The sequence below is a fragment of the Sander lucioperca genome, chromosome 11, assembly GCF_008315115.2.
Source record: "Sander lucioperca isolate FBNREF2018 chromosome 11, SLUC_FBN_1.2, whole genome shotgun sequence".
NCBI classification, from domain to species: Eukaryota; Metazoa; Chordata; class Actinopteri; order Perciformes; family Percidae; genus Sander; species Sander lucioperca.
The window spans coordinates 37,985,490-38,055,280 of NC_050183.1; the positions used below are offsets into that span (position 1 = coordinate 37,985,490).

Below are 69,791 nucleotides of genomic sequence, written 5' to 3' on the forward strand. Positions count from 1 at the left end.
GGGCGAACGCTCTCACTGGGTGAGCTAGAGGCCACCCCCAACGTGACATTTTATAAAAACTGTTTTTCAATTTGGGGGATTTTAATTGCTATTTGTCTGATTTATAGGCTTATTCTCTACAGGACACACGTGTGGCTGATAGTTACATTTAGAGATCAGAGACTAAATCCGTTCAGATTACGGATCATCTACAGTCTGTTTATTGACATCAGCAACAGATTGCACGTAGAGCATTTTTACAGCCACTTAATAAAAACTGGAGACTGTGTACAAGCCGATATATGGGTCTGATAACATTTTAAATGTTTAAGTTAAATTGGAATGAGACCTAAGAGGATGTGAGCGTTTGTGACTTCCTGTTCTGCCTAAAGACTGCTGGAAGCGGCTGGAAACTGTCCGACTTGACCGCGGCTTTTTGTCACCGCACCCTGCTGCTGCTCTCGTCTACTTCACAGACGAGGCGCAGTTCATCTCGAACAAGCCTATTGTCAAAGTGAAGTTGACCTTTGATGTTTTAATACAAAATGTCATCCCTTAATCATGTTACCCTATTAGCCATTTAGTCCTGAGGTATCGCGTTTACAAGAATGGGACTGACGGACAGACAATGTGAAAACATTTTGCCTCAGGCCATGGCTGTCGCTGGCACAGAGGCAAAATAAACTGACCTTTATGCACAAAATAAGTGGAGTTCCCCTTCTAAATTCCTAGGTAACAATAACAGCTCAACACAATGTCAGTTTGATGAGTGCTTCTTAAAAACAGCACACAGGATTGATAAGAGGAAACAAAAAGACCAACATTAGCTCATCTCTAACCACAATCACTTCTGCTCCATCTAAACACTGGGTCCTGATTGCTGGACGAAGAGCACAGCTTCAGTCACTTGTGAAGAGCCTCACAAGCCTCTTCACAGTAGCCTGCCACCTACTCCGATAAACAGCTCACACTCAGTGAACAGAGACGCTGAATGTGCGCAGGTGGACAGAAGAGGTATGACTGGGCAGCACAAAATTACACTCCACATCCTTTCCTGATGCCAGCCATAAGAGGGCCACATGGCAGCAGCTTAACCCTCACCAGCAGCATAGAGACAAGGGGAGTAGGAGCTCCGTGAAGCTCGTTTTCAGCTTGGATGACCTCAGGTTTAACAATGGAGTCACATGCTTAAAGTCAAAAATAGCATTGGTTCTTCCACTGTCAGTGATAGGGTTTTAAAGTCAGTGCTTAATTGGCTGTCTATATTACTGGTGAAAAAAGATCCATAAACTCATATTACCCAGACATTTGAATGCAACACTGCTCTCCGATCAAACTGTCAAAGTGGTTGTTGGCTCAGACAAAAATGTTTGAGGTCCACATCATTTGGAGGGTTTACCAGCTCAAGCATTTGTGTACATTAGAAGCAACTCCACTAATGACTTATAAATGTACTCAGTTTTTAGCACATTTGCTTTCAGAAGCCATGCTCTTTAACTGTACATCTCTCGCTTCTTTGGTCTGGAATACCTCTTTGTATGAATACATGCTCCGTGGGTTAAGTAAATGCCAATACTTTTGTTAGAGCCAATATACAGAGCAGAAAGCAAAGTCAACATCTAACCAAAAAAAAAAAAACCTTAATTTGACATTAGCTTGAGTGTGTGCTTGGTGTTGAAGACATCCACGTTTGTAAGTTCTTGAATATTTATTGGCAGTGATCACATCTAGTAGTCATCTGCCTAACACAGGATGCATAACAGTCAACACCAAACAAAGCTGAAGTGTTAAAGTCACAACTAGAGTCATTTGGTGCAACATTTATTCCTGTAATCATTACAGCAGGGCCAAAGCTACATTTAAAAGCAACTTTAAAACAGCATTAAGTTCAGTAATTGAGAATACTAAATACCAAACAAGTTATAATGAACTCATGTCATGTGCACCAGCTGCATTTAAACAAACTTTACAAAACACTGGTGCAGATTAACATGCATTTCCTTACTTTGTGTCAGCTTTTGGAAAAGATAGTCACTGCCATCTAGTGGAGGCCACAGCAATGTCAAGGAAAAAGACAACATTTATTGAATATATAAAGATACAAAAACACTGAAATACTACACAACATTGTCAATATGACAAATTAAACATCAGGACAAGAGACTTCAGATGGAGGGGCCAGCTCGACACCCTATAACACAAAAAGTCAAGTTAGTGAATCGCTCATTCACACATGCGGTTTTGTTTATTTTAAACTGCCTCCATAGATCTCACCGTGTTCACATCTTCAATGACCACAATATTCTCCTGAACTTCAATGTCACTTTCCGTGTCGTTGTGTGAGCAGTACTCTTCACTCCCAGTCTCTATGGTACTGGGCTGAGAGATGTCAGCATTAAGATAATGACCTCTCCATCCATCATGAATCATGATGAATTTAAATGCATTATTGCAGGTGTTTTCTCAAGTGTGTACACATTACCACATTTGCACTAGAAACTGAACATATGTAACACAAGTGTACTCAGGCACACTTTGACCCCAAAAAAAGGCAGGCACTTTTGAGATAGCTTCCATTTCCGCTCAGATGAAATGAGGGAAGACATCTTTACCATTTTACAACAGGTGAAACTGGAGCAAACACCATAAACATTTGAGATTTGCTGCCTCAAAATGAGCACTAACCTCATAGTCAGGATCCTGATCGGGGCTGTCGTCGTCGAGCTCCTGATTGAGAGCCTCCACCCAGGTCTGACTCTCTTCCTCATCATCCTCATCCAACTCATCCTGCTTTCTCTTGCTGCCCTTTCCACAAGGTTTAGTAGGAGAGACTCGGATCTCTGTTGGGAAACATTTAAAAAAAAAAAAAAAAAAATCATACCCTTCATGGTTCTATACAGATCCATGAAGAGCTTGCAAGACTATCAAAAAGGTCAATAGTAAGTCCTACTTCCACTGCAAAACACAATAGTGCAGCAGAGCACTGTCACAACATTGTGCGTACCTGAAGTGGAGCTTGATACCTTAGATATTTGAGGATTGCTCAGCCTTCATGTAGGTATAAGTGAAGTTAAATGTTGGCCTCTCCTACACCTAAAAATCATCAGAGTCACCTAGACTACCCCAAGTAGCACAGCAAGTAGGCATAATGCATTTAAAAATACCTTTACTAGTCACTTACTCTAAAGGTCAAAAAACATTTGAAAAGTAACTTCCCTCCCCCCCGCACCATTTCCCAGAGCCCAAGGTAACATCTTTAATGGGTCGTTCTGTCCCACTAAACAGTCAAAAAAAAACTCATCTCACAATAGATGGTGATATCAGCAATAGCGTTGGATAAGTCAGGGGGTCACTACATATTGAGCCTGAGAAAATGGCTGAATGCAGAGTCTGGTAAGTCACTGGTCGATTGTGTTAGCAGGCCCCTAATTAAGACCACAGATTGAGTATTTAAAATTATTAATGTTAGCTCGATAAAAATCAAGTATTCACCAGCTACAATACCTGGTGAGAGGGATCTCCCTATGCTGGTTGACACCGGGTAGCCCATGGCGCTCTGCACCCAGCGGGGTAGGATGGACAGCAGTAGGCGGGTGAGTCTGTGCAGACGCTTGCGGCCTGCGAGGCTATGGCGTACGGGACTGGAGACCGCGGGGCTGACGACGGCGATCTCCAGTGGCTGCCGGAAGCCCAACAGCCACCAAAACCCGCGGTATGTGCGCACCTAGAAGCGAGAGCCATGTTTAGGTCGTATGTAAAGCAAGCTAACAGATTGAATGCAAACGAACATTAGTTAGCTGCTGCTCGTACCACGATGCCGAAGGGCCAGAAGAGTCCGCGCAGCATGGGGCGAAACACACTACCTCTCTTTACAACGCGGTCCTATTAATAAGGAGACAGAACAAGGGAAAACTACCACAACAACCATTTACTAAATTGTCTCTAGCAGCTGGCGATAAATTGCTACAGGAAACATAGCTTAGATTTGTCCGTTAGCCATTAACTTACCTCAGTATGTTCGGCCTGCTCCAGCTCGGTTTCTCTGCAGATTTCACAAGCCATAATGCTGCGGGTCAAAACCTGGTGCTGATGCCGGCTTACGATGAGGAAGAGAAACTGAAGGACTAAAGTGTGTGCTGGTTCTGGAGGGTAAAATCCTGAAGTTGCCGCTGTGTAGCCAATCAACAGAGACAAATGCACCTGGCGCAATCAGAGCGAACCAATGAACAAATCCCGCCAATTAACCTGCAACAGGCCGAGAGATGGTGGTCACGTGACCGGTTTGGACATGAACAGATCATAACCGAAATCCTCCTACCTTACCATAAACTGCATCTATTCTAATACAGCGAGACAGGCCTATATATCTATGAGCATCACAAGCTACTTAGCATAACTTTCAAAAATTAGTGTACATGTTTGTTTTACTTTGTTTTATTCATTTCTGCATAGGCCTACATGGAGAAATGTGTGTAGAATATCAGATTCTGCCAATGTTATGCTGATGTTATTTAACTTTAGCTTAACAATAAATGTTATTGGCATAATGTTTGGTAAGTTGAGGTAGGCTTATGTTGTGTACTTTTTCTGATTTACATCATTATTAAACAGCAAAATGTTTCAGGTCAGATATGTTACTCCTCACTGTAAACCGGTCATATATTAACAAGCTAACGTTAGCTTTGTCAGCTGTTTAACATTATAGTTTTTTTGCCACTAGAGATTCTTAAATAACTAGGCTAAATAAAGTCGCAAAGTTAAGCACAACATGTGCTCTAGTAGTGTATAATCGCCAGGTTGGTGAACTATAGCCTCCGTATTTGTGTAACATTATAGCATTTGGTTGCAGGCTTCAGCTCTTTATTTGACGTTAATAAATCTGAATCTTCAGGCTGATTCAAGACCCCTCGTCGAGGTCCTGCATCACCCTATCAGGGTTCTAATCTTCTAATTTGCAATATAATGGCCAGCTCGTTTTACATTATCCCTTACATAAAGTAGTTGCCTATAATTTTGTGAAATAATAAGGTCTGATCTTTTTCTTCCTGAGAGAATAGCCTACATCTTTTTTTTATATATATTTTTAAAATAAAAATGCTAAATATTTCCTAGTTCCAGCCTCTTAATTGTTCAGATTTGCTGTTTATCTTTGTCTTATGCGACGGTAAATGAATCCTTTCTATATACTATATTGAATATCTTTTAACTTTAAGTCAAACAAAACAAACAATTGTGCGATGGGTTTTATTCACTATTTTCTGATGTTTTTTTAGGCCAAACAGTTAACAGTTAAACTAAGTGGCTAACACCTGCACATTCACAGAAATGTTATTAATGTGCGTAGCCCTTTATAAATAAAATAAATGAAATGAAATGAAAACAATTAATCGATTCATTAAAAAATAATCAGCAGATTAAACGCTAATGAAAATAGTGAATAGTTGCAGCCCTACTGCAACCACAAACGTAGCATTAAACCGTGAAAAAGTTAAATGGTTAGTACCCTAAAATTAGTAACATGTTACGGTGTGATGTTCTGAGAGGCAGGGAGATGTTGCATCTCTGTCTGCTCCTTAGCATATAAAGAGGTTTCACAGAAAGGGCCCAATATTATGCTTCCGTACTTGACAAGCTCCCTAATTGGTAACCATTTCCGTCTCTTGCTTTCGTCACATTTACGTATCTGTTGATGCATTTGGTGGAGGACAAAATGTGGGAAGTGGAGACGTATAAAAGCTGCCTGTCATCAGTCCTCTTGCCATTCTACAACCAAGCCTGTGTGCAAAGCGAGTGAAAGACATTCAGTGATGGATAAGAACATAGTCACACGGACGTTCAGCATTGGAGCTATTAGCAGCGGAACCAAAGCTTTAGATGATTTCTCCACATCACGCAGACACAGCAGCGCAGGGATCCGTGCACTCTTGTGGGCAACCAGCAGTGCACGGTCCCTCGGGTGTTCTCTAGGATCGGACTTCCAGACAAGCCGGGAGAACAGTTATCCAAATATCCTGACACCTGACAGCATCCCACAGTTCACTATACCAAGTCTGTCTGTGCAGAACAGCTTAAGATCATCGGACAAAGAGGAGGGTGATGCAGAAACGGACGAAGGCTTAGGGAGTTCTGAGACTGAGCCGGAGTCATCTTTATCTGCTTCTCTGGCCTGCTCCACGCTCTCATCATCCTCATCATCCTCATATTTCAGTTTGGTTCTGTCTGACCGCAGGGCTGAGAGGAGTGTCTCAGACCCCTTTACCCAGAGGAGATCTCTTCTTCAGAGGGAGGGGTCCAATCCATGCTCCTACTCCGAGGACCAGCACTGCCTGGACCCTGCGAGCAGAGCCGCCCTCTCCCTGCCACACCTGACCAAAGTCACCACCCCGTACGGCTTCATCACCTTGAGCCAGAGCCCACAGATGGCCAGCGAGGAGGCACTCCTCTGCCAAGCTGGGCTACGGCGCTTAAACAAGGACGAGGATGCTGCATGTTGTCTTAGCAAAGTTCCAGTGACGAGGACAGTAGACAACAAAGGAAACTCCTCTCACCTGTCAGGAGAAAAGAAGAGGCTGACTAAAGACTTGACTGACTCACAGAATAAAGAAAGAGCAGTAAAGGGAGAGATAAAAGCTTCTTCTGCCTCCTCCATCAACGCTACAGTTTCATCGTCTTCTACGCCCAGACACCCAGATGGCAAGCGCAAACGGCGCTTCTACGAGGTTATAAGGAAACACTTTACCTCCCGCCGTAAGGAATTAAATCATGGGACTGATTTGTAACAGTGCCAAGGGCTTTAATACAACTTCATGTAAAAATGTGCTGATTGCCATCAATTTCCTTATGAAATACACAGTGTTTGGCTGGTGTCAGTAGACAAAAATGTCTGCAGATTAAGCTGTGAAAACTCATGAAAAATGTATCAGTTGTTGTCACTTAAAAAAATAAATAAACCAACATAAACAGAGTGCTGCGATGTTGTGTGTTTTATGTTTGAGTCTTTCATCGTCTTATTCATTTCAAAGTTCCTGTTTCTTGTTCCTGTTGAGGAGCATGGAGGGTCACCTTTAAGATTCTCATAACGGGCACAGTGAATACTTCACATCAGCAATAGTGTTTAAGGTTAATGAATTCCTCCACCGCTTTCAAGATCTTAAATGTCACTCGCTCTTGCGCTGTCTGCTCCTATTCAGCCCCTTGTTGAATACGTCTGTATAGTTTCCACGGTTAGATGGAACTGTAAACTTGCATGAATGTGTGCTGATTTGTCCCTCGGGCAGAGAAACCCAGCAGTTCTTGCTCCTTAGCATATGGAGAGCTTCAATGGAGAGGCCTTTAATGATGGTCAACTAAATGCATCCTCGTAACCTGTGTCCTCCACACTCCCACACACTGAAATTTAGTGAGTAAATATCATTATGATGCAGAGTGCTCTGCTCTAAGTGGAGGTTGATGAAAATACAAGAATGAGCCCCTGAACACAAGAACAGACTAAGGTAATCTAAAATTATAATCACTTGTCATATTCTTTGTTTATGTGTATGATATAAGTCTTATGTCATACACATAAATATAAAAAAAACCTCTTGTGTCATAAGTGGTTTTACATTAATGCTTTAAGCCAAATAAGGGTTTCCGCTTTCATTTAATTCACTAACAGCTCAGTCACTTAAAGGCATTCTTATAAAAGAGATAAGGTTTATGTTAGAAAAATCTAGGTTTGTTATTTTGAGAACACACACAGCAATGTGCAGAACAGTGCAATTGTCCGTTATAGTCCATTAAAATAAAGCAAATTTCATGACTTCTTTCAAATATACCATGCTTTATTTGACTGTATTGTGTTTCTAATATGTCATTTACTGTCAGTGCCTCTAACCCAAAGATATAAATGGGGTGAACAAAATAAAAGCAAAATAACACGATAACCTTCATGAAGGTATGATTTACTCCAGGGCTGTTGTACTAGACTACATTCGTTTTAACTAGCTGTAGTAGTTTCTGTTGACTAATTGATGCACTGCATATAGATAACAACCTCATCTCCAAGTGGTTCCCAAACATTTTCTGTCATACCATCTTTCGGGAGACAAAAACATGTCACTCTCTCCTGTTATATTGAGAGAACTCAAAAGTAATGAGGCGTCTTCTTTCATGTTTTGGATTTGATTGACATGTTTGCTTGATGACCATTACCAGCGTTTCTTTTCTCCCGTGTAAAATAAAATATATCAGTCAGCTCTGTTGATCACCACATGCAGATTTTCTATGACAAAGCTCCTTTTCAGCTCCTTATTAGGCTTATTATTAGGTTTTAGATTTGGGGTTCACACATCATTGTCGGACACAGCATGTTCACACATTGTCATCATGTTTTTAATGAGACGGTGACTGTTATTATATAAATGTATAAATATAGCAGAATTAATAGTGGAAAACCATTTGAGAGTCATTTTGGGATGGGAGTACTTCAGCAGCACATGCTCCGCCTCAACAATAGACTCTAGGTAGCACGTCAGCACAAATAATGACTGTACTTAGAATATTTACATTATTTGCACATTAGAATATATTATAGACACATGTGTGGGAGTTTTCTCTGTGTCCCTGGCAGCACACAGGCGTCATTGCCCCTATCAGTATATCTAAAATTGGTAATTTATCGTCAGTTATTTATATTCATGTGGCTTTTCTCACACTGTGGCATCATGGTGTGAGACTTGATTTTCTTTGTTGAATATGAATATAAATGCTCGTAATTTATTCAAGATGCTTCGTGGGCTGTATTCCCCCACATATTCCAACCATATTCACCATTTATGGTAGCATTTTAAGCCATGCTAGCAGAATGCTCCAGGGGTGGAAATGTGGATCTATCTGTCAGTCTGAAATATCCCAACAACTATTGGATGGATGGATGGATGGAACTCTGGTGATCCCCGGGCATTTTATCTAGCGCCATTATCAGGTCAAAATTTCAATTCGTCCAATACTTTTTGACCAAATACCTTCAAAACTAATGACTAATTCCCATCGGCCTCAGGTGTCGTTTGTGTTTAGCGCTAACTAGCGAATGTTAGCATGCTAACATGCCAAACTAAGATGGTAAACATCAGCAGCATGTTAGCTGTTAGCATTTAGCTCAAAGAACAGAGCCACTACAACTCTTTGTCTTGTTTAATTAACTTGATTTCCCTGATATTGCTGTTTTGACTTTATTTTTGATCGCTGTGCTGCAAAATTAAAGATCATAATCAATGTTGATGTCTTAATTAGAGTTGGGTGCCATTTAATTGCTTAAGTGGTAAGCAATCATCCGAGTCATTAAATCCTGATTATTTTGACTTTTGGCATCAAAACTATTCTCATATTGGGTTTTGAAATAAACAAGCATGCCTTGCTGAACTGTCTTTAAGCAAGACTGACCTCTGACCTCTCAGCAAAAGAGCAGAATTTACATTCACTAAATGAGGTTGTCTAACCATAAATATTTGTCCAAAATTGCCCAGTTGTACAAGATATTGACATGATAAATCATCTGGTCTTTATCTGAAATATTTACCCTTTCCTTTAAAGTCAGTGAAAGCAAACACTCCTACATGCAAGCACCGAGCCCTGAAGAGGGCATTGCATGTGTAAAGGCTCAAACTGCATCATCCAAAAGAGAGAAGCTCATGCTGAGGCTGCATGGTGAATGTAGATCAACTGAGAAAGAAAGAGACGAGAGTGCAAAGTAAAGGGGCTTTGCAATAACTGCTCTTCCCTGTTCTGTCAACTTGAGGTTAGCTCAGAGAACAGTTTTGCCCTCAGAACAGACAGCGCTTTCCGGTACCAACCTCAACCTCAGACTGAAAACGATTAGTACAAAAGATAACAAGAAAATCTACTTTAAAACGTGCAACTACACAGATGAGAGAGAACAAGAAAGGGGAGTTGCTGAGATAAACGGGAAGTATTTCAGAGAGGCGCTGAGTTAGCCACCTGTGAGCTACACACACACACACACACACACACACACACACACACACACACACACACACACACAGTTCAGTGACAGCAGTGAACTGTCAGAGAGGTGGAGGAGCTAGGTGTTGTAACTTTAGACATTCCTGATGGCGTCTGGTCCTGGTAGCAGAGCTGAGGAACAGCCACCAGCGCTGCCTGTCAAACAGCACAGGTAAGACCAACAAACTGTCTTATTAGTGTAGTGTAACTCAGTCTTATTAGAAGTTTATGAATATTTTACACACTGTCTTATTGGGTTTTCAGTCTGTCTAATCCATAATCACATAATCCTTATGAAAAGATCCTACTTTATTGGGATAAAAGTAGATTGCACAGATGATTCATGTAAATATCATTTATTTGGTACTGTGAAGTATGCTGCTGTGCATGCACTTAGATGTTTTTTGTTATCCTGTCCATCTTCTTATACAGGAACCATTCCTCCAGATGCTCCAGTGTGGGGTCTGACTGTGTTATGCTCAGCCCTGTTGGACTCCAAAACTACACATATAGCGACGTCTTCCCTGAACCCACTGATTGTCACGCAGCCCAGTGCCCCATACACCAGCGCTACGGTAGGTTTGCAGAATGATGAAGTGAGTAAAGGTGAGGGAAAGTACTCGCATGTTGTAAATGTCAAACAAATCCAGTCAAATGTCATGTTCCCCAATTCTGGAAACATGACTGGCGTGTACAGCTCAGTGTGATGGGAAAGGACACAACTTACTATAATGTGTGATTCAGTCTTCTCAGTTCGTCTTTCTTGTGAGAACTGAAAGAGAGGAAGTAGCAATCTGAAACTCTTACTTTCAATAACATGCATGTAATATTCTGACACATTGACTTGCAGACTATTCATCTAGACAACTGCTTTCTGTAGTGTAACTCAGCTGCGGATGCAGACTCCCAAAACTGTTGCATGTTCATTGCTCTTGCTCACTGTTTTAAGTCTGACCTAAATGTTTCTCGCTGTGTTGCTCAGATCCCTCCCGACACCAGGCGAGATTTTTCTCCGATGACACACCGCCGCCTGTTCCAAAGAAAAGGTTAGCTCGCACCCTCTCCCTCCCTGGCACCAATGGGCCTCAACTCTCTCCTCTGTCTCCCCTGTCTCCCCTGTCTCCGCTGCAAAGACACCCTCAAAACTTTGACAACCCGCTGTACATGCTGGCACCCATACCCGATGGCTATGTCCTTGAAGAGGCAGAGGAGTTTAAACCAGTCAGAGGGAGTCCCGTCCCCTTACCGTCCTTCTCCCAGCTGTCCTTTGACACCCCAGACGAACATCTGCCCTACCTCTTCAGCGGATTGGACGACCAGCGGGTTGTTTCTCAGGGGATTCAGCATCGACATCTACTCTTTCTGAGAAGCGTGGCACAGAGCGAGGAGGCTGGGATCCTCCTGCAGAGAGAGGCCACAGAGAGGGACATACCTCTAAGCTCATACCAGCCTCAGGATTTCCTGCTGTTTGAGGGCAGCAAGCCAAAGCAGATCGGAGACACGGTTTACTACAGCCTGCACAGCCCTAAGCTCCCAGGGAGGATGCTTGGTTTAAGGGTAATGTTACAGCTCTTTAATTCACTCCACATAGTTCTGTGTGATCATGCATGGTGTCAGAATGTTCTGTTGTTGTATGCTATATTCACTTGGGGTCAAATTGTAATTGATATTGTGTGTAAAACAAAGTGGTATACACATTGCACACAGCAACCAGTAATGCAAACTTGATCTTATCGAGATTGGCAATTGTCACATTGACTTGCGGTAGCAGAAACATTTCCTCTAAACTGTCATCAGGTGTCACAACTGCAACAGGAAGGCCAGAGTAGATATATTTTTTAACATTCTGCAGCTCAAGTGTTTCTTGATTATGACTATAGTTGCATGCTTGTGTCTATTTTCTGTCTTTCTGTGCAGGTACACAAACAAAGTGATGAATCTTCCTCAGCTCCCACCAAACAACAGCGATTGCATGTCAATGTGCAAGATGTCATTGCTCATTTCCAAGCAAGCAACACCCCGAGGAATGATTCCAGCACATTTAAAACTCAAGATCCCTCTCGTCCTTTTAGGCCAGACTGCACTGTTGCTAAACCACCAGGTGGAGGCAGCACTGAGTATGCCACAGCTCATGTGAACATTAATCTGCCCTCAGTTCAGTCTTTCCTCCAGAAAGGACTCTTAGTGAGTGTTGAGAGAGACCTGCCACACGCCACTCTAGAGGACTTTGTTCAGGATAACAGCATGCTCCAGAGCACAGATTGTTTGGATTATGACAGACAGGTATGTGCTCTGTTGCTGCAGATATTAATGGGCACACAACATCTGTACAACAGTGCCACTGCAGCTGAGCTCAGACCTCGGGGGATCTTTTTAGTGTGGCCCAACAGGGAGAATGAAGAGGGAGACAACAAGCTAGAACAGGATGCTTGTGAAATAAAGAGAGGTTTCAAAACCAACACATGGAAAGAAGAAATGGAGTGGGGAAAGACAGAGAAAAAAGGAAAGATCCAGATGTTATGGAGGACACACGGCTCCCCTCGTGTGGTGTTAACCCCGCTATCATCTGCTCTGTCTGATCCTCACCCCCTCACCGACATCAAATCCCAGATTGGAGCCTTAATTCAATACTGCCTCCACTCACAAGAGAGCCTGACACCTCTGGACTCAGTTCCAGCCATGTCCAAGTCCTCATACCGAAGGGGGCTTCTTTATCTGGCCTCTCTGCTCCAGAGTGAGAGCAGCGGGCCACAGATGGCGGACACGGTGGCCATGCTTCAGGCGCTTCTCTGGGGGCCACGTGTCTCCCTCTTCAACCACAGAGGCTCAATGACCACCGCTGTACACAACTGGCTGACAATCAAGCGAGCCCTGCTGGTGATGAAGTTGGCAGAGAGAGGGCTGATCCAGGATCAGTCTGCTCTGGATTGGGAGGACTGTATGTGCCTGCAATACCTGTCGTTTACAGACCCCGAGACAGTTATGAGCGTGACCAGTCAGCTGTGGCTCACTCTGAATATGGACAGTCCATCTTGAAATGAAATCATTCTTTTGATGACTCATTGGTATTTATAGTCCAACATAGTCAGTCACTGTCAGTCTGTATTATGTACAATGGTCAAAAATACACTAAGAATGTGTGTTTCATTGGGCTAAAAGGCCTTTTCCATCCTTTTATACATTCATATACTGCTCTTCATCACGTAAAATTGATCTAATAAAATGTTGCACTTTGAACACGTGTTGCTGTAATATTAATCATTAAGGGCCCTATAAATGTATTTTCTCAATCAGCTTCTTACTATAAGTGATAAATGTAAATGAACAAACTATTTTCTGCCAGTTAGAAAAGTGCTTTAAACAAACTTGAAAATAATTTAACAAGATTTCTGTATTTTTGTGCTTTCTGAGGCGTTATATATAACATACTATTTAAATAATTGTGCTAAAGTTGTTTCACCGACTCCATTGTATGATTATTCTTAATAAATCATGAAGATGACTCTAAAGGTTAGTATGTTGTCTCAGTATGCGTCAAAAGCTCTATTCGCACAGGACTAGTATCACCTGGGGACCTTTAGTAATTTAAAAATAATTGTGGAGGTTGCCTGTGATCTTAATCCCGAGCAAATTTGCCATGTCCGTAATTCATCAAATAAAAATTCCACTGCAAACTACCTACTATAGTTCGCCAAACACAGAGGTCACGTGATATTAGTCCCGTGCGAATCAGCATTTCGGTGAGTTGTGGCCGTATTGTCAATTATAGATTAAATGTTTTGACAAGAGCATTGACATCTTATCCACGGGATAACGTCAGTAAATTTGAGTAAAATACAGACTTCGCTTATGTGTGAATGCACTGCACAAAACAGACTTGAGGGGGTAATTTCTATTTCCCAAGAGGTCCCCTGGTAATACTAGTCTCGTGCGAATAGGGCTAAAGGAAGTGTTTTTGGACCAATTAGCATCATCTGAAATCCTCTTTCCAACATCAGAATTGATCCATCAATTTTTCTAATTTAATAGACAATTAAGCTCACTTTACACAGCAGATGGAAAGATGTGCAGAGGTGTGAAAGTAAGGCCTTAACTTATCTTAAGCATTTTTTTTTTTATCCATTCTTTACACAACTACTTTATTGTATAAATGACTTCAACACCATGAATGTAGCCAGAGTGACAGCAAACTCCGTCAAGTGTGGCCATTTGTACCTGGTGTGAACCCTTTTTCCTTTAGACGCTGTCAGACAACACATCGTATGGCCTAGTTTCTTCTAAGCATAGCGAGACCTGAACTCTTACAGGCTGCATGTCTGTATGATTTCAACAAGACCACAGATGCCACTCTCTTGGGTGAGCACTTTTATTTAGTAGTTACAACATGCAGATTTCTATCAAGTGAATCAAAAGCAACAAATCAAAATCATGCACAAATTTAAAAAAAATCAATTTAAAACAGGAGAAACAACTAATAGTTACTGAAACATATCTACTTTCACGAGTAAGATGGATTTAAATTGATCATAAATATTACACTGTGGAGATGATCGTCAGGGTGTTCAGGGAGAGATAATAGGAGGTCAGCACACTACACATCATGGAAAGTAATACAGCGGTGAGGACACAATGCCCGGATATTACGTGGGCGCTTGCTTTACATTCCTGGTATATTAACATCTTACCCTAGTGCAATATCAATGAAACACAGCACATAGTAGGTAAAGGTAAAACAAACAAAAAGGAAACCTCAACCATACTGAACTAAAGATGTGTGGGTATGGACTGAAATGAGAGCAACAAACGGTTGTAACTGCTCAGCGTCATTTAATCATCATCAGAGGAGTCTCGCTCGATGCTGTAAACCATGAAGAAAGCGTCAGGGCGGGGGGGGACGAGGGGATGACCCGGTCTCACAATCTCAAAGCCCAGGAAACTGAATGTACGCAGCAGGGTTGCTGAGGAGAGACAAAATGGAAACGCATATAAATTTCTATGACTTGACATCTGGGAGGACTGACGTTTTCGCTGGAGCGCCCGATCCTGTCTAATTCCCAAGAAAAATTACTAAATATTTTCTAAACATGTATTTTTTGGATGTCTTTAGTATTACTGTACATTTCAATTATGCTCAACTATTAAAATAGTTCAGATTTAAATTGCTGGTGCTACGTCAGTGTTTGTGTATTCATGCGTTTAACAGTTCCAAGAAATCAAATAAAAGATGCCTCACCTCTATCGTCACGGCTCTTATGAAAACAGATAAACACGTGATCAACTTGCAGCTGCTCTTCTGCAAATTCCAGCAGAAGGGCAAAACTGTGAAGAAGCAAAGCAAACAAAAAGTGTTAATGTATTAAAGGAGGGATGCTAATGAATTTCAGAGGAAAATAATTATTCATGCTGGTCTAAGCACATTTCGATAAACTGCATCCGATCATAAAGGCAGATCTTAACACCATTACCCAAAGGGTTGAGACCTATAACTGGACATGAGTCACTTTTCTGTTCAATCGGGCATTTTCTTTTACAAATTATTAAGTGAGTTTTACATTGACATACGAGTTTTATTTTTATACAACAGCCCATCAAACAGGTCTGTTTTTACTTTGGCATTTGACAATGTTTGAATTCATTTGTTTTATTTGAAATGAATCAATATTTTACCTTCCGTTTTCTTCCAACCATAACAACAAGACATCTTTCTTTTAATTACAAGTTTGGCCTGCTGACCTGTCTTTGCTGCCCTCGGGCAAAGCTCCAGGAGGGATTTCAACATAAAGGTTCCCTCCTTTCAGCGCCGCCCTCCAGACACAGTGCTTGCCCTCAGAGCGACGGGGCTCAAAGAGCAAGAAGCGCACTCTCCCGTTGGCAGGGGGAGGCTCCTCAAGAACCAGCAACTGTGTATCCTAGAGGACAGAGAGAAGGACATTCATTTTAGATGACACCAACAATACATTTACAATTGCAAAATATATCATATTTTAAAAGTGGTATAACTCACAGAATAGAATAGCTTAGCTGAAAGATTGCGATCCCGCTGGTCATTCCCTCGCCCACCTGGGATCTTCAGGGGTGGGTGAGGGGCATCAGGAGCACCACAGAGGCCCCGGACACTGGTTACTGCAACAGCGGGAGCACCTCCTAGGACTGGAGATACTGGAGCGCGAAACAAACACACACACAGAAGGAGCCATTATAAGTGGAGTATTCACTGGAGGTTCTGCTACCAAATGCCCAATATAAACAGAGGGCTACACACACACACACACACACAAACTGTTGAGTAATTAATCTCTGAAATTACAGTAAAACATTTGCTAAAGTTGAGTAAGTCTTAAAAAATGAAAGGCTGGTGGGCACAGTTCAATCAGTAACTGTTCTAATCTTAGGCACAGATGGTTATGATGAGTTGACTTGTGCACATTAAATTAACAGACAGGAAGCAGGAGCCATTTATGTTACACTACCACATTGCTGATGACCTATTAACATCTACTAAGTCAACTTTCAGTCAAATATTCACCACAACCCCTCAAGGCAAGTTCTGTTTTCATCTCACAAAGTCACGATCATCATGACTGCACCATGTGGAAAAATCCATTGTTCCTGTAAGAAGAGTGACATCCAACTTCCTAAAACAGATTTGGGTGCCTTGGTGGGGTAACTTTAAGCTTGTCACATGATTCTTAGAGGAAGGCTGCCAGATTTGTCTAACCATTAGCCTAATTTAGCCCTGCTGCACTAACCGCGCTGCTCCAGTTTACAACGGACCAACATCAGTTTAGTGAGTGAGATCAGCCATTTTAATTCAGAGGCCAGTCAAAGTGCTCTATAGAATTAGCTTGGCTTACAAGCGCAGATGTGTGTATGTGTGTGTGTGTGTGTGTGTGTGTGTCTGCATACATTAACAGTGTTGTGAGGATGCCTGTTCTCAGAGCTCATATAGGGAACACAACCCATTACCGCAGCGCTGCCACAGCGACACAAACGCTCTGAGACACTCACAGGTGCCCTCTTACGCAAATGCCACTGCTGTGCTGTATGTGGAGCCGATGTGTGAAAACCAAATGAAAACCATTGTCAGTCCCATAACTCGGGCTAACCAAGTCAATATGCAATATCCAACCTATTGCCTGATTTTGCAACGCATTGGAGACCGCAAACTAACACAAGTTGTTCCTAAATCCCATTATTGGATTATGTAAAATAGCCAATAATCATCATTACATAAAAACTTGAATGCGTCCTCTTCCTGCATTAGAAATAAAGCAGCATAAGACTTTCAATCAACGTCTCCATTCACTTAACAGCATTATTTGAAATCCCCTACAGCAGGCAGCAACACACTGACGCCCCAGGTTGTCTTGGCAAAGACAGCTGCTCTGGTCACATGAGTGATGAGTCTCTCAAACTCCTGCTTGCATAAGAGCACCTTTGTCATGTATGACATCATGTAAAAGACACTCATCTCTAGGGGGATATCATAATTTAAGTATTTAGGGAAAGTGCTCTTGCTTTAGATGGACAATGTGCTGCTACGCTAGCCTCACCTCAAAGTAGACCATAGGGTCAGTAGCTGTAAAAGATATTGAGTTTAAAAGGGCACCTGCTGGTGTCTAAAATAGCTATGGCTTATGGAGAGAAAACATTTAATTCTCTTAACATATTTTACACAAACTCCAACAATCTACCATCGGAGTGTTAAACAACAGCATCTATGCTTTTGTTGCCATAAAAGCCAAAAATATTCTGGGAATACAGAGAGTGAAAATAATAATATATCGATTTAACAAGGAATATCTTCTGTGTACAATAGGTCATCACTGGTCTCAAAATTACCCATACCACCCCCCTTCGCAGTGCAGTGGAAATTTCCTACGAGTCCTTCATTACACCATAGAGCTCGACAAAATCTTGTCAGGACACGAATTATATAAATCCACACCCATGCTAATCGCTCACAAGTTGTTTAAAATCCTGACACATATTTCCAGGCGTTATACCCCCCCGCATGTCCATTATTATTATTGTAATTACTACATTCATTTGGAAGTGAAACAGCAAACAAGCCGTCTCCGGAGTCCATTGGCTGGCAAACCCCCCCACAATGGTTAATATAATACTACGTTAGATAGATAACACATAGCAAAGGTTACTTTAGCTAAATGTTTAATAACCATCTCGACTGACTGCCCCGTTGTAAACAAAATTGGTTCTTCTAGCCAACCCTTTTCGTCGTTACAAAATGTCAAAGCTCGCTAGCACCTGAGCTCGAGGGCGAAATGGAAAAAAAACAAGCCGTGAAGCCACAAATGATAAATTCAGCCATCATTTTTAACTACGTTGGTTAGCAACACGCTAACTTTACATAACCGTATAAACATTTTTAGAGCACCCTGCATTTTTTTCAAGACTAACGTTACATACAATGTGAAATACAATCAAAATATTGTGTTATTATCGCTGATGGTTTTCACTGAAACGCCAAAAATATGAAAACATCCGTGATGTAGCTAACTAGCTAACGTAGCTGTAAGCGCTAACTTAGCCCTCAGCTAACGCTACTGCTAGCTAACGCTACTGCTACAGTTAGCTAGCCAGCTAGCTAAGCCAACACGTAGCTAGATTATGATTTTGTCCATTTGCTGAATACCAATGTTAAGTAAATGTCATAATACAGTTCTGTAATTTACGGTAATTTTTTAAGACGTTTTATGAAAATGTATCAAACCAAACGCGACTGACAATGTATTTTGGAGACGTTAATTAGAATAAATAGTGCTGGTTTGTAAACAAGAAACACGGTGAATAGTACTAACTAGCCACTCCTGGAAATATACCGTATCTCTTAGCTAGGCCGCGGTTTTTAAATTTAGCTTAGCTTGTTAGCTTATAACAATTCACAACTACAACAACATACCTTTCACTTTCAGGTTTATTACTGGATTGCTCAATAACAGGCATCTCGGATAAGTTTCTCTCTTTTTCTCTAACAAAACAATGACTATTCAAAATCGTCTGTAGGTTAGATTTAACCATCCGGCCAGCGTCCACACCAGCTGCTGGCTCTATCCTCTCCCCTTCGCTAATAATGGGCTCAGAGCTGCTGGCTGCAGTATTTGTGAGGGGAGTGTCCTGTCCACCATGACGTATTACTGTGAAAATATGACGCACTTAATGAGTCCCATTACTAACATTTTAAATTTAAAGGTGCTATATAATAGGACATTCAGAACATTAATATAGGAGCAAAAAAAAATATTTGTTAGTAATGGTGTCCTGAGCAGGGAATTAAGTCACACTCTGTGTGTGTTGTAATCCGAGCTTGTGTTTTGCTAGTCAGCCAGCTGCATGTGCATTAGTGCATGCATTAACCTCCCATTGTGTTCATGACCCACTGGCTCACTGCTGCTCTGCACTGCGCACTACCCGGGCCAGGCATGCGCAGGAAAGCGGTGCTCATACAGCGGTGCACGGCGGTTACCGCTGATAACGCAGTCCCGACCCACGGCCACGGTGGCTGGATGGCGTTGAAACACAAACATAATGCATAAAAGTGGGAAAAGTGCTCTAGTGTTGCTTTAATGTGTAAGCAGCATTTTACTGTAGCTGGTGGAGATGGAGCTAATTTTAGCTATTTCACATACTGTTGGGTAGTTTAATCTTTAAATTGTATGTTTTATAAGCTCATCATGTGTTGTGTGTTTACTTTTTTAAATGTAAAATCTTAATTTGTAAACTAGCTCTTAAATAGCTAATAAAGTACAGTATTTCCTTCTGAAATGTAATGTATCAGAAGTATAAGTACTACCTCAGTACCTCAAATTTGTACCTAAGTACAGTACATGGGTAAATGTACTTCCACCTCTCACTTTCTACTAGTACTAAACACCCTGGTAAGATGTAAAAAACTAAAAGAGTAGCCCCATTTTGTTCTTTCCCAACAGGGCTAGATTAATAGATTCATTATTTCATCCCATCTGGCATCTATTTTTCTTATCAGTGAAATATAAGCCAATGCTAGTCACATTTGTCCACCAATAGCATTACTGCTGGTAAGTATGAACAGTCTCAGTACACGCTATGAATGTCATTTTCCTTTTTTCAACAACTCTCATCTGTGCCTGTCAATCGAGGAGCAAAGGAGCATGGTGCAGGGTGTGTTTAACACCGTCTCTGGTGCCTGCAAAACAGAAATCACCATTAACACAACCATATTACCCTTCACTTCAGTGGTGAAATACAACTGAAGGTAAGTTTCTTTTTCCTGTTCAGAGGTTCACATAAAACTAAAGTCTTTAAATGTATATTTGTCTTTTTCAACTAGCTGCAGGTGACTATTTTAAGCTGTCCTATGTTGGTATATGATACACAGGGCAGTCTGAAAGACTGTGCACACAGGCACATATACTTTGTTAAAAACATTCATGCTTGACAAAAACTGAATTCCTCATCTTAACGTACAGCCTTTTTTTGGATCCAGCTTTAAATTTAAACCTCAACCTACAGGACTTAAGGAGCCAGAGTTGGAACATCTGAAAACATCATAAGTAAGACATACAACCGTCCTAAACAACCAGCCAAGTGAATTCTATAGCAACTAGCGTCTGACTGGTTTGTATTTGTCCATAGTGTCTTATGACCGTATTCTGTCCATCGAAAATTTGAGTGATGTTCCAAATCCATGGAAAGGATTCACTATGAACCGCTGCTTAGTGCTTGCACTGGTTGTACTGCTTGTGAGCTCAGGGGTCAGTGAACTGCACGGTGAGTTCTGTAATTATGTCACAGAAAGTTTGTTTCGGCATTATTGCAGAATTATGCAACATGCATGGTATATAGACACTCTACTTCTGCTGCTTCAGTGTATTATTCTATTATTTTTAATACCAAACTCATTGGCTGTTGGCTTCTGTGTTATCATAAACTCTTTGTTTTCTAGATGCAATGGATTCCTTTGTTGAGGAGACAGGTATAAGGTCTTTCTTTGGAAGTCTACAGGATGGTTCAATACTACAGGTATTGTCTATCTCCAATGCAGGTAGCCTAGGCCTATTGGTTTCTATGCTGAGCCATTAAAAGGGTTATGTTGATTTTGTCTAGGTTTCTGTAGAGTTCTACCGTTATTCATACTCAGTGATACAAATCAATGGAGGCCTTTGTTTAAGTGTCTATGTGCAGTTTGAAGATATGTTATACTGAATGGTGAGATCATGTGATTTTAGCTTATTTGCAGAATGTGAATGGGATCAGTAGTCACCAGCCAGCACATATGCTAATACAGTATTGTGTTGCCAAACCTTGCTTTAAATAATCCACCTACCTTCATGGGCTTGGCAAAATATAGGTTTGGTTATTATGTGTGAATAATGCTAGGCTAGTTAGTTCAATGCATTAGCATTGCAATGTATTGGCAAAGGTATATTTCCCAACATTTGTGCAGAGCTAATACTTGATCCTGTGGACTTGGGGAAAAATAAAAGCTTGATGATCAACGGGGACCAGAGCTAGACAGGGGCGCTGAAAGATACCAGGGGAGTTTACAGATATTTATTGTCTCAGTCAAAGCTGTTGATAAATGTAAAATGTAATCCTTGAAGTGAGTGTATAATAAACAAATGCATTTATAAATATATTTCTTATATTTTCTGTTTTCATGTGGTTGTATAAAATGTGTATGTAAGGCATCCATTTTTTAACCAGACTGTGCTGTTTCCTGCCGTCTATCTCCAGATTTCCATATGGGACAATTTCATGGGGTGGTGGGAATCTGAAGAAGTTGGAGCGATAAGAAGAAGAAAAAAGCCGATTGGCAACAAAGCAATCCTAAAACCCAAACCTAAAGTATGATTTGTATACGAAACATACATGTTATCAATTGTCATAACAAGAGGTTTCTGAATAAAGTTTGTATTATAGAGAACACCATTTCAGTTGTCAGGCAGGACATGTCTTATTATATTGCTTATCACATTTAATACATATTTTAAATCACTCAATCAAATCTATCTTTTTTCTTTTCTTTTTGAAGACATGAAAGGGGAGAGAGAGGGGGAATGACATGCAGCAAAGGGCCACAGGTCGGAGTCGAACCCGGGCCCGCTGCGTCGAGGAGTAAACCTCTATATACGGGCGAGAAATGTCACTGCCACTTTGTAACATCATCTTATATTGTCATCAGCACTCATCAAGTTATTAACAATTTGGTAGTTTTAGAACAATATATTCTTTTTTTTTATTGGTGCATAAAAAATTACATGAAGCCATAGGACATTTGGACAGTTTTAAAACATACAGACATTAAGACAAGTACAGAACAATGATTTATATTAATGTGGGAGGTTGAGTTTGGCTAGTGGTGTGACATGACTGTATGGTAAGACAATGTTTTCAAAGATAACGGAAATCTTAATTAAATGGTCTTATGGATGATAAGAGGTTGCCCTGAATAAACAATGGCTTTTTATTCAAATGACTTCTTAGATAATAAAAATGAAATATTTACAGAGGAAGATGATAATACTCATATTTAACTTTTTTGGTTTGAATAAAAATGAGTAGTAAGTAAGTAGTAAGAAAGTAAGTTAGTAAGTATGAGAATAATGCAAATAATACATTGTCTACATATGTGAAAGTATAGCTTAAAGAGATGTCTGTGAATTAACATGTGCATTTCCTACCAGTGTATTGATACTGTGTGATTGAATTAATGACAGTTAAGTAACAATTAAAGGCAAACTCTGTCGATTTTCAACCAGCTTTGTGTCATTGTAGGGTAGGTGGTATATGCAGATGAACGGTGTTTGGCTTTCCCTTCATGTTGCCAGCACTCGGAGCCCCACACTCATTTGCCAGCAAAAGTCAAACAGGCCATGGGAAGTGACTGTTAAATATGTAAAATATCTTTTGAGTCACAACTAACTACACTCCAAGAAGAAAACAGATTTAGCGGCATCCGCACTCTTTTGCCACCATATTTGGTTGAATGGTAATGGAAGTCCCATGATTGTCGAAGTTCACCACCTCCAGGTCTTCGTAGGCCACAGGCACACAACACGGCGCCCGCTCGTCCACATTCCCACTCCCAATGTGGGAGTTGAGCAGGATGGCATGGTTGTTGGGATTGGACAGGGGGAAAGCACAAAAGCCATGGCAGTTGTTGATGTTGGCAGTGTTTGGACCTGTAAGAATCTTTATAAGAGACACAGTGAGGCTCCTCAGCCCACATATGTTGCCCCCCTCTGGGTTGTTGGAGCCAGCTCTGGTGGCCCGCAGTCCTCTCTGCAACTCATATGCACGGGCCACCGTCTGCAGGGCCTTCAGCAGAAGAAATGCCCGGTACTGGCTCTCTCCTGTTATAGAGGTAACAGAAGCATCAGTTAAAAAGTGGTAATACAGGATTGTGATACCAAAGAAATCTAAATGTATGTCATATAGTCTAATTCATAATGCAAGTCTACAGTGCTTTAGGACTGTGATAACCAAGCAGGGGCTACTTCTGCAGGTGGTGTGTGGAACTAGCTCAACTAATTTGATAAAATAGAAATTTCATTTGGTTTTAAGATCCACATGTTGTGATTAAGAGTGCATAAAAAGTAGTTGAGTTAGCATCACTAAAGGCAATGGATTTGAAATAGTTAGCTAAAAGTAGTGGATAAATTAAAAATAGATAGTTAAAGTAGCTAAAAGTAGTAGATAAATTGAAATAAATAGCTAAAAGTAGTGGATAAATTGAAATAAATAGCTAAAAGTAGTGGATAAATGAAAAATGTTACCTAAAAGTAGTCTATACATTGAAATAGTTAGCCAAAGTAGTGGATAAATTGAAATAGCTAAAAAAAATATAAAAGTGTTAACTGAAAGTAATGAATAAATAGTAAAATATATAATATATAATAGTAAAAGTAAAAGATAAATGACTAAAAATAACTTAAAATATGGCCTAGTGGATAAACAATTTAAATAGTTAAAGTAATAAATAAATGGTTAAAACATTCACCTAGCTGTCACTACAAGTGGTATGAATGCAAACTTAAACCAACCTTAAAATTGACAGACCAATTGTATGAAAACAATATTGTACCAATGTAACATTAATATATAAATCCACTTTAAAATCAGTTCAAATAAACACATTTGGAACATGGCGTGGGGTACTTGAGTTTATCTGGCAGGGCTGTGTGGGGGTAAATCTGACAAAAAATGTTGCGAACAACCAGAGACGACTGCTTTCTTGTACACATCACCTGCTGCCGGTTCTTCCTTTGGAAACGCACTGAGTTCTTTGAGCCTTCCTAGCCTCGCCATGGCTCTGTGACCCACCTCCTCCTCCCGTATTAACTCCATCATCTTTATCACACTCTGCTCCAACCTCTGCCTGAGCTCCTCCAGCAGTGCAGGAGATAAGGCCAATTCTCCACGATGCACCTGAAACATGGAGCCCCAGCTATTGAAGGAGAAAATGGTTTGGGAAGAGGAGTTGATCAGTCCTGCCAGCAAGGTGTCACTGGAGGATAAGCCTAGTGTCAGAGGAGGCAGGGACTGTAAGGAGTTCAGCTGGAGCGGAGGGGACTCAGGCAGCTCCTGAGGCAGGACGTCACCCAGGAACCGCTTCAGCTCGCAGAGGAAGGAGGTCTGTGAAGAGGCCGGGGATGAACCTGAAGTGTGTGTATAACTGGGAAAGAGAGTAAAAAAATGTTTATGAGCATCACTCAAACAATAAGTCTGCTAACATTTCAATAGGGAACAAGAAAAACAAAACAACCTTGTATCAGTTCCTCTTTCCCCAGAGAAAAGCAGAAGTGGAGTCATGCTGATGTTACTTCCTGATTTTCCACCAATAAGGATGTCTTTTAGGCTTTGGTCTGCAAAGAGAGGAAATGTGAGGAGAGTGCACATGAAACAAGAAAGTATATTCCATAACCCTAACCCTTACTCATATCATGTCTTACTCATATCAGGGTTTTTTGTCTCGACAGAAATCCTCCAGTTCTGGTGAATGTTGGCCTCTGATGCTTTTCCTGTCAGCATTATGTACTGCGTTTCTCCTGAAATGCACACAGACTAGAAAAAAAACAAAAACAGGGAAGCAACTGTAATATCTGTGACGACATCATGTAACAGATTTAGGAACTTCAGGGCAGTTTCCTTTGCCGAGGCCTTTCTTTACCTGTGTGTTGGGATGCAGCCACTGACTATTGAAAGTGACATCCAGGTTTCCTCCGGTCACAGTGAGGGGACTTTCATACGCCAAGAGCAGCACAGGGTTCAGCTTGATCAAAGGAGACTGTGGGAGGTCAAAGGTCAACGTGAGCATTCCTCTCTTATCTTCCTCTGCCAAGAGCACTGATGGAGAAAACAAGACATGTCGTGAGATAAAAAAAACAACATTCAAACAAAAATGTAATGCAATCAGAGAGCACTGATACCTCCAGTTGGATGCAAAACCTCCAATCTATTTATCTGGTTTCTGCTTGTTTCCTTAGCAAGCTGTAATAAGACTGAGTCTGATAAGCTATCAGATCCTGTGCAGATTCCAAACTGAGTCAAAGTGCGGTTTGTGAGTTCACCGTCGCTCCCAACACCTTCACACAACACTGCGAATATGTCATCCACAAAGCATGGTGCATTGTGAAAGACATGATGAAAGACTGTGGAAGCTGATGAGGTCTCTGTTGGTGGGAAGGTGTGCTCTGCATTTAAAAAAGAAAAAGAAAAGAAATACTGTACATTAAACACTGAAAAACAGATTAAAGCTAGAAACAGAAACCAAATGCAAACAATAAAAAAAAGCACTGACCTGTCAGTGGGGGGTGGTGGTCTGGGATCAGCTGCTGTCCATGGGAGACATGCAGGGCCACACACAGCCTGGTGCAGCAGAGCATCAACGCTCCACAGTAGAAGACATTCAAAAACAACATACTTCAATGTCTGTACATGTGCCTGTGTGGTCAGACCGTTCTCAATCGCTTGTTTTGAATAGCTCATGAGGAAGGGCGTTATATTGTCCCACCTTCGCTTCTCACAAACACGCTGCCCAAATAGGAATATCATGTGTCCTTGGTGATCACCTTGTAAGTCTCTGTGTGTGTGTGTGTGTGTGTGTGTGTGTGTGTGTGTGTGTGTGTGTGTGTGTGTGCATGTGTGTGCGTGTCTGTGTGTGTATCATCATGGCAAATGTGGTCCTTGAGACACCTAATGTTATAGCAGGAACTACCACAGAAGCAGATTTAAGTACTTTGCCAGGTGTGTGTCTGTCTGTCTGTCTGTCTGTCTGTCGACAGATTTTTGTCACTGCAATGGCATCACAACCGTGCAAGAAACAGTCACAAAACTTTAGAGGTGTGTGGTTGAGATCAAAATGAAAGCTGAATTCGAAAATGGGTGTGGCCCGAGCAAGGGCGCCGGAAGAAGCGGGCGAGAAAGTAAGGAAGGGGCCTTGGCCCCCGCCACATTGTTTCCTGCACAGAAATGTGCTTTTGTAACCTCATGAAAGCAGGTTAGTCAGGTAACACGGGAAAAATAAAAGGCAAATAAAAAGCAGTTTTGTTGGTTGACACATTGAACCTCCCTGTCTGTTGACTAATGAGGGTGGGCACACACATCAAGGGAGGTTTCAGGATTATAGAGTTCACTTCTTATAACGTCATCATGAACCTTTCACTGTCTAAAACTAAAGAGATGAGGGGTGTTCTAATCCTTCATGGATGTATGGCAAATATTTATAATATTAAAGTTAAATGTAGACCAGAGACCACACCCTACTTCCCAGCCCATTACCTTTGGCGCCCTTGCTTGGACCACACCCATTTTCAAACTCAGCCTCCATTTTGATCTCAACTACACACCTGTAACGTTTTGTGCAAGATGCAGTCACGCTATAACGTTGACAAATTTGCTTCTGTGGTAGTTCCCACTATAACGTTAGGTGTCTCCAGGGCCACATTTGGCCATGACATACATACACACACACACACACACTAGGACCTGACATGGGCTTGTTGTCACCTTCAATGAATGGCAGCAGGTGCCATCTGCTCCCTAGGCCTCCAGTCTGACCTGCAGGCTATTATCTGCTGCATTACAATGTTACTCTGTAATGTCTGCCAACAAAAAGCGCTCAAACTCACTCCCTTGCCTCTCACTTTCACCTTCTCAAGGTGAAAAACAACACCCGAGTTGCTGTTGCAGCTGGTAACAAAAATTGATAATAAAGACCATCCAGTTTAACGGCTGCTTTCTTGCCGAGAGTTAGATGAGAAGATTGATAAACGGACAGAGCGGTACCTATCTTGTTATCTATCTCTTTATTTATTTTCCCAAAATGGCCAACTTCTCCTTCAACAGGAAGCTCACAATGATGGGTCAAGCAGCATTTGGAATGTGATGATAAAGCTGAATGAAAAAATATCCTTTGTAACAGGATGTCCTAATGAATGTGTACAATGTATCTGCTCTCATTCCTGCTAGGAGAAAATAGAGCGAAGTCCTGCTCCCAGAAAGGAACGTAGACATCAGATCTGTTTCCCATCACTACACTCGCAGCTGCAGTCTTGTTTTGCAGACAGTCAAGGCCTCCGAGTTGTTTAGTAGCCGTGTATATCACAGGAGATAAAGCCAAGGCTCATTCTTGTACATCACAAATCTTCAGTGAATAATGACACAAACTGTTCATTATTCTCTAATGGTTGTAACATGTTATTAACAAAGTGTGGAACATTTCTTGGCAGGTACCACATCTACACACACGTGAGATTACAGAGGCATGCAAAAGTATTCATACCCCTTGAACTTTTCCACATTTTGTCACGTTATAAGCACAAAACATAAATGTATTTTATTGGGATTTTATGTGATAGACTAACACAAAGTGGCTTATAATTGTGAAGTAGAAGGAAAATGATATACATGGTTTTTAATTTTTTTTTTACAAATAAAAAACTGAAAAGTGTGGTGTGCAGCTCAAGCACAGTCAGATTGGATGGAAAGCGTCTGTGAACAGCAATTTTCAAGTCTTGCCAGAGATTCTCAATTGGATTTAGGTCTGGACTTTGACTGGGCCATTCTAATACATGAATATGCTTTGCTTTGATCAGGTCGTTGTCCTGCTGGAAGGTGAACCTCCGCTCTCAAGTCTTTTGCAGACTCTAACAGGTTTTCTTCTAAGATTGCCCTGTATTTGGCTCCATCTATCTTCCCATCAACTCTGACCAGCTTCCCTGTGCCTGCTGAAGAAAGGCATCCCCACAGCATGATGCTGCCACCACCATGTTTCACGGTGAGGATGGTGTGTTCAGGGTGATGTGCAGTGTTAGTTTTCCCGCAACACATAGCGTTTTGCATTTAGGCCGAAAAATTCAATTTTGGTCTCATCTGACCAGAGCACCTTCCTCCACGTTTGCTGTGTCCCCCATCTGGCTTGTGGCAAGCTGCAAACGGGACTTCTTATGGCTTTGTTCCAACAATGGCTTTCTTCTTGCCACTCTTCCACAAAGGCCCGAATTGTGGAGTGCACAACTGATAGTTGTCCTGTGGACAGATTCTCCCACCTGAGCTGTGGATCTCTGCAGCTCCTCCAGAGTTACCATGGGCCTCTTGGCTGCTTCTCTGATCAATGCTCTCCTTGCCCGGCCTGTCAGTTTAGGTGGACGGCCACGTCTTGGTAGGTTTGCAGTTGTGCCATACTCTTTCCATTTTCGGATGATGGATTGAACAGTGCTCCGTGAGATGTTCAAAGCTTGGGATATATTTTTTACAACCTAACCCTGCTTTAAACGTCTCCGCAACTTTATCCCTGACCTGTCTGGTATGTTCCTTGGGCTTCATGATGCGGTTTGCTCACTAATGTTCACTCTAACAAACCTCTGAGGCCTTCACAGAACAGCTGTATTTCTACTGAGATTAGATTACACACAGGTGGACTCTAGCTACTAATTAGGTGACTTCTGAAGGCAGTTGGTTGCACTGGATTTTATTTAGGGCTATCAGAGTAAAGGGGGCTGAATACTTTTGCACGCCACACTTTTTAGTTTATTTGTAAAAAAAAAAATTGAAAACCATGTATCATTTTCCTTCCACTTCACAATTACGCGCCGCTTTGTGTTGGTCTATCACATGAAATCCCAATGAAATGCATTTACATTTGTGGTTGGTAATGTGACAAAATGTGGAAAAGTTCAAGGGGTATGAATACTTTTGCAAGCCTCTGTATTTCTGTATGTCTATACTGTCAGATACATGGTTTACGTGCAGTTTAGTGTCACAAATTATTTTCCAAAAACTGAGTGTCCCAAATGATGAGGGTCTTATTTGAGACAGGTTAAGGTTAGGGGTAGGGTTAGGGTAGCACAGCTGGTTTAGCAGGTTCATAATTAATTAAGGACATTGTATGGGGAATTTGGGACAATAAACTGCACGTATACCGAGATACATGGCTGTATTTAACAGCATTTTAATAAAAACAAGTAATCTGGTGTAACTCAACACTTCCAATTTTGGAGTTTTCACAAGGTTGGGTTTTTTTGGATTCCATCAATGTTTTTTGAGTGGTAACAAAAACTATTGTGGACATTTTAATGAGTCCAAGTGAAAACCTTCACTGTACGGGCTTGTTGGGAGATTTTCTCTGAGACATTACAGGCATTTGGGCAAAAAAACAGTGCACATTTCTCTAAATTATGGTACTGGGAGGTCTGGCTAAAAAGCAAAAAATGCAGCAGCACTCATCAAAAACTATTTCTGAAATGTTCATTTCAGTTAAGTTTAAAAGAGTTCAAACACATCAACATGGTGGAAATATCTAGCGGTTTTTAAATATACAAATAATAACTCATTATGATTATGTTAGAGATGTGCTGTCTTTTTGCTTCATCTGCATCACAGATATTCACCAGTTCATTGAAGTTCATGATGTGTAAACGTCATGTCTTCTGTGAGGGGAAAATGAATTAGATCAGACATGAATTGCTACACACAACAAAATGAATTCAAATATTATAGGAAACATTTTATTAATAATCAAAACGCAGGGGATTCCATTTTGTATCATAACATCTTAGGATAAAAGCACCAACATCAAACAGTAACAATTCATGAAAACCCAGGGCCTTTTGGAAAGTAGGTTTGCTGTTATTGCACCTCAAACCTGCCCTGGCTTCACTGTACACCCGCTGCAGGCCACGCGTGTCCTGTGAGAGAATCCCACGAAGGACAGTGAACCTCCCTTCTTAGGAGACGCAAATCTAGACATTTTCTGAGATGAGGAAGATGCTGAAAATCGTAGCCACTTCACAGCTTCTGCACTTAATAAAAGCATTACAAAGCTGGATTTCACTGGAGACGCTGGATGTATGTGACAGTGAGAATGAAATCGGAGGATATGACTTTTGAATTTTACCTTACTGAGGGGGTTATCCTGGTCCCGAGTTAGGTTAGAAAGGGACTTAATCATGCCAAAGCATGGTTAATAAGTCTGACATGCATTACTTTTAAGAAAATTGTTTACATTGTTTCAAGCCATGTGGGAAGTTCCTGAGTTAAGACCTTTGGCAGGATTTAGAGTAAACAGCCTCGACTGCAAAAGCTCTCACAGATGATCAGAAATGTACCAGGATGGAGCATGCTGGAGAACTGCATAGAAGCTTTGATTCAAATCATGCTCATAGCTTTTTTTTTTTTTTTTTACAGTCTGTGGCTCATACACCAAAGGACTTAGAATAACAGCACCTCATCCCTTTGACTGATTATATAAATAGCTACACATCTGTAATGGTGGTAAATTTTGCCATTCCCACAAACTATTCTCACTTGCACATTCACCACGCCGCCCCTCCAGATTAGAGACATTTCCGTAGGTTAAACTGGACCGTCAGAAAGCCGCCAGGCAAGCTCGCGGTGAAGATTATTAAACCATAAAACCCTGCAGCACAACAGGAGAAGAGTAGTATTTATCAATAGCTGCAATTTCCTTGTTTTAAGTGAAGGAGAGCACCGTGTCTGACTAGTAGTATTAAAAACCGACAGGAATCTGAAGACACCATTAAAAGCATAACATGTAACGGCAAATTGTATCAAACACCAAGAAAAATCCAAATGAAAACAGCTTTGACAATAATTACAAAAGAGCTCTCAGTGCTGGCAACAAGCAGACTATGGTCTCTAATTATGCTCTACAATGAATTTCTTCTTTTCACTTGAACACTCGCAGGTGAGAAACACATTTGTGAGTGCACAGGACAGGAGTTTACAATAAAGCTTTGATTACTCATCTAATCTTCCCTTAGATATGCACCGCCAAGTGGGGAAAAAGCACACACAACACACACAAACTGAGCTTAAGTGTATTCCCACTAATCTAAGAAAAAGGAAGCTCGGCTGCTCTCACAAAGTGATACACACACATACATCCTAACACAAGAGTCTTTGCAATGACACAGTATGCTCACATTACAAGGTAGGGCCTTGCCAGTAAGACATCTAAAGACAGTGTGTGTCAAAAGGGGTTGACACGTAGTTTTGTATGCACCAGTGAAGATTTCGTTTGTAAGACCTGAATTGTCATTGTTTGCAAACCGAAGCACCATTTTTTCCTGCAGAATCTGGGTTGGTTAAAAGAAAAAAAAAAAAAGACGTGAAAACATTGGATAAAAAGTGATGACAGCTCTAGTGCTGGGATCTAGTTGTGTTCAAGCCACAGCACTGCAGTTTGTCTGTGTGTTAAATACACACAGCTTTTGACTTTCTAGTACTGTCACAAGGATTCAGATGCTGTTGTGCGGCCGTGTTGTTCAGCGCCTTCTGGTAATGTCCCGTTGTGGCAATGCTTCACTCTCCTTGGCTTCAAGCCTCCTGTTTAACAGGTCGAGTTTAAGGTCACAACGCTAGCACCAAAACACCTCTATTCACTTATAGATATATATATATAGATATATATATATATATAGACTGTATATAGATAGATATTTTATATACCTTTCTGTTTATGGAGACATACAAGGAAAAACAAAAACCTATGTACAAAAACAGTGTGTCTTGTTCACAAACAGATAAGCAGCTCTCTCTGAGAGCAAAGCAGGCTGCTTATGTTTGAAACTGCGGCGTGAGAAACACGACCAGAGGTCCTCATACCTGTTTACTCAGACTCTGAGCCAGCTGTTGCAGAGTAGTTTTATCGAAAGGTGTTGTCTACAGTTGTACACGAGGCATTCAAAGAACCAGACAATAGCATATTAAATATGAGAAATGAAATGCCAGAGAAAAAAGGCTTTACAAATGTCCGTGTACAGCACCAAGTATTCAATTTGTTTTTGATGTTTTCACTATAGAATAAATAAGATCAGGTACAGTCCAAATTTAGCACCATTGTTTTCAGACTGAGTCAAGTACACACACTATTGCATTCTACAATATCAGCACATTTCATGTAAAAAAAAAAAAAAATAGAGAAAAACAAATGCCAAGGCAAATGGAGAGACTGACAGCATAAATATAATAATCTAAATTATACACAACTATACAGTCGGAGAATGAATCACATTCACAGTACAAACATTGTTTACAAAAAACAAATTACGCAATAAAAAAGCAAACAAAAAAGGTGTGAAGAGTCCAGTAGTTTGTTGTGGTTATGGTTCATTGTTTTCTCAGTGTGTGAAGATTTGCATGCATGGGTGTGTGTGTGTGTGTGTGTGTGTGTGTGTGTGTGTGTGTGTATCAACTATATGCAGTACAATTCCACATACGTGTCCACATTTTATGTCCTAAACATTTGCTTAAACCTGCATTTCCCAACAGCAGAGATAAATATGAACAAGTTTAGCTTAAGAAGAGTTAAAAATTCCTGCTGTGAATGTATCTCGGCTGCGTTCCCACATAGTAGTGTGATTTACCAAATTGGCCGAAGAAGAAAATGTTAATAAATACAGAAAGTGGCTGACAATGTCGATATAGCACCATCTCATCAAATAAATTTCCTAGGGTCTTTTTGAAAAATTAAAATGTACTCGGCATTATTGGCACCCCTTGAAATCTTTCTAATTAGCCATATTTTCAAAATTAGGCTGAAATCAGAACATGTTGTTGTGTTCAGAATTTAAAACATACACTGATGTTCTTCCATATTTTTCAGTTCATTCATTTAAAGAATGTTAAATATGCTCCATTACTGTCACAAAACACCAACAAAGCTCATTTCTGAAGTTAACAAAGAAACTTTTACAGATGTTAAATATCTTATATTTGAAGAGAAACACTGAACCACACATTCATAATTACTTTCATCAGAGTTTAAGGGGTGTCAACAAACCAGCCAGGACTAGCACATCTTCTGCTACAGAGTAACTGTACCTTACTATCCAGTGTGAAGTTAGACCAAAATACTAAGCTCCTCATCTTGATTCATACTCAAATATGTTGCAACAAATATTCACAGAAGAAAACAGAGTTAAGAAAGCATGCATGCAGAGAGGCGACACTGCATGACATCTGAGCAGAGTTTAATGAACTGGCCTGCCTGCCTGCGCGCTTGTGTGTGTGTGTGTGTGTGTGTGTGTGTGTGTGTGTGTGTGTGTGTGTGTGTGTGTGTGTGTGTGTGTGCGCAAACACCATGCACTCATAATAAGCGAACTTTGGAGGGAACGTGACACATGACAACTTTCAGATCATAAAGGTGGACTATGTGCTTCAATCTGTTCTTAAATGTTACATTAAATCATTAAAACAGATTACTTTGCTAGTTGCTGTAATAGTGACTAAGACAAAAAAGACACATTATCATACTATTGAGCACCTTTAATTTAAACCAGACATCTTTATAATTCAGTTCATTGAGTGCTGAGCAGCAGCCAGTATACTGATTTCCATATTGTAAAATCTTCAAACCAACACATAAACATGACCGGTACCTGTGAATTCTGCTCAAGGTGACCATAGTGGTGGTTAGTGTGTGTGTGTGTGTGTGTGTGTGTGTGTGTGTGTGTGTGTGTGTGTGTGTGTGTGTGTGTCTCAGAGATCCCAGTACAGAAGCCGGTCTTGGAGGCGGTTGGGTAGTGCAGACGATTTGAAGCACCAGTGAGTGAGGAGAGTGCCTTGGTCCACACCTGGACATTTGCATAGTTTATTTAATTTTGAGGTAGTTTTCAACAATTACCTGAAACATCAAAGAAGACAGAAAAATATGTTGATGAGTGATTCTATGGATGACATAGACGGCAATAAAAAAATAACAAACGGTATTAAATCCTGTCACCCAGCATGTTTTTTTTAAATCTAAAACCCGAGAATTGACTTACCTTGTTTAATCAGAACAACGCTGTTTTGGGAGCACATGAAAAACAGGTATCCTGTCTCTCTCACTCCCTACCAGTCTCTCTCTCTCTCTCTCTCTCTCTCTCATTCTCTCCCTCTTTCCACCTTCTGATTGCCCTTCGCCCTTCCCCTCTCTGTCCTCCCCCCTTCCCCACACCCCCCAACCCCTATCTAGGTCGGGAGCCAGGGAGCTGGGAGGTTGTGTAGTTACCATGCATGCCCTGAGTCCTCCACATGCTCCCGCCACCACCCGAGCTGCTGGCCTGTGGTGGAGGGGGCAGCCGAGGCGTGTAGTGCACTGCGAATGGACGAGACGAGGAGGAAGTGGACAGAGAGGAAGAGGAGAGGGAAGCGGTAGCGGTGGCAGCAGCAGAGACAGAAGCAGAGGAGGCAGAGATGGAGAGAGAGAGGGATGACTGTGCTCTGTGGTGATGGAGAGAGGAGTGGGACAGACGGGAGGAGTGGAGGGAGTCGGATCGGGATGATGGCGGGGCGTCAGAGTGCGTGGGTGCTGAGGAGGAGGTGCTGTGCAGGGGTGGAAGAGGGGGCAGGGTGAGCGTGGGAGGAGAGGGGCTATGCAGGACTGACTGAGTGCGGCTGTGCTGAGCCTGGGAGAGGGGGAGAGGTGAGGACACGGAGGCCAGGCGCATGGAGGCTGGTTGGGGAGTGGTGTGCTGCTGGGTTTGGGAGGAGGTAGAGGATGAGGACGAGAGACTGAGCAGAGAGCTGAGGCCTCCAGAGGTGGGCAGCGTCACCCCAAACTGATGGGAAGACACTGTGGGAACCACGTGGTGAAATATACCTGCAAATCATACAGCAGAAATGGAGGGAGGAGGAGGGCGAGAGAGTGGAGGCAGAGAGAGCAGATAAAAGTGGCAAAGAGAGCGAGAAGGAGGGGGACAAAGAGAGAAGCACGGACTGAGCCAGGTTGTGCATAGCGGCAAGCAAGTCTTAAGACAAGCACACAGAAAGCAAACAGAGTCAGTCCACTGTGACTGCAAGTACACCAAATGAGTTGGCCAATTTAGGATTGCACTAAAACGTTTCTTATTGTAGCAAAATTGATTTCTGGGTTGATCTTTTGCTTACAAGTGAAATGACTCTGACATTCAACTCCAACAGATACACCCACAGAAAATGACAGTATAGTAAAGTAATAGTTATGTAAACCATGTTATTAATTCATGGCCAATCTCAAGTTTCAAGACAAATCATTGGTTCACAATTTTCTTATTTTAAACATTTTTGTTAAGCATTCATTTTGTTAAAATGCAACATTTTCCAAGGGTGTTTCTAACAGCAGCACTCAAGCAGCCAGTCCATGTGGAAGCGAGGAGCACAGGGAGTCAGTCCGTCAGTCAAACTGTCAGTGAGGCAGACAGAAAGACAGCAGGATTGGACCTCCACTTACCTGGCTCTACTAGCAGACCCATTCCCTCCGACTTATACTATTCTCTATCAAGACAACCCCAGGCTAAGACTACGACCTCACTCTTGACCGGGCTAAAACTTTACATAATCAGTTTGTCATTATGATGCTCACCTCCAGCCACTCCCCCTGCCAGCCCAGCACTGGAGAAGCTTCCCAGGGCAGAGTGTCCGTTGACGAGCCTTGGAGTCCCACTCACCGTGGATCCGCCTGTCTGGGCCCCGAACAAGGACTGTAAAACGGACGTCCCTCCAAGTGGGAACTGAGACCCCAGGTACTGCCCCACAGAGGATCCTGTGGTTGAGGAAACTGCTACAGGACTGCCCCCGACCTTCCCACTCAAAATGCCTCCACCACTGCTGGCAGCAGCAGATATGAAGAGGTTCTGACTGGCCATGCTGCTGCTCGTCTTCAGTTCCCAGTCGCGAGGGGCCTTCTGTTTCTGGAGGGCCTGGCGTTGGTCGGAACCACTGCCTCCCTGGGCACCAGCACCACCGCTGCCTCCACCCCGGGGCCCTGCCTCCTGACTGAGGAAGGGGTTGGGGTTCATGTAGCTGGAAGACTCTCCATCACTTCCTTTCCTCACCTGCTGATGCTGTTGTTTGTGGTCAGAATCTGAGTCTGTGCCCCGGCTCGACCCCCCCATGCCAAATGGAGAGCCCCCCTGTCTCAGGTCAGAGTTGGGTTGCTTGGGGTCAGAAATGGGTGAAAAGGTGGATTTCCACTTGCTGGTAGAGGACAAGGAGGATGTAGAGGAGGCCTCACTGCCTGTGCTGTTACCACTGCTGCTGCCAGACTTCCTGACTAAGGAAGGAGAAAGGAAAGACGGGTTGGCATTAAGTAGCAGAAGTCTTTATTTAAAGTGACATTTTCTTTTCTTACCTCTTTCACCATCCCCTAGTCTACCAGGTCCATCTCTGCTCTCCAGGGATATAGTGGCAATTTTTCTTTCAATTCTAGAATTAAATTCAAAACAAACAGCCATAAGCGGCAACAAAATGAGTTTGACCCCCATAATATCTGCAACAGAGCAATCAAAAGGCACGATCAAGGTCATCTTTTCTTTCACCAACGGCTGATTTGAAGAAAATTGAGTAGAAAGCAAAGAAAATGTAATTGGTCACCAGGCTACTAAGCAGAAACCTAGAAAGGAAAGGGAAAATAGCTTGCAGCTGTACTGGAGACCAGCAAAGTCATCTTACGTAAAAGGTAGCTGAGCAGGTCCATCGTTGTTCCTCTTAATCTATTATATTATAATGACTATATTACCGTGAACTGGAGCTGTCCGCAGGGTATCCTGAGTCCTCGTCATCAGAGCTGGGGGCAGAGGAGTAACGGCCTGTGCCATTGAGCTCCAGGGGGCGCTCTCTCTTCAAGATGGGAGGCTGGTCCAGGTCAGGCCCAGCGGGGCTACGGCTTGATTGTTCTGGGGAGGAGATGGCAGAGATCTCCAGAGGCTGGTTGATGTTGTTCACCTGTTGGGACAAAAGACATGCAGATGACACTTTGCAATAAAATCAGGTCTTGAATAATGTGATGGCAATCTCATTGCCTTCATCCACAGAGAAATCTGGGTGCTTTGTGTGCAACCACTGTTTTGCTGTTTTCCCAAAGCCTTTATGCCAAGGTATTTACACATACCCTTTATTTGTTTTTATATATGAAAATGCTGAACATACTTGTACAATCACAATCCTGAACTTTGTACAATCTGTAAAAAACACCAATAAAAAGAGTTTGCAAAAATAATAAAAACAAAATAATATCAGGTTCCTGTCAATTTTCTCTCTTCATGCCTTTTGGTGACTCACCATGGTGTTGATGTTGAGTGGCGATCCTGAGGAGTGGTTGTTGGAGCAGAGCCCGGGGAATGACCTCCTCTTTGGGGATCCGCTGGCTGCGACAGCCACTGTGGAGCTGCGTTTCCTTCTCCCCCGCTTACGTCCCTCTTGAGAGACGAGGCCGTGAGAGGCGTGTGATGACGACATATGTGTGGGTGTGGGAGTGTGCTGTGTGCCGGGGGACTGGTGGTGGTGGTTTCCATGGTTACTGTGGTATCCCTGCTTGTTGCCAGTGTGATGGTGGAGGCGTGATCCTCCGGCCGCGCTGCCTGACGAAGAGGAAGACGAGGAGGAAGAGGAGCAAGAGGAGAAGAAGATTCTCCTCCGCAGTTCACTGTCCTGGGGCTCCGTGTCAGATTCACCTCCTTGACGATCCTGTCCATCTTCTGGAAGAATCCTTGGGGGTCCATCTGCATACTGGAGCACTCCTCCAGTGCTGAGTGGGGGGCTCTGGATGGGACCTCCTCTGCCCAATGATCCTGACAAAGTAGTGTTGGAGTGTGGAGGAGGTGATGAAGAAGCCCCATTATGGTCCTCAGGATGGGGACCTCCATTCATCAGCCCTGAGCTGGATGAATATCCTAAACAGAGACCAAACAGTTAATGGTTAAGGATGCAAGGAAGAACAGCCAGTCAAATATCAAATATAAAACACAAACTATTAAATGCACTTTATTAGTAATAAAAAAAGCAATTCATTCTATGGTAACACTAGTGAATGTAATATGTAAACAATACATTAAGTGGTTGAAGGGTAATCCTTACCATTGGTCTGACCTGCCTGAAACACAGGACTCGGAGTACTTCTCTGAAATTATGAATGCAGACAATATATCACAACGTAAAATTCAAAGAAACAATATCAAAAAATTAAAAGAATTAGAACTAGAATTTGATCCAACATAACTTTAACCTGTTTAGCTTACTGCGTACACATCAATCTTATTCTTCAGTGTGCATTTCATTTATTACATGTGGAGCAGGGCACTAATGTACTTTATGACAGTACCTACATTACAGTACTACACTGAACAAACTCACCAGTCTCTCAGCACGACTGGGCAGCACCACGCTCGCCAGAGGGATGCTGACTGGTAGTTTACTTGGGTGGACAGTGCTCAGAGGGATACTTATTGGAAGGCTCGTAATGCTGTTGTCACCCTGAACAGATGGGCTCCTCTCCTTACCACCCTATATAAACAAAGGGACAATTACTTAACAGTGAGAGAGCTGCAAGGAAGGTAGAAAACGTACAGACAGAGTGGCCAGTGCATGTGTACAGACAGCAAGAAAATATAAACATTTACCCTTTCAAAACCTTTATTCTGGGCATCAGCTGCATTGGGTGAGGGGCAGTTCATTTTGGCTCCAAGTGGAGAGTTCACACCACCCAATTCCCTTAAAACAAAGGAAAATGTAGCTTAAACTAGTTAGCTGTCTGTTTGAACTTGAAGACCTTGAAAACAAAAAGTTTATTATTGAAAATTTGGGAGCTTTTAGTGCCAACCAACCTGTGTGCGGTCAGCCCTGGACCTCTGAAGTGAGCAGAGGCCGTGGGGTCCTGGTTAAGGTGTCTCCGCAAGGCAATCTTTGCGGGGGAGAAGCGTGTGTAATCAGGAAGAGCGTAGGAGGAACTTTGCTGCCTTTGCCGGACATCAGCGATGGCGGGTAAAATCTCATGGTCTGGAGAGATGGGCAGGTAGCGAGAAAGAAGCTCCCCCTTGGTGTTGGCCCGGTCAAAACAAGGTGAGCTTGTGCCATTGATAGACAGCTCTGGGCTGACGCCGTTGAGGGCTGGGGCCGAGGACAGGCCAAGCTTAGAGGAGTCCATGTCTGTGGAAGAGCGAGATTCTAGGCTCTTTCTGTATGGGGAGCCATCACAGGGGCTGTAGGATTTAAGGTGAAGCAGCTCCTGCTGCCTTTGGCTTTTCTCCAGCTCCACAATGCTGATCTACAAACAGACACCAGAGGGAGCCATTACACAAGAAAACAGGCATCCTACAACAATGATGATATGTGTAGGAAAATGTTTGTGACAGCAATTCATCAACTCTTCCTGAAAGCTACATTTTATTCAGTTTAAGGGACAAGGCTAATTCCTTTGAATGTTTCTCTGAAGAGCCAGTGGGACGGACAAAAGTGGGAGAAAGGATGGAAGAAGAGGCCACAGGAGAACACAGCAAGTATCAAGGAAAATATATATATATATATATATATATATATATAAAATGGAGGAGGCGGACTGTGTACCTGCAGCTCCAAGCAGTGTCTCTGTTTCTCAGAGATTTGTCTGCGTAGTGCCTGCTTCTCCTTCAACAAACTCTCCAGACACAAAGAGCCCCAATCTAGCTTTAGCTCCTCACATCGGGACTTCAGCTGGAAAACAACAAACGCACACACTTGCTGTTATTTATTCACTTGGAGAATGCTCTAGCAAATTGAAATATAATTTCATATCAGCTTAAAGTGCAAGGCTGTAAGACCATTAAGACCATTATAACTGAAATTCAAGACTTATATCACGTCGATCAAAAACAAAAAAAAAACATCAGATGTCAGAGTCCGGAAACATCGTCTGAAACAAATCCCCAATTTCAGAGTTGCGGAGCTGCTGCGTGGGTCTTGCATAGGCAGTGTGGAGGTAGTGCTGGGGCCGGGGCTGGAGCCGCCAGATAATTGGCAGAACTGGCGGATGGCTGTCGTTTGCTAGAGAACCTTCACATCATTTAGATGTTCCTCACTTACTGCATGAGACTCCAGCACCAGTACACCCAAGGTTCCCAGTTCAATTGCTTTCTTGCATAAGAAGCAGTAGGCTTCAAATACATTGTTGGCAACTGGCTTTAATCAAGCCCTAAATTATTTTTTTTTCAAGCCAAGTATTGCTAAACTCGCACTTCCCTATAGCTGAAGAATAAAATCCGTTTTGTGTCTGTGGTACAATCCGAAAGACACTTGCGGCAAAAACATGAAAGCTGATTGGCTGCAATATAAGATGCATGTTGTTCTCATTTGTAGTCATAATACTGTAAATTGTATTTGGACTAGCGAAAGAAAGAACTACGACAGCACAGAATAAAAAAATAAAACATTCTAAAGCGCTGCAGCAGCATTTCAATGAGCATTAGAGGTAGCGTTACATGGATGTAGGAAAATTAAGACCGGTTTAAAATTATTTAAGACCTAGAACACAATACTTCAGCAAATGTAAGACTTGTTAAGGCCTAAAATTTGGATTTTTAAATTTTAGACTTTTTAAGACCCCGTGGAAACCCTGACTGTGGATGATTCTGTAGTGGAGGGTGGAGGTTACAACATAGTAGCAAGCCCTGAGGTCTCACCAGTAGCAGGCTGTGGTCTCTCAGCAAGGCCATGTCTCTCTCAAGCTGCTTAGTCTGCTCTTTCAGCTGATGATTGTGGGCAGATATCTCCGTCTGGGCCTGCAGCAGGTCCTCCACAGTCAAGGCTTTCACTCCCAGCTGATCACCACACACAGAGACGGACACAAACAGTGTCACACATCAGCTACAAACACATAATGCCTAAACAACTATTTAACATCAGTGAAAACATTGCTTCGCTAACCTCCGGTGGTTAAAGTTTTTACCCTGCCGAGTCAGTCACTACTATAGTCACTACTATATATATTCTGTATTAGACAAGGATGGTGTGTTGGCGCGGCTGTTTGTTGAGTGTTTGTTCAGCTTACATATTACTACTTGTTTAGGTGCTTTTAATGTTTAAAAATAGCCAAGGTGAAACTAACTGAAACACACAAGTTTTATTTTGTATTTTCAATTTCATAGCATAAGAGATGATTTTTCAGTTTTATAGCCTATTGTTACCTGTTGGGAAAGTGTTTGTTCAGTGTTCGTACAGTGTAATACAGAAGTGTTTGAATGTTCCTTGTTGTTATAATGAAAATAAATTACCGAAGTTGCCAGAGAGCAAAAAGTCCGCAGCAAGAGGATTTTGTCTGTTTTTGACACACGCTCTACTGTCTGTTCCAATTAAACGAAAAGAAACATGTCCCTTTTTCCCTGTGACCAAACTGTGACTCTTAAACCGGAGTATGAACCGAACCGTGACTTCTGTGTACTGTTACACCCCTAGTACACTGTCTGATCACTGTAACCTCACATCACTGTTGGGTGTAATTAGCGCTTTCAGCATAGCACGTCTGACAACACCCAACAGGGATGCTATGCGTGTCTCAGGTGCAGACTTGAAGTTTCAACCAGAGGAGCTTAGTGTTAAGTTAATGCAAACTACAAAACAAAACAGAAGGAAAAAACCCAAAGTATGTTGTTCCTCTCTCACATTCCAGTCACTGTCTGTTCATCTTTAAAGGGTTATAAGCTATTCAGGTTGTCCTTCAAATGGGTGTATTTAAGAAATAATCGTAGTACACATGCGGTACTTTAGATTTATATAGATCCTTAATTTGATAAAATACCTCAAAAATAAAATAACTTTATGAGAAAGACCCAAGTAAAGATGGAAAACAACTGATGTTTGTGGAAATAATTTTGACTGTGTCCATACAGCTGTGTAATGGTGTAAAATAAAGTTTCAGCTGTCCCCACCTCATCTAGTTTGGTCTGAAAGAGACCTTTGATCTTGTCCTTGTGAGACTGACAAACAGAGTGGAGCTGCTCCGCCTGCCCTGACAGGTCCCTGTGTTTTTGCTAGAGACAGAAACAAAGAATACAGGTAATAGGTTGGGCAAAAATGCAAAAGAAATATGACGAAAGATGCCACTTAATATGTGTTGGCATGATATGTTAGTAAAATGTTCAAGGAAAATTGCAGCAGTAACAAATCAATAGTCCCTGCAATAGCATTACTTATTACCTTCTCCTGTTCTAAAAGCTGCTGCAGGTTGGAGCGGTACTGAGGAGTCTTCATGTGGGTCATAAATTGGAGGTATTGAACTTTGATGTTATCTGTAAAAAGATTTAGGTCATGGACACAGAGGGAGCAAAAACACAGGATATAATATATTAGTTGGGTTGATGGGGAAATGGAGCTCAGACACCAAACACATTGACATGCAGTGTTATACCACATTTAGACTAACAAAGTGTTTAGGAACTCAAATGAATGCGTCTCTCCTTCTGACCTCTCATTTGTAAACTCTGCTCTTCTCACTGTAGGCTGTTGCATTAACTTTTCATAGAGATCAAATACAGAAGATTCTTTATTTTTTTAAAAAATATTTAACAATCTGTGCATATTGAAGCTCAACTGTAACAATAAAACCACCATTATAATGAAATGAAAGTAAACCATATTTTGCATACAGATTTGCACAAAGTCTGGTATAATATGTACGACTTGACAACTGATTTGAAGATGACATAAAAAATGAATCAGAGTCTTCATCAGCTCACCTAGCAGTTGTTGCAGACCAGGAGGAGTCGGGCTCAGAAGCAGCTGACTAGAGGGATAGTGCTGGACCTTGGGTGGAAGCTGGTAGAAGGGACTCTGAGGTTGCCGGTATGCATCTGTACACACAACATGCATATTCACGTTAAACTGAGATTTCTAGGCCATACAGTGTAGATGTAAAGAGGGCATTCATCATTTCTGTAATGTGTGTGTGTGTGTGTGTGTGCGTGTGCGGGTGTGTGTCCTCTGACCCTGAGGGGGTGCCGCAGAAAGGGTCTTGGCATGAAGCAGATCCAATGCGCTCTGATTCTTCTTGTTTTTCTTCTCGGTAGCCGGGGCAGCTTTCTTGGGTCGACCACGTTTCTTGTTGTTCAACTTGCGAGCTTTGGGTAAGAGTCGGGCTCTTCGGGGTTTAGCAGAGGGCTTGACCACTGTCACCAAGCTAGGACGCTCATCCTCACCACAGGAGTCCTGCTGTAATACGCATAAGCCAAGATAGGAATATTTCAGGGACAGAATGGCACACAAGTTGATTCATATTTAGTCCCTATCTTACTGGTCCTAGGAATTGCTTCCCACGTAAGGTGTTGTAAATCTGTCCATGTCCTACCTTGTTTTGTTCTTTAGGTTTTGTGGGCGTGGTGCTATTGCTTTTACTGTCCTTCGTGTCCTTCTGCTGACGTCGCCTAGCTGCCTCTTGCTCCTCCTGATATCAGATGAACCAATTTCATTGTTTGATCCAGAAAATAGAGATTGTACAGTGACTCATGCCAATACATTGAGGAAGAAGAACATGACTTACCCTGAGTTTAGGATTTTTGAGACTAGCAAAATAGTTTTCAAGCTGAAGAACAGGACAAGGAAAATAAGAATATTAGAATAATAGTGTTTACATTCTACCTAAGTTCAAATAACCATGGTGTTTACATTAACATTGGCTGTAACCTGATTTCAAAAATGTCATTGTGAATACAATTGATGTTTTATAAATCCCTGTATAGTCTGTAGCATGTACATACAATTTGCTTTCTTGTGCCATTAAATAATATCTCTCTAATTACAGCTTAAAATACATTTGTAACTCTTTTTAAAGCAAACAATGAACAAGACTTCATGGTTCATTTTTGCACACTGAGACCAGTTCATCAATTGTAGACTGGTTCTTTATAGTTTAGGGCTGTGCTTGATTGAAGAAATTCTTAGTCGACTAACACTCATTCAATTGTAACGACTAATTGATTAGTTGATTTAATCGACAGATCTGTAAACCTGAGTTTCTCCGCAAAGAGTCACTTTAATTCTTGTGTTTACCAGAGATGTGCTCGTACGTTTCTTGGAAATAAGTCATTCAGCATGAAAAAAGCATAAAACATGACTAATCGACTAAAGAAATCTTAGTTGACTAAGACCAAAACGACCGATTAGTCGGCTAATCGACTAAGAGGGAGCACCCCTATTATATTTGTCTTCCTGTGATGTTCTTGGATTATATTATAATGCAGTCACCCTTTGTCACTGCCAGTTCTTTGAGGTTGATTTGCCTTTACTCACTTACCCTTGCTTAACCATCAAAAGACATTCTCTAAATAGATACAAACAATATAGTCAAATCAATAAAGGCACATGTACATAATTAACTCTACTCAGATTGCTTAGTCATGGGACTGACTACTCATTGAGACAATACCAGCTGTTATTATGGCAGCCTATCTCATGTTTAGGTTAGTCTTTGTGTCTAATGTATTTGTTTGTTTCAGCAGTCATTTAGTGTTTTATTTGTCAAGGTCTTCTCTTATAGACATTCTAGTCTCTGCACATTGGGTTCTCCTCCAAGAGCTTCAGTGCTTACTATGGTGCGGTCTATGGTGTGCAGGTAGTAGGACACTGGCTTTCCCGTCCAGGACACGGAGCCCCTCAGTGGAGAAAGCTCCACCACACGCATTATTGTGCCAATATCTGCAGGACAGAGAAAAAAAACATGACACTGCATTTTGAATACACATCAAAGGAAGCATGAGACATTGAAATTGGATTTTCCACTGATTGTGGTACCTACCACTTAGGTTTCGACTGTTTATTCTAAAATTTAAAGGTGCAAAAGGTTTGGAGGACACAATTTTTCCACCTGGGGAAATAAAAAACAACAAACAAAACAAAATCAATAAATACATTTTTTTTTGCAGTGGACACAGTAGCTGCAATGGCTCACTACATAAAGCAAACACAGAATATGAAACATAATCGCTTCACCCAATTAGAGCCAGGAATCCATAGACACATTCATCATATTATCATTTTAAGTAGCAAAGTGGGGTGTGAAGTCAAAGGTCGAGTGCCAAGAGTTAACACGGTGGCTCATGGAAGCCATCAGCCATTGTTATTTTAATCACCAATGAGAAGAGCTGAATACATATTTGTTCCAGTGAGCCACAGCATCACTCCCATTGCTACCAACAGACGGCCTTGATGTTTTGTACACAAATAAGAAAAGGTTATTAGCACCAGAGGCCTGTACTACGAATCAAGATCAACATGCCCTGGATTTATTTCAGTTACCTGGCTTCACTAACCCTAACAACCGCGGTCCCGCATAACCTGTGTCACGACGGTGGTTAACAACAATCAACCCAGGGTTTCCCAATCCAGCGGCGCGTGCGTTCGCATAAAAGAGGCGGTGTTTGCACAGCACGACCAATCGCAAACATCTACCAGAGCCGCATATTTTATATAAGAAAAGCAAATTATAATTCTACATAAATATGAAGAACACAGACACAGTTTTGCAGGCAAAATGCAATACAGTCGCTGCTTCCTAAAACAGGAGGAAAGCTGGCAAAAAATAGCCAACGCTGTAAATGCGTAAATCACAACGCTTATCAATATCTTCCCCATCAGTCAGGCACTAGATCTGAGCATAATTACACTTGTGCGTTCCATAAACTGCCGTTGCTTTAGCCTATTATTTCAGTTGCAACCCTGGCAGTGGAAGCGATCATGAGAGCAAATAAAATATATAAAAACATAATTCGAACCGATGTGCACATTGGCAACACACGGCTCAAGATGCCGATAGCCTATATCCCTCCCATTAAAATCTATATATTTCATAAAAATACCCATCAGGGAATGTTAACGGGGTTGTCGGTCTCTAAATGTTTTAACTTTTATGAGCGCATCCCTCTCTCCCTCTCTCTCTCCCTCTCTGCGCACCAAGCTCCGCCTGATCTTCTAAGAACAGTGACGCCATTATCAATCGAGTATTGATTGGTCAGTAGGCGGTGCTTTTACACCAGTTGATCTCTAATCTCCAACTTAACCTGCTCCCGACCAGGTTAGGTGTTCAGCATAAGTTACACGGCGATTGAACACGATAACAAGTAGGGGTGGGAATCACCAGAGGCTTCACGATACCATCATGATACTTATGTCGCGATACGATATTATTGCGATTTTAAACATATTGCAATATTCTGCAATATATTGCAATTTATTACCTTTTTTCCAACTTCAAATTTTTCCCAATTTCAAATTATGTCCCCAAAAGGAAACTTTGTCAACATCTGTTTTATCTAAAAAGATAAATTTCTGTTTGTTCATCTCACTTCAATTGTATTGCTGCAAAATGGGATTGTCAAGCAGACAAACTGACCAACACACATATAATAATAGATCGATACTTTGCGTCTGTGTATCGATACAGTATTGCCACGGAAAATATTGCAATACTATGCTGTATCGATTTTTTCCCCCACCCCTAGTAACAAGTGATCCACCGTCGTGGTACAGAAAACCCTGGGTTGAACCTGAAGTTACCTCGTTAATGCCAAATCTTGCTTCGTAGTACAGGCCTTTGCTGCTTAAAACCTTGATCAGTTTACTCCTGAGGGCTCATAAAATGTCTGACTTTTTTGTGGCTCATCAAGCATCTGCTCTGCCATACAAGTCGTTTTAAATGACAAATGACATAGCTCACTGCGGAGATAAAAGGACCAGTGGAATGAGGATCCCATATTTCTATCTCATTGTATTGCCTAGGAAAAGCCAAATCAACCCAGTTTGTATTGATTGCTCTTATGGTTGACAGAATGCATTGTCAGAAGTACATTGGCAAGATTTTCCCTTGAAAAACCCATCCATGTTTACGTTAAAGTTAATATACTGAGGCTCTTTTGAGGAACACTTCGGTATAAGCCACAAGAAGTGACAATGTTGTGCTTAGCTAAAAAAAAATACTAACCTTCCTTCATGTTAGCAAAGCGCTCCTTCAGCTGGTGATCTACCTCTGGACCAAAGGCAAAGTTATTCACAAAAATAATACTGCAAGACAGACAAAGAAAAAATAATTTAGACAAAGTTGGCAGTAAAAAAAAGAGTGACATTTTTTGGCAAAGTTCTGCAGATACATTTATTATAGGACTGCTAACTTTCTTCTAAACCTTTCATTTAGGAGTCCTGTAGAACTGCATGATTATGGCCAAAATGATAATATTGATTATTTTGATCAATATTGAGATCATGATTATTTATCACGGTTATTCATTGATGTTAGGGACAAATATTTTTATTGCCCTTTCATAAATAAATAAACAGAGCACTGCTTTCGCTTCCATGTTTGGCTACATTCCTGCTAATGTACAAATCTTTGCATCAAAATAAGACTTACTGTTCTTATTCACAGTTCATCCCCAAGAAGCAACATATACATATAAATAAAACTGTACCCAAAAGGGACTAGCTCTAGGACATTTGATTTTCGTTTTGCCCGTGTGCTCTCTGTTGCGTATTACTCCTCTTCTCTGGACTGCAGCTGCAAAATTATTTTGCAGGCTGCCTCGTCATAGTACGGGCACAGTGGCATGCTAGCGCCACAACAGAGAAGCCAAAACACCTCAATCGCCCCATGGTGGCTGTGTGTTAGTTTAGGAAGCACTTGATTTGATATGCAGTGGAGTTTTCAATGAGCGAAGCACGCATTTAAAACACCAATACGCTCATCGTTCGATCATGTTTAATTGTGGGAAGCCAAAACTGCGATTGTGATTAATATTTGATTCATTGTGCAGCCCTAGAGTGTGCATATGATGCTCTTTATCTGGATAACTAGAGTTATACTTGCTCATTTGAAAGTGTGTTTCATAATGGTAGCTTTTATTACAGGACTGAACCGTTGCATTACAATGTATAGCGGTTTCTATTTTCTAGTCCCTCAGTGTATAAATTCAGCTTATAAATGGTCTTATTGGAAAACGGAAACTGCGTCTTTCAGACTAATGCGGTGACCCGGTTTGGTATAACACCTTGTGTTTGCGATTCTTTCCTTCCATTCTTCAGACAGAAAGTCACCTCTCTCCAGCTGAAAGAATCAATGCAGAGTATGGGTAAAAATCCTGAAAACCCTTGGATCAGAACAATATAGAAATGTTGTGTGTGTGCTTTACGATAGTCACTTACTGTGTACTCCCCATGTTTCTTCCCGTACCATTTCATCCACTTTTTAAACTCTTTATCCATGCTCTGAGAGAGAGAATGTCAATATTAATATCCAAACAACAATGCTGGTTTGGGTGTGTTCCTACAGGGTAATGATGAGAAGATAAAATGTGAACCGGGAAATCCACTTTGAAGACTGATTGGACACAATGACACCACACAGCGGAAAAACTTCAGACTCCTCTGTTTATTTGCCAGAGGTGATTTGTACTGCGCCAACACTGCATCGTTTCACTACAATGACTGTGGAAGCGGTGATCTTTGACACAGCGGTGTTGTCTCGTTCTCTTTCTGGAATACCCCTCTGGTCTTGCAAGATATTTATGTGGTTACCTCTGCATATGTAGCTGGAATGTCTGCTTTCTCTACACCGTAGTAGTGTTTACAGTTGGTTGCTGCTGCAACTTGCAGCACTACCTGACCAACTCCTGCAAATAAGAAAACAATAGGTTCACGTCTTACACTAAACAAACAAAGACACTTAGGCTGTCAATATCATGGATGCATAATAAGACCTGGATACAGCGTACGAGGCGAAACCCCTATGAGAGTTACTAAGTGGCGCACAAAACCAAAAAAAGTTCAATTTCCCCATTATGAAATTACCCGGATGATCGGCGCTGCTTCCGCACTATGGGGCCTATAGAGCAGTCGCACTAGAGACCTCCGGCGGCCGAGCCGGCTACTTCCAGTTTAGCGCGAGAAGGACACAAGAAAGTTGTAATTCCACTGTTTGGCCACTATGTCAAATTGGCTTCAAAGCCCGGTGCACTTCCTGTGGGCGTGGTCAATATAGCCACCTTTCAATATTATTATTTGTTTATCAAAAACCGTCCCCACTACACCATTAATAAACTATCAACCTATTAACAATGTATTTGTTGGGATACACTACTAAGTGACGTCCCAAAATAACAGCAGACTAACCACTGCCGAGGTCAACAAAGGTGTCATCTTCCATCATTTCCATCTCGTCGATGATCTGAGCCACCAGGTCGAAAGAGGTCTCTCCGTACACCTCAGGGGAGAAAGGCTCATAGTTGTTCAGCTTCTCCGGGTCGGTAACTGAGTGGTTGTACACCTGCTGTAGGATGTGTCTCAGCAGCCCGTTTGAAGGACGCTTGTTGAGCTTCATGGGCTGTGTAGTCCCTTTCCACTATAAAACAGGATTAGATATTTATTCACATACTACAAAAAACACTCAAAACGAGGCATAATGGCTTTCTTCTACACATGTGCAGATATTATCCAGGGGTGCTGGCCTTTCGAAGAGAAGGACAAATCCATAAATAAGAGAATACTGGACACAAATGTGGACTAGATAGCAACAGCGCTTATGAAACATCTGGTCAATAACTTGAAGCAAAAATCACTAATTGTATTTCACATTATTCTTGTTAGACAGTGTTAGGTCATGTGTGGCACTGATTGAAGGGAACACTGTAATAGACTCGCAGTACACAGATACAGTGTTGTTCACTTTGAGTGACTAATGTTTCCACATTCACTTCAGCTACAGAGCACTAAATACCCGTCACACATCGGACTCACCAGCTGGTGAATGCTGTCGATGGCCCTGTTGTACTTGTCACAAAGTCTCTGCATACTCTCGAAGCTGTGAGAATAACAAGACACAAAATGAATACCATCATTTTGTACAAGATGAAATCCAACTTCCCAGTCCAACACCTATTTTTCGGTTGACTTCACAAGAACAATTTTCATCTTAATGCAACCCTGAAAATACTCCACTTAAATATTTGTGTTAATGGTGACATAAATATATTCACTATTACTGACACTTTTAGATTTTAGAGAACACCAACCTCAGACAAATAGGAAAACAAAGACTTGTATTTAGACATACAAGCAGGCTGTTAGACCTCATAAAACAGCAGACAAAAACAGATTTTGACACGACCCTAGGCTCACCTCTTGGTGTCATAGTCAATGAGTACGTAGTTTTCCATGGCCAGTTTGAGGTCTGGGATCTCCTCACACACCCACCTAGAGGAAGCACACATACAATGGTTACTAGATCATACACCCGACACTTAGGCGTCCGGTATACTCGCCGCAGCCGACCTGTCGCGTGCAAATGTGACGTCATGGGAGCGCCGCAACTGTTTATACTCGCGCGTGGTGGGCACGACTCTAGTTGCAGTCTTCTCTTGAACAGAGGTGTCGCTAATGAGGAAAGGCTACCGTCTTTGCTATTTCTACGGACTAGAAGAAGAAGAAAAGGTAAACAATGCCAGAACTGGCAGCAGCATTGACATCAATGCTTCGAATTGATTCGATGAGCTACTTGGTCGGATCAAGCCTTTCATTCACCATAAAAGAACTCATCTTAACCCAGTAAGTTTACAAGAGAGACTTGCAGTCACTCAGAGTCCTGGCATCCGGTTACCCTCAAACTCTGGTCGTGCACTTAAAATCCTGGCGCGCCAGCGAGATCTATGTCATTTTGACGTCACATTGGCAAGCGACAGGTCGGCTGCGGCGACCTGTAAAAAGGTCTTTACTGTCTGTGTGAATGTGGGAGTTCAGACGATGGAAAGGTCACTTACCGAATGGTCTCGATGATTTCATGAGCAGCATCATGGTGTTTATCCTGAAAACAGAGGGGAACAAAATATTAAAACACCTCTCAGCATGACCCTTTAAATTCAACAGTAACACAAACTGCAGCTTCCAAAATGACCATAAAGTTTAATCAACACCTCTCAAAAACTGAACTGAACATTATAGCCTACATGACAGTAGTGTTTATTGCAGGACTGTTTTATTACACTGCATTGGTTTAAGCTAAGTGTAACTAATAAACTTGTAACAGAGGGTAGAAAACCCCAAAGAGTCTGTATATCTTCCCTTAAAATAAAGAAAATTCTATAAACCAGGTAGCACAATACTCAATGTTTACAACACATACTATACACTGAATAAAGCAGACTCTTAAAGGGATAGTTGAGATTTTTTGAAGTGGGGTTGTATGAGTCTACAGTAGGCGGTGGTTGGCATGTTCCCAGTTAGAAGAAACAAACATGAGTACTAGGGGTGGGAAAAAATGTCACGTATGTATCGTGATTTTATTTTGCGACAACTTTTAAAATGTATTCTTTTTCCCAGAATCAATATTTATTTTAATTTTTTTTACCAATGATTCACCTACATATTTTCTGTTCATACGGTACCGCCGACAGCGACTACATCATATCCTTTTTTTTTCTTCAGCAAAACAGACCGAAAGCAGAAAATGCACAAAATCCATGTTATGTACTTCTTTACAAATGAAATAAATGTCAGACTGACTGACTGGTGATAGGCAATCTTTTTATAAAACATTTTTTTAGAAATGTCTCATGATATGTTGTATATTAACTTGTTTTTGTTAAAGGAGGAACAGAAAATCGCAATACTCAATACTATCAGATCGCAATGCTGCTAGAATCGCAATAAATGAAAACCGCAATACAACTCGAATCGGCACCCACATATCATGACAGAATCGAATCGGGACAAAAGCGTGAGTACCAACACAGAACAATCCAATATACTCCTATGGTCGGAGGCAGCAGCAAAACGTATTTAAGCTACCTACAAAAAAATCTACGGGTGGGAAAAATAATTGTTTCTTAGATGCATCGCGATTCTCCCTAGAACAATTCGCTTATCGATTCTGATAAGTTAATAATCGATTTTAAAATGTGTGGATTTTAATTTTAAAGTTACTGTCTCCAGACTAGTACAAATCAGAAAACAGAGTGACTGAAAGAGGATGGGATAATGGACGACAACTTAGAGTTTAGGGACGAGTGCAGACAAAAAAAAAAAAAAAACACACAAAAATGGACAAAAGGAGAAAGAAAATTAAATTTTGTATATATACACACATGATCTAATAAGACATACATAAAATAATTAGGCAAAACACATATAGGCTGTTCATCTGACATTACATCTGACCACCTCATGTTCAATTCTCCACCTTTAAACATGACTGAGCCTCTGACATGGAAGATTACTGGGAGAGAAGGGGACTTTCACGAGCATGTTTAAGGCTTAAGCATGGAACGACTACCAAACAAAAACCTCAGTAGACAAAACATTTTATTAAAACTTGTGTGTGACAAATACGGTATATGTCAAAATCTAAGCTTTGTCTAGCTGCTTTGTCTAGGAAGTGATTAGCAAACTCTGAGTAGCAAACTCAGATTTATATGTATATTTTTAAAAATCACGCATGGAAATGTACATTAAAAAATTGTTGCATTGAGATGCATCAATAATCGGTTTAGAACCAAATCGTTGGCCTCTGAATCGGAATCGAATCGTGAGGTGCCAATCGATTCCCACCCCTAAAAAAAAAAATCGATATCAGTTTAAGTGTAGGCTATAGTTTTCATATTTTTACCGCTTTACGTTGCCATCAGAGAGCCCTTTCCTTTTGGCAACACATTTTCTCAACCGTAGCACTTTCATATTCCTACACAGAAGCGTAACTGTCCCACGCACTATATTATACCGCAGATCAGCTGTTTGGGTCAGACTTTCAAGAAAATAAAAATCAGTGATTAGGACAAAATGCCGTTCACTGTGGAGACAAGAGGATACCTTTATGAGCCAGAGTATTCAGAAGAAGAACTTTTGCAGAGGGAGACTGAACGGCACGGAAAAGATAGAAGGGAAACTTCTGTGGAAAGCAAAGAGCTGTCTAAACCTGCCTCCTCGTAGTTTTAATTTCAAGTTTTATTTTATTTGGAGCTGGTAACTCTCAGGAGTAACCTTCAAGAAATTGGTTTAGTTCATTCAAGATTCAGCTTAATCAGACTATTCCAAACCATGTCTTAGATTTAGGTTAATCTGGTTCAAAATGGCACTAGGCCTGTCACCATAACAAATTTTGCTGGACGATAAATTGTCCCAGAAATGATTCCGATAAACAATAATGTTGTCGTTCTGAGACCATTTTCATCTATTATAATGATAATGGCATAATAATGCAGGTACACCTTTTCAAAGATCGATAAACTTTTATTTCTAAAGACTATTTAACAGTGGAACTGGAAGACATTTGAAATATCCAAAATAAATGAACAAAACTAACTATAAATAAAATGGACTCTCAGTCTCTGTTAACAAAAAATGCACTTGAATAAAAAACAAACACAAACAAAAACAATAACTGAAATGAGTCTAGACATGAGTCTAAACATTTGGGAGTGCAGGGTCCAGTCAGCAGTTATGTAGTGTAAAGTGAAGCTCATATAGGGGGTCATGTTTGAACTTGACCACATATCCATGGTGGCAGAGTAAAATTGGATGTCTTTGATCTCCTTTAGTATGTCGTATTTCACGCTGTTGTACAGTTGTGGAATTGCCGTTTGTGACACATATGCTCTCCCAGGTAATTCGTACTGGCTGTCAAATGTTTGCAGCATTCGCTCGAAATGCCGGCTTTTCGACGATACTGAGCAAACTACACTGTCTGTGAGTGCACACCATTTTGCACTAAATGCCCCAGTGATTGTGTACGGGAAGACGGAGACGGCCCATCTGTTGTAGTTTTTTTTTTTTTTCAGCTGGGAAAACTGCACCGGATGATTGTGTTCTAGGTGCATATGTTTGTTGTGTTGCCGCGTTTAGTCGCTACCGTTTTACAACAAATGCGACATACGACTCGCTCAGGTTAAGTGGTTCACCGCGGTCATTCGGTTTTGAATCTGAAGGGCTCCCACACTGCAGCAGTCGCGTTTGGCTTTGAAACCAATTCCATCTTTTTTTTTTTCCTTTGCAATTCCTCCAACTCTCAACTAGCGTTTTCTCTGGCTATACTCCTCACGCGGCTCTTTTGCTGCACTCTGTGGTAGGCTACGCCAGGAGTCCCGCCTCCCCACACAGAGACCATGCTGCTGACAAGTGACTGACACGAGGGTTCACTCCTTGTTACGCTAAGGAACCGAGAGGGGTCACCGATGCACCGGTGTGGTCATCCAGTCTCTTTGGTAGAGAGAGAGAGAGAGACGAGGAAAACAAACAAGCATGAAAATGGAAATTATCGCGGCCTGGAAAAATTATCGAGCTAATTTTTATTTATCATGCGATTAATTGATTTATTGCATATCGCGACAGGCCTAAATGGCACTTGTCTAGAACAAAGCTTAATGAAATGAGATAAGTATAATAATTATATTGATCCCATGCAGGGAATATATAGTTAGTAATCTTAGCTGGAGTGTGCTGGGCAGCTCTGTGGGAGTACGTAATAGGACTCAAATTACACCCAGAGCACAGCCAGCCTGAGCCTGTTGCCTGAGCTGACCCACTGACCCACTTTCTGTCTACTGCTCCAGCACATTGCCAAGAAGAGCCTGTGGTGGAGGAAAAGAAAAGAGGGGAAAGTAAGAGAGGAGGAGAAACGAGAAATAAAATAAAGAAAGTGAAAGTGAGTAGAGCTAGAAACGGGGGAAAGTGACAGGGGAAGAGAGAAGAGGGAAAGCCTGGTATTTGTCAGCTGTTTGAGGCCTGGCACAGCAACCGCAGCTAACAGCTCACAGACTGGAGCTCCCGGCTTCCCGCTCAATACTGCCCGCCACTACTTCCGCCAAAGCTCAAACATGCATGCGCACACTTAAATATCCATGGTAACACAGGAAATCTACTACTATTTCTGTCGGCAGCACAGCATTTCAGCTTCAGCTAAAAAGCAGCATGATCTACACATCTTCAGCAGATTTAACACACTGTGTTCCACTAAATATGGAAAGTGTAAAAGGTGTGTGACTATATAAAAGAGGCCGTGTGAGCGAGCGAATGAGATGCTGAAGGGAGGAGGTCATCTGCTCACACAAAGACGGCACACAGCAACACCAGCACAGGGCTGCTGCTAAAAATAAACACTGTCTGAATGTGAGTCAGACAAAAAGAAGAGGAGACCCTCCTCTCTCCCCACTGTGGGTATACCGACGCATGTACGACTCCTCCTCTCTACACCACCTCTTCAGTCAATCTCTCCGAGCATCATGGGCGTAGGGGTTTTACGCTACACGCTGCTCCACTACGTGTACCACAGCAGCCTACGAGATGAAATGACTAAGGCAGGCGTACCACTCACACCCTTTTACTACTCTTACTTACCATTAAATACAACTAGTTCTCGCAAACTAACACAGCATCAGTATATAAAACAAGATACTGGTGCTAGCTTTCTGTCTTTTAATCAGTGTGTATTTTGTGAAAAGAAAATGTGTGTACAGTATCTGAACGTACTGCTATCCAGAGGAAATGTCTTGACATGTAATTGCACCCTTGTAAATAATGGGTTTACAGGTGAGAAGAACCAAACCAAAGACGTTCAGCAGTACGTCGTTTAAAGGCTATGTAAGCCTGGTAAGTGCCCACACCCAGAACCAGATGGACAAAGAGCTGCACCACACCAGAGGTGCTCTTCATATGGAAGCATTTACAGATGTGCAGATGTGGGAATTTAGTGAGAGATGGGGAGAGAGACAGGGAGAAACACAGAGCAAAAGAAAGAGTATTTTTATGGGCTTCATTCTAGGGGGCGGATTAGAGTAAAAGCACGCCTTATATTGCAACAGCCTGTATAACAGCCATGTTGTGTGTATCACAACACAAACTGCACTGTGTCCATGCTCTGCGGGTGAGATAAGCAATCCTAATGCTCTGTGGGAGTATAGAATGAATCTACATGGAGTGGGATCTGTTGCTACCAGCAAGCAGTGTAAATGTGAATGAAAAAACACTTGAGCTGACGTGTTTTTGAATTCTATTAATATAGCATTGCTGAAAAAGAGCAGTCCCTTCTATCCTCCTCCCTGTAGAGTTGACCATATGGACATGACAGGAAGGAAGACGAGAGAGGAAGTCTTTCCCCTTTGAAAACAGGAGGAGAGCACCGCATGAATAGGCTCCATATTGCAGGACTCCACATGCAGGACTATCAGCTATCAGCTGTCTCTAATTCAATGCACGACAGCTAGTCAGAGTATAAATAGCTATCATGCAGGTCAACGGTATATTTTTCAACAGTATAAATTCCTGACATGCTTGCTCTTGTGTTTATCCTTACAGACCACAACACAAGGAAATGGGTGAGGCAATAAATTTGAGAGGGAGGAACTGTAAGTGTTATCAGATTGTAGCCTGGTGTAAATGGAGAGTCAACTCTGTCAGCCAAAGCAGAGAGGAGCGGCTAAGCAAAGTAACTCTGACTCAGTGACTTGAAATGCATTCAGTTCATATTGTGATCAACTACAAACAAACTAAATGCTGGAACTGAAATAACCCAACTGCTACACAAGGTACAGTGTGGGTGGAGGAGATGCACAGAAACACCCCACTCTGACATTCTGAGAAATTCAGCTTTTTTCAGTCAGCGCTGACTGTCTCCCCACAATTACCATAAATGAGAAACACAATTTAAAGTTAACTAAACACCACTGAAAAGACCACAGAACTTGCAACCGCTTCCCTTTCCGTTTGTCTTCAATGAGTCAACTGCAACCAGCCACTGACGTGTTGACAGCATGCTACATGGGAATACTAAAAACTGAGAAAAAAGGTCTCTTTCTAGGTAATCATGACTAGTGCTGACTTGAGAACTGACAGATCGGGGATCATATGAATGTATGGAGCACAAACTACCAAGCACAACCAGCTGGTCTCAATCATAGGGATGCCATTAGATTAAAAAAAAAAAAAAAAAAAAAAAACACTAAGCACTCGAGGAATGTAATACGGCCATCCACATGCCTGTAGCATCGAGAAACACAGACCTCAGAGTTCACACAAGCACACACATCTTGTACACAATCTCTACATCGCTATGTGTCTTGTGTGATTATTATCTGGTATCAAATGGTAGATCTGAGCAGAGAAAAAGACAGATCATAACCCCTTAGTTTTTGCCCAACAAAAACTAAGGGTGAGACTGACACAATGCTGGATGTGAAGGGTTGTCTCTTAAGTAGCTCTAATTTCAAAACACCTTATTACTGGCTTGGTTGTACTTGTTACCTAGTAACGTTAACGTTCCTCTGCTCAAATGTATCAGTCTGTATGTTCGTATTGTCTGGGGAATACCTTATGGTAGCACACGTTAAAATAAGCTAAATATCTGATCAGTCATTGTAGTTGGCTGTTACTGTCTGTCACCAACCCGACCAGTTTGACTTGACTTGACCCCCCCTTACGAGCGTGCAATGGCTCCTTTAGCTAGCCAATGTTAGCAAAAAGCTAGCTAACAAAGACAAAAACAGAGACACAATCTAAATATGTAGCTAACCGGTGAGATTTAGGGTTTAATACTTACGTATACTGGCAATGGCCACGGATAACCAGCAGGTTCTGCTCCAACCGGCGATTTGAGCTTTAGCTCAAGCTTTTCTCCCATTCTCCACTTCACGGCGGCTTGGCTGCGGTAGATAGCTAGCTAACTTAGCTCTCTGTTAGCCAGCTGGTCGGTTAGCGAGCGAGCTACAACGTGAACATTTTGTAAGAAAAAAACGTTGAAACGCGTAAAATGAAAAATAAGTCGACGCTTGTTCCGCGGTAAATAACCACAGAATGCGGTTAAGTGTGTAAATGTATCTGACTAGGTTTTGTATTTTGAATAAAATGCCTGTTTATGTCCACTGGCAATAACACATCGTCCGTATCGCCGCCATCTTGCCCGGCATGAATAAATATGGCAGGGGGCCACTGGTAGCAGGGGACACAGACGTCACCGAGGGGACCGTGATCTCAGCGCGTGGGCCAGCAACACGCACGAGCACGAGCTAGCACCCGTCCTACGGCGCGTGAGAGCATAGTCAACATCATGACTTTTTCCACATTAAAACAGAAGTAATTATGTGAGCTGGACTATAACAATATATATTTATAAATTCTAATTAAAAGCCATGATAAAATATTTTTTCCCCTAATAAAAACAATTACTTAGACCAATACCAGCCTTTAAAAAATATAGATCTAGGCGGACCAGCATAAACTTTTGAAAACGTAGGCTATTGAATATTATTAAGCTCACAGTGTTCATCATAAGACAGACTGCACCCAGTGCTGACTTCCACTTTAATATAGCCAAGTTTTCAGCACATAATCAGGACATAACATACACATTTTTAGACAATGACAATTTAATTATACATTATAGCCTATATAATATTGTTCTTAATATTATAATATTGTCAAAATTAGAAGTCTCTGGCTAAAAGCAGTATATTGCAAAGAACCTCTCGTATTGCAGACCTTTGTTCATGTAGCAGACAGCACTGTGTGACAGTAAGCACAACACCTCGGTCCTAGAACTGGCACGTCTATATGAAATGCACATGCTTATTAGTGTTGAAGAAGTAAAAATGTCAGCTATATGGGCTGCAGAGGCTCATAGCACAGGCATTCAGGCTGTGTGGAGTTACTCCCTTACCCCAGTGAGAGTTTACTCCTAGTGCTGTTTTCAGATAGTAATTAGGACTTTAATAAAAGTCTTTAAAATAGTTGTTATATAGATTGTTTAATTGTTTTGTTATCATTTGCTTTCAGAGGAAGACAGAAAGTTATACTTTCAGATTGAAGCATTTCAACATAAACTAGAAAATGCATGACAGCTTAAATTAACTGCAAAGCATTGCTGAAAATGTCAAAATCTGAAATGCATTGCACTGCATTGCTGAAAAAAATCTGGTAGCTGACAGACCTAGGAGCTGAACTGCATTACCCAAAGAAGCTGAGAGCTGAAATGCATTGCTAGAAAAGCTGGAAGGTAAACTGAAATACCGCCAAAGCTGGAAGTTGAAATGAATTGCCTTTAAATGTTGAAAAAAGGATTATTTCTATTAACATCAGACAGATGAAACGCAGTGCAAAACACTATGGGCCATAAGATGCATTGCCCTGAAGAGCTGAGAGCTGAAATGTATTGCATGAAAAGAAGGAGGCTAAACAGCATTGCATTGGAAAAGCTAAAAGACTAAATACATTGATAACGAACATTTCTTATAAAGAAAATGATTGATGAATGTAAGACGAGATCAAAGAAAAAAGCATAAAACTGTGATAATTCAAAAAACCTTAAAGATTTTCAAAAGCTAAAGTGTAATAGTTCTTACAGTTAATAGTTAAAAGTGTTGTCACTCATTAAAAGGTTAAATTAAGTCTGTAGCTGAAAGTATGCTAAAGTAGTAGAACTTGAAAGTGGAGTAGGTTTGAAGAGGATTTAAAAATGTCTCCCATTGACTTCCATTATTTAAAAAAAGGCTGAAAAAGCAAGTATGAGAAGTAGAAAGCTCCTTAAAGAGCTGAACCTTTTGACATTTGAGCACTGTTTGTAGCTGAAAGAATGATGAAGTAGTAGTCGACCGAAAAACAAACACATAATAAGAATAGAATAAAACACACACACAGAGAGAGAGAGAGAGAGAGAGAGAGAGAGAGAGAGAGAGAGAGAGAGAGAGAGAGAGAGAGAGAGAGAGAGAGAGAGAGAGAGAGAGAGAGATAATGAATAGCATGATGCTGAATCTGGATCAATGTTTGACCGGGACTGATTAAAGTCCTAAATGAGGACAACTGAGTATATACTAAAAGTCGTACAGTTTTGTCCCATACATTTTAACAACTGGGTTTAAAAAGGCAAAAGTCTTTACATAAAACAAAAAAATATAGAAATGTTCCATCATGTGGGCTGAACTAGGATATATGTTAAAAATAACAACTTGTAGGGTAGTAAATCAAGGAACAGGTTTATGTAGCATTAAACCATGGATATGATGTTGTTTGCCTGACAAACCTTTCACCAAGTACAGTATAATGACTTGTTGATGGTGGTTTTCAGATTGAGCAAAGCATTATCAAGAGAGTTTACATTCTGGCCATTTCGCTCCATGGTACTGCAAAGTACTGCTGCCAATGACCAAAACTTGAACCATCAAATCAAATCGTCAGTAATCATTTCCTGATTTCCAGTTGGGTCATACCCACACTTCAGTGTCTTCTGTTCATATACTTCATATACTCTATGCACACAAGTAAATAAATGAACAAATAAATGTGCTTAAAAAGGCCCTGTTATGTCATATTCAGCTCATATTCCTCAGCTCATTCACAGACAAGTTGGCTGATTCAGTGCGTCAGTCTGTTACTGTTCAAAAGTTTGGAATCACCTGTTATACAGTTTTTATTCTTTCCTTCAATAATGGCTATTTTAACAGAGTTAAAACATAATTCAGACAGCAAATGTATTATTTACACTTAAAATAGTTTTGAACCCAAAAGAAGAAGAAATAAATGATTCAATCTTTAATTTAGTCAATGTCCCTACAGTGTTGCATAGCAGTATAGAATACTGTTGGAAGCACAACCAAATACCTTTTAGACTTTGAATTTGTTTTCCAGTCCAAAAAAGGGTAAGTGACCCTTGATCATTATTAATCCACCTCGGTGCAATTGGGCTCTAAATGTTTTGGGAACCCGCTTGGGCCCCATGCAGTCTACTCAGTGGTCAGATTGAACAGGTTGAAACATTGATTTGTCAGTCCATACTATGTTCATCTGATATCCCCTGATCCAATTCCAATAGTGCTAACCCAAGACTAACCATCCATTTCTATTTCGAAGTTTTAGGAATAGCTTTGCAACATGCCTGTTAATTCCAGCTGTTATATGTGCTGCATTATTGTGCACGTGACACGGACCGGTTCCTATTTAAATCTGCACACATTTTGATGCTAAGCTTCCAGTTTCTTTTACCAATGACTGCTGATTTCTTCTATTCTTATTCAACTGTTGCTCAGAGGTATCTTTGGATCTTTCACTTTTCAGTCTGGTTTAACTATTGTACAATTATTGTGCATGTACAAAACAACAACCTTAACATCTACTTGTAAAGACTTTAACCTAAAAAGTATGAAAGACCCAATCATACAGAGTTGTCCTCTCAGGCATCTGAATGTAACAATCAAGATTTTGTGGCAGGCCATTCTAAACTTTAGACCGGTGATGTATATAAAATTCATACTCATTTTATTAAACTGTACGACCAACACACCCGACTTGCTACGATATAGCTCATTACCAAGTATGCCCAAGTCCCATAGATGCAATAAACTTGAAGAAATTGATATCCTTAAAATGTATTTTTTTTGGTCTCCATCTAGACCTTTGTGTGTTTCTGATTGGTGATTTATAATCAGACGAGGATGAGGTGTCTGCAACAAGGTCATCGGTGAGGGGAAGCAATCCTCTTCCTTTTAACAGTGACATTGAAGGTCCTAACATTCAAATGAAGCTGAAGCACCCACTGTCATTGAAGCATCACCCACTGTCCCACACAGAGGACAAGACAACGGGCTCCGAGTAACAAAGACACTGCAGAAGGAACAAGGTAATTGAGATGATAAACTTAAAACGTCAAAGAGCATTATATTAAGTTACGCCAAGTTTGTGGGAAGACTGCAAAAGCTGGACAGTTGTTATAAGATAAAGAAAGCTAAGATTGGGGAAACTGAGATTGAGCAGAATTTTCCTTCCTGGAACCTAAAAAAAAAAAACTAAATAAACCTAACAAAAATCATTGTCTCTCAGTGAAGTGACTGCAGCTCTGTGGCTGTAAATCAGCAGACCTGGTTATTGCTCCACGCTTTCAATGCTCACCTCCACACAGGTCTGTGGACACAAGTCTGCACGACTACTGTTGTGTGTTCAATTCTCTGCACCGAGAGCACACAATTAATTAAACTCAGAATGCTACAGCCAGACGGTACCAAAAACAACTGAGACCTATTGTTGCACTGCTCTATCTACACACAGGCAACACACTCTACCATACTGTATTAGCTACCACAGTTTGATTTATATTATGTGCACGTCACAGGTTGCCAAGCTGCCCACAAATCAGGTGCCAGGGGTCAGAGATGTTTTTCTCTCAGCACATCAACTTACATGTATAAGGCTAGTATTAGCTTTTTCGGTCTTTGGATGTAGAGATGTGTAGGTTACATAGAAAACAAATAACCATTTTACTTCAATCTATTATGAAATGCCCTCATTCCAATTACCTCGAATAATTGACTGGCCTTTATTTCAACCGTGGCCTACATTTTCCCATTTAAGCCCTGACCGGCTCTGTTAGCAGATAATCTAAATAGAAGTAGACCCCTCTCTGCATTTCATCGCAGAAATCCCAGACAAACTAAACCCTGTCTGACAAGTAAAACCTTGGAAACACAGAGGGGGGAGGAGACCTCTCTGTCTCTCTCTGCGATGTGTGTAAACATGTATATACGCTGTTGTATGTTGTTGAGGAGAGGGAGAGATGGCAGCTTGCCACAGTGAACTCTCTGACCGGGCCCCCCTCCAGCTCCCTGAGCAGTGCTGAGGCAAACTTTGGGATGGGAGCCAGTGGCAGCATAGCGGGGCTCAGGCGCAGCTCAGCCCGGGCCAAGTGGAGCACAGTCGCCATGTAGTTTTCTGGGATCTTTCACAGTGTGTCAGATTACAGCGAGCCCTGTCCTCTCTGTTGCCTAAACTGGAGCATCTTCTGCTCACGCTGCCATGCCAGGGTCATTATTTTGGATCCACATTTCAGTGCAAGGCACAGACTTGGCAGTAAACAACATACAGTCACGGGTTATAAGAGGATGATCATTAGTCACAGGCAACACATACACAATCCTACAGACTGCACAAACACCCTGAATACTAAAGGAGGGGTTTAACTAACCCCTTTTCCATCATCCCCTTGCCAAACTGATTCCAGAGGGTGTCACTAACCGTATGTAACACTTTACCTCCAATGAGAAACAATGCAAACTGGCGTGAGCAGAGGGATCCAAATGTTTCTATTGAATTTGTAGCTTTTTTAAAAAAATTTTTTTAACAAAAACAAGGTGTGCCAGCACTGTGTGGAGGCTTTAGAAACAAAGTGTGAAACTGCTGCCATCTACAGGACACCCTCTTAACTACAGGCCTCAGTAATTGTAAACAAATGTTAGTCCATTAAACAGATAAAGAATAGCAGCTTCAGCTTCTCATTTATAGTAGTTTTATGGTATGCAGTATCCAGACTTGATGTCTCAGTGTGCTTTCCTATGGACAAAGTTACATCTTTAGACTATGTCAAAGACAGAATGTCAAGATATGACATGATGACAAAGGAACGCACACTGAGACATCAAGCCTGGATATTGCATACCATAAAACTACTATAAAAGAGAATCTGAAGCTACATACATACACACATACACACACACACACATACTCCAAAACAATGTAAGATTTGTGCTCAAAATAAACCAAAATCTCAGTCTTATATGCACCAACTAATTAAACTGCATTACAATAATGGACAGCAACAACGGTTTCAGAATTTCACAAATAAGGATTTTAAAGAATTTTATTGAAACAAAGATCAATTTCAGTCCCAGTCCCTTATGGTTTTCAAAAAGCGTGCTTTGGGTTTTATCGCCAAAATTCCTCCTTGCTTATACAGCAGCATGTATATACTCAGAGAAAAGAAAAGAAAAACCTATACAACAGGTCATTTTGGCACAATCAACTCATAACAACGGCACTCCTGTGCTGGCATATCGATACTTTCAAACAGTTTGCTCTCCGCCGAAGCAAAATGTGTTCACTGATGAACTCATTCACAATGGAGTTTGACCGTAATAGAGGTGTAATACAGTAATCATGTCAGAATGTTTCGCGAAAACAAGATACAGTAAGAGAGTTGAAAAGTGTCTTCTTGTTAAAAAGGTTGCAGTACTGGGCGATGCGGATTCTGGTAACATGACAATCACCATTACACTTTACGTCCCTGCAGACATCAAGTCCCGAATCCAGCCTCAGCCTAGACCCAGCAGGATCGGTGTGATGAGGTGGGAGCATTGGCCTTAATGTAGTGTTTGCATTAGGAGAGTGATATAATCTGAAACCTGGCATTACATTTAAAAACTTAAGCCCAGTCATGCAAATCCCATCTGGAGCAAAGGAGCCTCCTCTGACTTCTCCCAAGAAAACACTAAATAAGTTTCCTCGGTGATAAATTATGACGAATGAAATTATAACAGGAAGTAAGAGAATACTGCGACATATTCCTTTGCCAACATTTGGTAGAGCGTTTAAGTTTCATCCCACTTGGTAAGCACTTTGGTATACATGCTGGTCAGAGCCACGTCGAATTGATAAGATACTAAATTCGGTTGGACTAGGCCTTTGCTTGGCTTTCGATATCCTTGGGCAGTTTTTTTTTTTTTTTTCCTTCAAGTAAAGATACAAAGACTGTCCATTGTAACACATTCATAAAGCATGCACTCTGATGGACAAAGAGTCATTTGGACAAACCCTCACCCCCAGTAACAGCAAGATCAGGAGAAAAAGTGCTGATTTTTCATATTCACATAAAAAGATCGATATAAGAAACGCATTCGCTGACTAAACTCAACTCGCTTTGTTCATCAGGTTAAGTTCCGATACAGCAGTTCTAATTCGTCTTCGGATGCGTCTTGACGCTTCTCACGAGTGGAGAGCTGATCCGGGATATAGATCTCAGGTCAACCTCCGTGAATATCTGACATCACATTTGAAAAGGCAAAAACTGGTCGCAGGTGAGCGCCTTCCTCCTCCGAGAGGCCTCCGCCTGGGAGATGATCAAGGATGGCTTCATCTTAACAGTCGTCTCGATGGACTATCACGTGGGTCAGTGAGCAGACAAAAACTAAAAATGTGGTCTTTTTAAAGACACTGTAAACACTATTTTAACATAATTAAAAAGGGGACAACGATGGTAACTTAGGAGATATCAGATCTGTTGATCGTGTTTTAAAGATGAAAAGAAAAAGCCTGCAGAGCCCCCCCCCTCGTCTGCATCACCTTACAATTACAGGATCTTCTGAAGCGTGATGAAGGGCAGAGCTGGCAATCAACTCTTCAGATAACTTTGAATAATTCTATTGCTACAAAAGCCATCATGACCTAAACTGGAGAGACAACCAATTAAGGAGCTAAATATAGTTTTTGACTGATACATTATGATGAACCATAACTAAGGACCACTGCTGTAACCGATGAACGTGCACAGCAGTTCGTCACGGCTGAGTGAGGACTGTGTTCAAAAAAAACCTACAGCTCAAGAGTGACTGGAAACTTTCAAAACATATGCACAAACCTGCGTCCGACTGTGTGCATTTAGATGCCTCCGCTTGATTTAATCAATAGTGATATCTGCACCTCTTTAAAAAGGAGAAAAATATAATTAATGCCAACAGACTGACAATAAGATGGGCAAGGCAGCTTCTGAATAAAATACTGGCTGACATTCAAGATGTGAGGACAGAAAAGAGAGACAGCTTTTTAAGTACTGATATTGAGGAGTGTAAAACAGACTCATTCCTCCAATTTAAGTGTCAAAAATAAATAAAGAAAAACGGAGAAATAACTTCCAACGTCATAACCATTCGATTCAGCACGTGGGGAAAACTGATGCATCATTTCTTTACTCAAAAACATATGAGTTGCATTTGGCATACAATCTGCAGTTTCCATCTCAGTGTCCCCAAGAAAGTAGGAAAGTTCCCATGTTTGACTCTTTCAGACCTCTGTGCACTATAAGCAGGGTGGGCTGTTGAGAAAAACAAAGCCACACAGAACCTATATTTCTTAATGCATTGTAACTACACAGACGGGCCTGGCCACTCTAGGCACAACCCCATCTTCCAAAAAATAAATGAAAAAAAAAAATAAAAATAAAAATAAAAAATAAGAAAAAAAATAAGGAAAAAGATTGAGTGTCCTGCTTAGTCCTCATTAGAGCCTTTGGCCCCAATGAGTGGAATACTCCTTTCATGGCGTCTTCCATGAGAACATATTTTTTTATTTTTTTTTTTAGCACAGGCGGAATCCAGAGTTTTCCTTTATCTGCTTGGTTTCCAGAGACAACAGGGAAACAATGTCTACTAACTACTTTTAAAGTTGCTGTTGATCGTACTCGGCAATAAGTCTCTTTATATATGCCAGTTTGTTGTGTAGATATTCACAGCGGTTCTTCTCTTGGCTATAGTTTGGATTAGTCTGCAAGGGATATGAAAGAGAGTCACAATCTGATAATCTACTAACATACTTTAAGCCATCAATATCTGATATAGCAGGACTTAAACTTACCTTTTTTATTTTATGATACTCTTGAAGTATCTGATTGTGGATTGTCTGTGGAGAGAACACACACACACAAAAAAGGATAAGGGATAGGAATAAAACTGGGCATCTTCTTAGTTATTAAGAATATTTTCTAACAAAAATAGCAGATTTGTGTGTGTGCGCTTTAGGAAATGTACCTTGTACTTGTCTGTGCCTTGATGGAGCTGTTTGAGCTCATTGTCAAGCACAGTGAACTGCCGGGTGATGCCCTCTATCCGAGCATGCAGACCCCGGTACTCACTGTACTCTGCGTTGAAATCGTTTTTATACCTCTGACGTTGCTCCGGAGAGCTGATCACCGTGTACTTCCTAGGATGGAAATAAGGGAAAGTTACTGAAAAGAGAATTCGGGAGAAAGTCACAAAGTATACTGTATATAGAAAATCAACACCGGCACTCAAGTGAGAGGAGCAATGCTTATTACAGGGAGACTCAATGAGAGGTACCGACACAAACCAATGAAATTAATTTATCCCAGGGGTTTTAAAAGTCTAAAACCGTTCGACACAACGGCGTTAAAGTGGCCATATTATGCTCATTTTCAGGTTCATAATTGTAATTTGAGATTGTATCAGAATAGGTTTACATGGTTACATTTTCAAAAGACACCATATTTTTGTAGTACTGCACATTGCTGCAGCTCCTCTTTTCACCCTGTGTTCAGGTCTCTGTTTTAGCTACAGAGTGAGACCTCTCACTGCTGTAACATCTTTGTTGTCTGTTGCACATGCGCAGTAGCTAGGTAAGGACTACATGAGCTAGCTAGCTGTTTCTGCAACTTCGGCCTGTGCAAGGCAGGATTAGCCGGGAGACTTCTTCTAAACGAGGGCGCACTTCCAACTTTGTGTGGAATACCTGCAGAACAGGGACATGTAAGTAGTTCTATACAATTTATTTTGTAGATTAGGGTCAGGGTGGGAAATTAACTTTTAACAGCCGCTGTGGCTGGTGGATGCCTAATTTTACCAGCCACTTATATTTTTTACCAGCCACTTTTTCCGGAATTCAAATTTATAAAAGAAAGTGCACTAGCATATTTTGAATTGCTTCAATACATTATTTTTTATTATTAATACATATTTTATTAATATAGGCAAATAAAAAGTGATGTGAAAAAAGCCTGCAAGACCATGATAAAAGTTGCGATGTCTTTTGTATTTTTGTTGCAATGAAGTTGCGAGAGACAGTGAAAGCTGCTTTTTTGTAAAGTGCTTTAAAAATAAAAAGGAAACTTATTTTGGGGAGAATAAAATTACCCTGGGCTGAGTTTTCCTAGTAACCTTATCAAAAAGGCTCAGGATGCTGCAAATGTTGGTATAATATGAAAATGGCTGGTGGGTTTAAGACACAAAATTATAATTTATTGAATGAATCAAATTTGAACATTTCTGTCAGTGGCTTGTTGATCTTTACATTGTTAGTTAATTCCTTAACCTGGCCTGGGACACACATTCATACGGTTTGATAAATTACTTATTGGACTTTAACTTATCATTGCACTTACAATAACGACCGTAGCTGTCCTCAATTTAGGTCATCGTGTACGTCTCATCTCAGTTTTTTTCCTGCATCCAGTGTGGGTGTGGGTGTGGGTGTGGGTGGGTGTGGGTGTGGGTGTGGGTGTGTGTGTGGGGAACTGAGCAGCAGAGAACCGACAGGATTAAAACAGCAGCAGCTTTCAGCGACTGAAAAATCGTTACAGCGTACATTGATGTTTAATACAGGTTGGCAGGACGGTCCAAAATGTTTTGCATGGTCTTTCGCTGTACGTTTTGTCAATGCGCCACTTGTTCGAAAAGTAGGCTACCTTCTCTTTTTCTTTACTTCGCCCTCAACAGTTTGTACATTCGTAGCTAATGTGGACTCCGGCGGGCCTCTTAACACCGGGGATATGTCGCCACATGTTTTTAACCGATAACCTTCGTTTCGTCTGTACCTCAGCTCAGCTACATGGTGTCACGGACTAGCGCTGAAAACTACTTGACAAAAGTCTGGAGTTGACGGAAATATGCATGGTCAAAGCCCCGGCTGTGAACGGTTTCATTTCCTATAAGTTCTTCACAATAAAAGTCCTCCGTTATTTTGGTATTTGAATGTTTTTATTATGAAACAGCAAAATCCGGAAATGTTGGGCATTCATTAGCAGTAACGTAACGCGACTCCTATAAGCATTGTGCATTGTTTCTTAGCAACAGCATTCTTTGAAAAAGTACCCGCCATTGGCTGGTGGCAGGTGCTAATTTCCCACCCTGATTAGAGTGAATTTGTATGTGTTGTAGCAGTGTTTTGCCATTGAGAACGAGCTAGCATGCTAGCGCTAGCATGCTAGCACTAGCATGCTAGCACTAGCATGCTAACGGTTAGCCCCCTAGGCCCCTCGTCTCGGCTAGTTACGTAGAAAGCTGTGCAGATTTTGAACAGCTCAACCGGAGACTGAAGGCAGGACACATTCAGAAACCCGTATCTCACTCAAAACAGCATGGATGGTTTTTTTTTCCAAGTTTGTATGCGTGTGGAAGCACCAGAGACACAAAATAACACCCCAAATCCCAGAAAAGGTGATTTTTTCATAATATGGGCACTTTAAATACTCACAATAAATAGTCTGCCACCTCAGGTGATGACGTAGAAATACTGGTACTGTTGCACATTCCATTTAGATCTGAAAACAGAGTCACGCAGTTAGAAAAGGGAATTCATCTGAATAAGTTATCTTTGCTGCGTCTCTGCCTGAAAGAGAGGGGAAAAAAAAAACAACTGGAAAGGCAACACCACAAAATGATCATTATTTATAATTAGTTACTGTTTCCATCATTAATCCTCTGAAGATACTATCTGCCAGTTGGACTCACAGGCGTTTATTTAAGGTTATTGAAGGCATAAAGCTAAACAGCAGGTGTCTCTGTTCAATTGGCGAGTCACGTACTGGCTACATGACACATCACCTACTCATAGTGATGACTAACTGGTGTCCATCCACATATAAAGTACTACTTTTATTCAGAAATCTCTTATGTGATGCAAGATCTGTGAAACTGAATGTAGTAAATAAGACATTTTGTGCAGAAGAATGGTAGGAATGATGTGTGTGTTTTTGTTCCTCTCACCTGTGCTTTTGTGTGGAATACTGTTGCTTGTGA

At 41.3% G+C, this 69,791-nt stretch overlaps 6 protein-coding genes and 2 long non-coding RNA genes across 17 annotated transcripts in view; 3 read left to right on the forward strand and 5 right to left on the reverse strand.

Annotated features, from left to right (window-relative positions):
- Positions 1-2,041: 2,041 nt before the first annotated feature.
- On the reverse strand, positions 2,042-4,243 carry org (oogenesis-related gene). Of its 3 annotated transcripts, none has more exons than XM_036007656.1 (6): positions 3,988-4,243; positions 3,790-3,861; positions 3,472-3,703; positions 2,665-2,819; positions 2,254-2,358; positions 2,042-2,170 (listed from the first exon to the last, which is right to left on the reverse strand). In XM_036007656.1, exons 1-6 carry the CDS (start codon positions 4,039-4,041, stop codon positions 2,123-2,125), a joined length of 666 nt encoding a protein of 221 aa, XP_035863549.1. In that variant the 5' UTR covers positions 4,042-4,243; the 3' UTR covers positions 2,042-2,122. The 3 variants fall into 3 exon arrangements, with proteins under 3 accessions (XP_035863549.1, XP_031174292.1, XP_035863550.1); XM_031318432.2 differs by having other exon boundaries at positions 3,484-3,703; positions 3,988-4,242; XM_036007657.1 differs by lacking the exon at positions 3,790-3,861 and having other exon boundaries at positions 3,988-4,143.
- A 5,524-nt stretch (positions 4,244-9,767) lies between these two features.
- On the forward strand, positions 9,768-13,485 carry peak3 (PEAK family member 3). Its single transcript, XM_031318430.2, has 4 exons — positions 9,768-10,153; positions 10,414-10,556; positions 10,964-11,538; positions 11,899-13,485. The coding sequence occupies exons 1-4, from the start codon at positions 10,089-10,091 to the stop codon at positions 13,015-13,017; spliced, it is 1,902 nt and encodes a 633-aa protein (XP_031174290.1). The 5' UTR covers positions 9,768-10,088; the 3' UTR covers positions 13,018-13,485.
- An 846-nt stretch (positions 13,486-14,331) lies between these two features.
- On the reverse strand, positions 14,332-19,090 carry oaz1a (ornithine decarboxylase antizyme 1a). Its single transcript, XM_031318448.2, is given in 6 exon segments — positions 14,332-14,939; positions 15,215-15,300; positions 15,715-15,890; positions 15,986-16,072; positions 16,074-16,131; positions 18,905-19,090. Coding segments are annotated over 6 exon segments (657 nt in total). The 5' UTR covers positions 19,024-19,090; the 3' UTR covers positions 14,332-14,808.
- Positions 19,091-20,080: 990 nt separating this feature from the next.
- Positions 20,081-21,912, forward strand: LOC116063456. Its single transcript, XR_004108277.2, has 5 exons — positions 20,081-20,236; positions 20,451-20,534; positions 20,617-20,751; positions 20,927-21,003; positions 21,718-21,912. It is a non-coding gene; the product is annotated as an uncharacterized LOC116063456 (long non-coding RNA).
- Positions 21,913-22,191: 279 nt separating this feature from the next.
- Positions 22,192-26,089, reverse strand: amh (anti-Mullerian hormone). Of its 4 annotated transcripts, none has more exons than XM_036007513.1 (8): positions 25,840-26,089; positions 25,784-25,803; positions 25,413-25,676; positions 25,154-25,329; positions 24,936-25,047; positions 24,749-24,848; positions 24,231-24,658; positions 22,192-23,336 (listed from the first exon to the last, which is right to left on the reverse strand). In XM_036007513.1, the coding sequence occupies exons 1-8, from the start codon at positions 25,902-25,904 to the stop codon at positions 22,930-22,932; spliced, it is 1,572 nt and encodes a 523-aa protein (XP_035863406.1). In that variant the 5' UTR covers positions 25,905-26,089; the 3' UTR covers positions 22,192-22,929. The 4 variants fall into 4 exon arrangements, with proteins under 4 accessions (XP_035863406.1, XP_031174307.1, XP_031174306.1 ...); XM_031318447.2 differs by having other exon boundaries at positions 22,192-22,865; positions 22,915-23,336; positions 25,784-26,009; XM_031318446.2 differs by having other exon boundaries at positions 22,192-22,867; positions 22,912-23,336; positions 25,784-26,009.
- A 1,859-nt stretch (positions 26,090-27,948) lies between these two features.
- LOC116063459 lies at positions 27,949-28,752 on the forward strand. The gene is made up of 2 exons (XR_004108281.2): positions 27,949-28,204; positions 28,267-28,752. It is a non-coding gene; the product is annotated as an uncharacterized LOC116063459 (long non-coding RNA).
- Positions 28,753-29,964: 1,212 nt separating this feature from the next.
- On the reverse strand, positions 29,965-58,162 carry dot1l (DOT1-like histone H3K79 methyltransferase). Of its 5 annotated transcripts, XR_004898846.1 has the most exons (29): positions 57,773-58,162; positions 51,009-51,052; positions 50,371-50,445; positions 49,990-50,053; positions 49,366-49,594; positions 48,772-48,866; positions 48,400-48,462; positions 48,246-48,301; positions 47,186-47,265; positions 45,005-45,073; positions 44,798-44,904; positions 43,751-43,792; positions 43,559-43,654; positions 43,200-43,422; positions 42,951-43,064; positions 42,412-42,503; positions 42,144-42,245; positions 40,899-41,036; positions 39,808-39,933; positions 39,069-39,508; positions 38,865-38,955; positions 38,599-38,748; positions 38,323-38,365; positions 37,528-38,138; positions 36,986-37,191; positions 36,599-36,672; positions 35,831-36,520; positions 34,272-35,089; positions 29,965-34,129 (listed from the first exon to the last, which is right to left on the reverse strand). XR_004898846.1 is itself a non-coding variant. In XM_036007510.1 (28 exons), exons 1-28 carry the CDS (start codon positions 57,851-57,853, stop codon positions 34,119-34,121), a joined length of 4,212 nt encoding a protein of 1,403 aa, XP_035863403.1. In that variant the 5' UTR covers positions 57,854-58,162; the 3' UTR covers positions 29,965-34,118. The 5 variants fall into 5 exon arrangements, 4 of the variants coding, with proteins under 4 accessions (XP_035863403.1, XP_031174305.2, XP_035863402.1 ...); XM_036007510.1 differs by lacking the exon at positions 34,272-35,089; XM_031318445.2 differs by having other exon boundaries at positions 29,965-35,089.
- Positions 58,163-63,815: 5,653 nt separating this feature from the next.
- Positions 63,816-69,791, reverse strand: part of ell (elongation factor RNA polymerase II) — a 37,020-nt gene continuing 31,044 nt past the window's right edge. Inside the window, exons 8-12 of the mRNA XM_031318249.2 lie at positions 69,759-69,791; positions 69,247-69,313; positions 66,789-66,960; positions 66,616-66,660; positions 63,816-66,525 (exon numbers count right to left, since the gene is read on the reverse strand). The exon at positions 69,759-69,791 is cut by the window's right edge and continues 598 nt beyond it. Coding sequence (XP_031174109.1) covers positions 66,421-66,525; positions 66,616-66,660; positions 66,789-66,960; positions 69,247-69,313; positions 69,759-69,791 — 422 coding nt within the window. The 3' untranslated portion in view covers positions 63,816-66,420. The remainder of the gene's footprint in view (positions 66,526-66,615; positions 66,661-66,788; positions 66,961-69,246; positions 69,314-69,758) is intronic.

What these genes read in the sequence shown, in the direction of transcription:
- org (XM_036007656.1), bottom strand. Translation starts at nt 4,041, where the DNA reads ATGGCTTGTGAAATCTGCAGAGAAACCGAGCTGGAGCAGGCCGAACAT. An exon ending in AGCAGGCCGAACATACTGAG is followed by an intron (nt 3,862 to 3,987) that starts GTAAGTTAATGG and finishes CCTTATTAATAG; the next exon opens with GACCGCGTTGTAAAGAGAGG. An exon ending in TCTGGCCCTTCGGCATCGTG is followed by an intron (nt 3,704 to 3,789) that starts GTACGAGCAGCA and finishes TCTCGCTTCTAG; the next exon opens with GTGCGCACATACCGCGGGTT.
- peak3 (XM_031318430.2), top strand. Translation starts at nt 10,089, where the DNA reads ATGGCGTCTGGTCCTGGTAGCAGAGCTGAGGAACAGCCACCAGCGCTG. An exon ending in CTGCCTGTCAAACAGCACAG is followed by an intron (nt 10,154 to 10,413) that starts GTAAGACCAACA and finishes CTTCTTATACAG; the next exon opens with GAACCATTCCTCCAGATGCT. An exon ending in GGAGGATGCTTGGTTTAAGG is followed by an intron (nt 11,539 to 11,898) that starts GTAATGTTACAG and finishes CTTTCTGTGCAG; the next exon opens with GTACACAAACAAAGTGATGA.
- amh (XM_031318447.2), bottom strand. Translation starts at nt 25,904, where the DNA reads ATGTTGTTTTTGAATGTCTTCTACTGTGGAGCGTTGATGCTCTGCTGC. An exon ending in GACAAAAAACCCTGATATGA is followed by an intron (nt 24,849 to 24,935) that starts GTAAGACATGAT and finishes CTCTCTTTGCAG; the next exon opens with ACCAAAGCCTAAAAGACATC. An exon ending in GAAAGAGGAACTGATACAAG is followed by an intron (nt 24,659 to 24,748) that starts GTTGTTTTGTTT and finishes TCTCTTTCCCAG; the next exon opens with TTATACACACACTTCAGGTT.
- dot1l (XM_031318445.2), bottom strand. Translation starts at nt 57,853, where the DNA reads ATGGGAGAAAAGCTTGAGCTAAAGCTCAAATCGCCGGTTGGAGCAGAA. An exon ending in ATTGACTATGACACCAAGAG is followed by an intron (nt 50,054 to 50,370) that starts GTGAGCCTAGGG and finishes TTATTCTCACAG; the next exon opens with CTTCGAGAGTATGCAGAGAC. An exon ending in CTTTGTTGACCTCGGCAGTG is followed by an intron (nt 48,867 to 49,365) that starts GTTAGTCTGCTG and finishes TCTTATTTGCAG; the next exon opens with GAGTTGGTCAGGTAGTGCTG.